Source organism: Miscanthus floridulus, chromosome 10, assembly GCF_019320115.1.
Source record: "Miscanthus floridulus cultivar M001 chromosome 10, ASM1932011v1, whole genome shotgun sequence".
Taxonomy (NCBI): domain Eukaryota; kingdom Viridiplantae; phylum Streptophyta; class Magnoliopsida; order Poales; family Poaceae; genus Miscanthus; species Miscanthus floridulus.
The window spans coordinates 122,004,026-122,075,918 of record NC_089589.1 but is presented as its reverse complement, the minus strand read 5'-3'; the positions used below and the strand labels follow the sequence as shown (position 1 = coordinate 122,075,918).

Sequence of the window (71,893 nt, the reverse complement as noted above, 5' to 3'; positions counted from 1 at the left end):
GTCGCGCCAGAGGGGGCGGGAGAAGGCGACGTGCAACGCGCTGCAGGGCGAGAAGGTGATGTGCCTGGCGCTGAGCTCGGCGGCGAGCGGCCGCGCCCACCCGGTGAAGAGGTCGGAGACGACGGCCGTGACGCGCTGGGTGGGCACCTGGGCCTTGCACCAGGCGAGGAGCGGCGCGCGCAGCTCGGCCAGAGCCGGGATGAACATCCGTAAGAGGTGGAACGGGAGGTCCCTGGTGTTCTCGCCGCAGCCCGGTAGGAGCAACGGCGAGGAAGGGAACGGCAGCGTGACGACGCCGACGGACGGGCAGGCAGCCAGGAGCGGCTCGAGGAGCGGGGCGTTGCCCGCCGTGATGGCCACAGTGACCGAGAGCTCGGGGCCGCCGCGCGTGGCGAGCAGCGCGACGAGGTCGAGGAGCGCCAGCATGTGGCCTGGAGCTGGGAAGGGCACCACGAGAACGTGTGGCTTGCCATTGCCATCGTTGCCCTCGCGCTTCTCTGGTGGTGGTGTGTCCATCGTGCAGGATGGCAACCAGCAGATGACCTCACAGTTCCAGTTCCAGGGGACCAGAAGATGCTGTGCACGGGACACCAGGGCCTGAAGGCAGCCACCACCACCACTGCTGATTTAATAGATAGATGGATAGACCGAGACGGCCAACTGTCATGGTTCGAAAGGCGATAAGCATGCCAGCCTTGCAACTACTCCCGTCACTCTCCCACGTTATCCACGTATTCTACCTATACCACATAAATATAAATATATGATACTCTCGTCAAGTGACCACTTAGGCCTTCTGCAGCGTGGGAGTAGTGCCAGGAAAAACATCGGGTCCCACAGCTAAAACGGGAATCACTCTTCAAGTGTTGCAATGTGTAAGAGTAGCTGGCATCACTCTATGACCCCCACGCACAGCTTTTTCTCTCAGCCTTTCGTACGGAGCAGAGCAGCAAACAGACTAGAGCAGTATCATGAAAATCGTTTTCTATTGAATGGGAGCGGTTTGGGAGCGAGGCCTCGCTCCCCGTTTCTCGAGCATCACTAAAAGTTAGCATCATAGGCTGCAGTGGCAAGAGCGATTCCTATAGTTTCTCTCTCTTTTCTAAGCATCACTGAGGCCACACATTGCAGAAGGCCTTAGACTTATCATCTCCGGTTCCATCTCGTCTTTCTTTCTTTCTCCTTCGTCTCTGCATTCAAAGCAAGGGAGATGAAGGATGTCGTGGAGCTTGTGCATCTCCTCCCCATCTCGAACTCGCGCAACCGCTTGCCCTCCATGTGTCACGGCCATACCCCACCCGCCCTCTGCGCGCTACAGGCAAGGTCCGCGTGTGCTATGGCCGGAGAGCCCCGTGTTGCCAGCGAGCTCCGCGCCTCCATCAACCTTCGTGTGGCCAACATCCACATGTCATCGCTGAGCTTTGCGCGCTGCCGCCAACGAGCTCCACGCCTCTGATAAGCTCCACACCGCCGACCTCCGTGGCATCGAGCTTCATGCCGGCGTCGAGCTCCGCGTTGACGAGCCTCCATTCGCCAAAGCAGCAAGAAGATGTTGCGCTAAAAGCGCATGTTGCAAGCGTATGTTTCAAGTGTTTCAAATGTATCATATGCATGTGGCAAGTGTTTCATGTGGATGTTGAATATGTTGCAATTGCTATAAGCGTATGTTGCAAGCACCTGTTTCAAATGTTTTATCTATTTTTTCTGACGTATGTTTCAAATGTATTTATTTGATGTTGTATATATGTTTCACACATATGTTGTGTTTTAATCCTAGGAAGACACAAGTCACGCATAAACCCGCGTGCTATGTGGTGCTAGGATTCGAACCAAAGACCTTTGTCTTCGCACGTAGCTCCTCGAATCACTCCACCTCTAAGTCACATGTGTTTATATAGCATATCAATTCCCCTAGTATTCACTTTTTAGAATTTTAAAATGAATATTTAGGACCCTAAACGACTTCATATGAAAAAGTCATAAACTAGAAATTTGTTATTATAATCGAGATCTACAACTTTGATTTTGGTCGTTTCAGATGGTTGTTTGACAAATTTTTGAATTTCAAATCATCAAAACTTTATCCATACTTTTGGGATCTCAAATGATTTTAAATGAAAAAAGCATCAAGTACAAAGTTGCAGTTCTCATCGAGATCTACAACTCTAGTTTTGGTCGATTTTCCATCTGGGGTCGTTTGAAAATTTTGAATTTTAACATTTTAGAACTTCAGATACAAATTTGAGACCATAAATTATTTCTAATGAAAATGTTGTCAACTGTAAAGTTGTACATCCCATCGTTGCTTTTGGTTGTTTTTCCATCTAAGGTCATTTGTACAATTCAAAAAATTAAATTTCAAAATTTGAGCGTTTCAAACAGAATTCTAGGACCATAAATGATTTAAAATAAAAAAATCATCAACTACAAAGTTATAAATCTCGTCGAGTATATAAAGTTTGTTTTCATCTAATTTTATTTGAAAAAGTTATGAATTTTATTGTGTTGCAGCATGGTTATCACTGCCGTATCATACAACAAGTCGGCGGTGAAAAGTGTCTTCACCGTTGGTTCATACGTTGAGCCGACAGTGATGAGGAGCACATCATCACTGGCAGTTGGTGGTGCAAATCAGCTGTAATGATGGATTGCCGCTGCCGGTTCATATTACGAACGAGCTGTGATAACTATCACTGCCGGTTTTACTAAAATCAATGGTGATAGAGGCGTTTGGGGTGACCAGATCTGTAGGAGTATAACCGATTGAGAAGGCTTGTTTACTTATACTTTCGACTACTAATTAGTCAGAACTAATTAAGATTGTCCATTCCGCACAAGAAAACAAGATGAGAAGAGTGCCAACCAAAACAACGGTGTCCAAATTGAAGCTTACGACAACGAAAACAATTTGTAGACAAACTATGGATTCATAGAAAAGATCTGGGAGCTATAGACTACAAAGCATTTTAGATCCATCTTTTTCGGTGCAAGTGGGTTAGAGTACCAAAGGGGTCACCACACGGACGAGTACAACATGACTACCGTAGATTTCAGTGTGCAATTCGATCATTCGGCGTATTACACTGATTATGTTGTGCAAACAAAGCCACGCGGTATTGTTTAGATATATATGATATCTCTTGTAACAAACATCCTTGGCTGATCCAATCTAGAGGTAGAGCACTGGTATATATATGTAAAGGCCATGTGTGGAGCTCTTCCACACAATTAACACGTACAACACCGCGGACAAGCTAGGGCTCGGTGCTTCCCCAAACTCCTCTGAGTTCTTTAAAAAGGAACGCCCTAACAAAAGCTAAGAACTTGATAGATTGAGCTCTCTTTGTTTTGTTAATTTGATATAAAGTCAATAGTCTATTAGCAAGTGAATTTTATGAATCTCAACTCCCTACAAGCAAGAACTTGATACATTGAGCTCTCTTTGTTTTGTTAAATTGATATAAAGTCAAGTTCAGTAGCAAGTGATTTTTATGAATCTCTTGGAGTTACTCGGTGGCTTGATGTTCTAATTCATTTTAGTAAATTTTGGGTCCAGCCAATTGATCTAAAGTTGAAAACCCGTACACAGTGTGGTTAAGATCGAGACCATCCTTGGACACGATTCGCGAGCAATCACAATACATCAAACCCATACACACGAATCGTACGTACACTGCACACTCACATATGGACATATGGTGCGGCAGCATTGCACCGGCAACGGCTGCGGTGCTCCGGCAATACGTACGTAGTCGTCCGTTCACTTCTCCGGCGCCGGCTTGCCGCCGAAGCTCTTCTTGCGCTCCTCGATGAAGGTGGAGGACCGCTCGTTGATGTTGGACGGCACCCTCGGCACCTGCGGCATCCGTGGCCGGAGCCCGCTCCGCTTCGGCACGCGGGCACCGCCCTGCTCCTCCCCTCCCGCGACCGACGACGCCTGCTGCTTCCTGAACACCGACTTCTTCCTCTCCACCGTCGCCGTCGACGAGGCACCGCCGCTGCCGCCAGCCTCTTGTGCAGCATGGTCCTCCTTGATCGTCACCGTCCTCCTCACTTTCGTCTCCTCCGCCGCCGGCACTACTGGCGCTGCCGTGCCGTCGGCAGCAGCGGCGGCCGCAGCAGCAGCTCCGTCCTTCTGCTCATCAGGAACATCCCTCGTCGTCGTCGTCGCGGCGCTCTCTTCCAGGATGGTCGTCGCGACGATGCTGCTGTGCCCTCCATGGTCATGGCCGCTCAACTGGAAGTCGAACTCGGCCCTCTCGATGGGAATGGCGAACTCGTCTTCTTCCACGCCACCGTCATCCACTACTGGATTCAGGTTCTTTGTCGAGTGCCTGAGGCACTCGGCAAAGGTCAGATTGCACTCGGCAAAGCCTTTGCCGAGTGCAGCACTCGGCAAAGAACACACGGCAAAAAATTGATCGGCAAATGCCTCTTTGTCAAGTGTCTTTTATCGGGCACTCCGAGTGCCCCGGGGATACTCGGCAAAGAAAAGGACCGTCACGACGCCGGTCCCGTTGACGGTCACTTTGCCGAGTGCCAACCCTGCAGGCACTCGGCAAAGATTTTTTATTTTTTTTTAAAAAAAATTCTTTGCCGAGTGCCAACCCATCAGGCACTCGGCAAAGATTTTTTATTTTTTAAAAAAAAAAATTCTTTGCCGAGTGCTAACCCTGTAGGCACTCGGCAAAGAGTTTTTATTTTTTTTAAATTTCTTTGCCGAGTGCCCTCTGTCCGGCACTCGGCAAAGTTTGAATTTTTTTTAAAAAAAAATTCTTTGCCGAGTGCCATGGTCACAACACTCGGCAAAGCTGGAAAAATAGTTTTCTGGACGCCCATTTTTCCAGCTTTGCCGAGTGCTGTAATCATTGCACTCGACAAAGGGGTCCTTTGCCGAGTGCAACACTCGGCAAAGTGACCCAAAACTGTAATTTTTAATTTTTTTTTACATTCCATCGTGACAAATAAATTCATACAAACTTATATCACATATATATCTCATCCATCACATATATATCTCATCCATCCATACATCCATCCGCACATATCACATCCATCACAATATATATCACATATATAATAATAAATGCTCAAGTCCATCCAAATAAATCCAGAAGACCATCAAAGTCCACAAGTTCATAAGTATATCACAAAGTGAACAACAAATGAAAAAAAATACAACGTGCACTCATCTCGGCCAAGGCGACTGTGGTGAAGGCCCAGCTCCATCATTCGGAGGTGCATGAGGTGGATTATTTGAACCACCGTTAGATAGAGACTGCACAAAGGAGAAAAGATTGCATGTGAGATAAGATTATTTGGATAACTAATCTAGGAAGGTAGAGGCCATACAAGCAAAGCACAAGCGAAAGTAAAAAACTTTCATACTCACGGGAGTAGCTGTAGCTGCAGGACACGGAGGTAGAGGTGGAACCAATAGCCAAGGTGGCAGAGAGAAGCCCACACGTTGCCCAAGTCCTTGTAGGAACTCCGTAATGTCCGTCAGCCTCTACGCCTGGGCCTGCCGCTCGGCCCGCTCGGCCTCCCGCTCGGCCCGCTAGGCCTCCAGCTGGGCCGCCATCCTCTGGTGCCCGGCCTCCAGCTCCAGATGTTGCCTCATTTCTTATTCTAGCCGGGCCTGCAATATTTCACTCCAATGTTTCAGTAATGCAAAGCTAATTAAGGTGTGTAAAGATCAATGTGTGACGAGTAAAACATGAATAACCTCGAGTGCGTCGACCCGGTGCTGTGCAGCGGTCGGCCGTGTGCGAATGGCCGGGCTCTCGCTCGTGCTCGGATCTGGGAGAGAGAGGGAGTAGAGGCCGTGTCGATGACGCCGTCGCCAAGCCAGAACCGCCCATGCTTCTTGCCTTGCTCTGCCCTCATGACGGCCTCTCCATCGAAGTCCTGGGTGCTCGGATCGTGGTCTGACCCATGGAGCGACCTCGCCACCTCAGTGTACTCACTGATGCGGGAGTGGACGCTCGGGTTCGTGTATGCCTCGGGTGGGTCCTCTAGGTTGAAGGAGACATCGGACGTCGCCTTGCCCTTGTGGGCCATACACCATGCCTAGAAGTCTGAGCAAGCCTGGCCACTATGTGATGTCGACTAGGAGAAAGATAGCACGATGATTAGAAATCAGGCAGAACTGAGCGTCACAATAGATAAATGAATCCGCGTACCCAAGCTTGTTTGTATCCGGCGAGGCTGCGGCTGCCTTGATGATGTGCTAGACCTTGCATCTGCAAATGACAGTCCCGGGCATCCCTATGCATCTTGAGGTACTCCTCCGTGAACCACCTGTCCACCATCATCGTCCAGCACTCGGGATACGCTTGGCACTACCAGGGAATCATCTACACGTCATCAAGTATTGGACATATAAGAAGATCAAATTAAACCAACTTAATCTCAAAACGAATCAATATTGATGTCCTTCATTTACCTCAAGGTACTGCTCTTGGGTCAGCTGCATCTCTCTTGCGTCTTTCTTGGTTTTCCTCTCTCCAAGCTTCGACCCATAGTAGGTTACGATGGCCTAGATGCGCACCTCATGATGCTTGTCGAAGACGAGTTTTTTACAGGCTTTGGTAGTCACCTGCTCCGCCCTGGCCTCAAATCCCTCCTCGCATCTGTAATAAGTCTGCATACAAAAGCGATGTATCCATTCATTATTTCAAGAAAAGTCCAATGAATGCGACATATTGAGCAATGTTGTGCGAGGAAGACTTACCCAAAGCTCTGCCTTCACCCGCGCTGCCTTGTTGGGGTAGTCCGCATCGATGGCGACGGCGTAGTGGTCAAACGAGTAGGCCGGCTCTGTCTTCGATGCATACGTGACAATGCCGGGGAAGTGTTGCCTGCACGGAAGATCCAGGATGCCGTTGACTAGCCGTGCGCTACCACCCGACACAACCACCCAGTTCCTACACAAGTGATTAAGAAAAATTATTAGTTTTTTTTCATCATATCATATGAAGTAGTGGTGATAACATATAAAGTTACTTATTTTTGCCCTTCGGGGTGAATCACTGGGCGCTGGTGAGGAAGCGAAACATGTGAGAGGCTCTTGGGACCTCGCAAGTAGACACTCGAAGAGGAGTCGGAGGAAGCGAAACCCGTGCCTACAGCCTCCAACTCGTCGTCCTCGTGCGGCCCCTCCTCCTCGTCCGTCTGCCGAACCAGCTCATCGTCCGACTCGTCCATGGGTGCCACCTCCTCCTCCGGCTCCTCCTCACACGGCGTGGGAGGAGACGACCCCCTCCTACGTCTGGCAGTCCTCCTCCTCCTCCTGTCTGATCCCTCCGCCGCCCCCTCCGCCTCCTCCTGCAGCCAGCGTAGTCTTTGGTATATCGAGTTCATGGACCTATGACGGTCACCCGCCATCTTTGTTCAATCACCTGCAACAAAAAAGAAAAACAAGACGTAATTAGAAATAGGTGAAAAAATGAACAAAACATAATTACAAAAAACATAGTAATACATGTATTAGAAATATTTGCAAAAATGAACAAAACATAATTACAAAAAACATAGTATTACATGTATTAGAAATAATCTTCATGATTGAGATTAGCTGGATCATAGGTCTCGTCATCACTATCAACATTGTCCAACTCATCAACACTATCCGAAGGAGGAATGTTGTCTTCATTGTCATTGCCTAAACGTAATCGCTCAAGCATTTGTATGTCCTTCAGATTTTGCACCTCGTCTCCAGCGTCCTCGTCATCATCCCTTTCATTGTCTACTTCTATTCCTATCTCTTCGGTTAAGTCTATGTCAAACCTTCCTTGTAGTCCCTCTTCTTGATAGAACTCTCCATCATATGTGTTTGGGTTGAAGTTGTAATCTTCATCGTTTGGGACAGGTAGTTTACCGTGTGGCGATACCTTGTGCACAATAGACCAACCCTTAAGATGCTCGGTGTCTTTACATGCTTATGACGTATAATAAACCTGGATGGCCTGTTGAGCCACAATATAGACATCTTTTCCTGGATAGACGGAATCCTATCGAATCTCGACTAGCCCAAGCTTAGGGGTCCGTCTCGTTACTCCAGGATGAAACCAGTGGCATTTGAATATGACAGGAGTAAGAGGTTTGGAACCATAGAATGATAGTTCATAGATTTCTTCAATTCTTCCATAATAGTCGAGTCCATCAGTGCCGGATGTAACAACTCCGCTGTTTGTGGTTTTTTGATTGGACCGACTTTGCTCGTAGCTTGCTGTGTGAAAACGATATCCATTCACGTCATAACCGGTAAATGACTTGACTCTAATGGCACAGCCGTTTGCAGCCTGTCTCAGCTCATCACTTATAGACACATCAGTTTGGGCTTTCTGTTTGAACCAACAAATGAAATCGGGGCTCCCTGGTCCCGCACCCCGTGAAAGAAGGGTATCATTTTCTTGCGAGGTAGATTGCCTTGATCCATGCCAGGATTGACGAAGAAATTCCCTGTACCAATGAGAAACAAGGGGGGTTGGACAAAGAAACAAGGACATACGGCGAAATGAAACAAGTTCGTTCAGAACTTACCCAATGAACGGTTGCACCTCGACAAGGTTGGTCAACACATATAGCATGATACTGCGCCACTCTTTATTTTTCAATTGCTTAGTGGTCGATGCACTTGCGCTTCCGAGTTGCCCTTGGAAAAGGCTGAGGTTCGATTCATTTTCACCAGCATTGTAACGAGGGGGTGGATTATAAACGCTAGGAAGGTTCTCAGTGTAGTATTTCTCTGTGAAGTTCGACACGTCCTCTAGAACGTATGCCTCTGCAATGAAAGCCTCAATTTTGGCTTTATTTCTACATTTTTTGCGAAGAGTCTTCAGACATCTCTTGATTGGATAGCACCAATGGTTCTGCACGCCCCCCCATCCGTGCCTCATATGGGAGGTGCACAATCAAATGCTGCATCGACAAGAAGAAGCCGAGTCGAAAGATCTTCTCCAACTTACAGAGCAACACGGGTGCCGTTTTTTCGAAGTCATCAATGACGGTCCGAGAGAGCTCCTTGGCACAAAGCTGGCGGAATAAGTAGCTCAACTCTGCCAGCACTTGCCAGACATGCTCCGGGACATAGCCTCAAACCATCGCCGGAAGAAGCCGCTCAATCCATATGTGGTAGTCATGACTCTTCATCCCATTTACTCATAGAGTGCCTAAGTTCACTCCCCTCTTTAGATTCACTGCATACCCATCAGGGAACATTAGCGTCTTGATCCATTCAAGTACTTCCCTCCTTTGGTCCTTTTTCAAGACGAAATCGGCCTTAGGCCATCTCCAGGTCTTACCATGACTAGGAGGCTGCATCTCTTGATTTGGTCTATCGCACAACGTTGCCAGGTCCACTCTAGCCTTAGGGTTGTCCTTAGACTTTTCAGTGTCCATGAGTGTTGCCCAAAGTGCCTCGGCGACATTCTTTTCAGTGTGCATTACATCAATGTTACGTGGCAGAAGAAGGTCATCGAAATAGGGGAGCCTCGTCATGCCCGAGATATGAGTCCACATATGTTGCTCACCATATCCCACAAAACCACCTTCTTCATTAGGCACGAGAGCATCTATCTGAGCATGAACCTCAGCACCAGTCATCATCCATGGTGCAGGGTTTGTCACTTTGACACCTTTCGTAAAGTTCTTGATGTCTTGTCTGAATGGATGGTCAAGAGGTAGGAATTGACGATGTCTGTCGAACGACGAATACTTGCCACCCTTATGCAACCAAATGAACCTCACACCTTCCTTGCATATTGGGCATGGGAACTTCCCGTGAACACACTAGGCGTAGAATAACTCATACGCCAGGAAGTCATGCAGGGAGTAGTGGTACCAAACATGCATTTTGAAGGTTGTCTTTGTAGCTCGATCGTATGTCCATACCCCTTCGTCCCAAGCACGGACCAATTCATCAAACACGGGCTCCATGAATACACCCATATTACTCCCTGGGTGTCTAGGAATTATCAACGACAAGAATACGTTATGTCGTTGAAAGGAGACACCGGGGGGGGGGGGAGATTAAGGGGGATAACAAAGATGGGCCAATATGTGTATGGGGCAGCCATCATTCCATAAGTATTGAACCCATCTGTTGCCAGCGCGACACGTACATTACGAGCCTCATTTGCTTTGTCACGATGTTTATCATTAAAGTGGATCCAAGCTTCACCATCGGATGGATGTACCATCTTGTCAGGATTATACCATTTGCCACTTTTGTGCCATGTCATCTGTTTCGCGGATTCCTCGGTCATGTATAGTCGTTGGATCCTCGGTAGGGAGGGAAGGTACCGTAGGATTTTTACGAAGATCGTAAGTTGCCTCTTCTGGCCATCATCAGAGTCTACCTCCAGGTACTTGGAGGATTTACACTTTGGACAGAACTTTGCATGCTCGTGTTCTTTCCTAAATAGGATGCACCCCTTCTTACAAGCATGTATCTGCTCATACGACATCTTAAGTGCTCGAAGGAGTTTCTGTGACTCGTACATGCTCTTTGGCAGAATGTGGCCCTCCGAAAGCAGGGTGCCAATCACGGCCAACATCTTATCGAAGCCAGGTCGACTCAAGTTTAACTCAGACTTCAACACCATTAAGCGTCCAATGGCATTCTGTTGAAACACCGTTGACTGATCATGAAGGGGTTTCTGTGCCGAGTCCATCATGTCATAGAACGCCTGTGCGGCTGCCTCCATCTCCTCCTTCTCATGTCCCTCATCAAACTGTCCTTGGTGAAAGTCATCTAACATGTCTGCTACCCTGACATCAGCATCAAAAGCCTCCACCCGTGGTCTCACCACCTCCTCTCTCATACGATGGGCTTCACCATGGTGGACCCACAGGGTGTAGTCTGGCGTAAATCCATTCTTCACAAGATGTTTACCCATTTCCACCTTGTTTACCTTCCTCCTGTTTCCACATTTGCTGCAGGGACACAAAACTAGGCAATGTCCTTTAGCAGCCTTGCCAAATGCACTGTTCAAGAAAGCATCGGTCTTGTTCATTCATTCCATGGTGTAATCACTCTGACTTCTCCAGCCCGTGTACATCCACTGACGGTCATCCATCCTCTAACATATGTATCAGTGAGTAATGTAACCATCAATTGCATCTACATGGTGTTCCTACTATCTAATAGGTGAGGATAGGTCCTAATCCCACCCGCAGATGCGTAGATGAGGTTAGTTTCGATGCTCTACTCCTATCCGAGATAGAATTTTGGCAGCACCTCCCCGCTGTTCTCCAGATACACGTCCTGCCAAAGAAGAGTGCATATCCGGAGGACAACAGGGAGGTGATGCCGAAACTCTGTCTCGGACCGGAGCAGACCATGGAAACTAACCCATCTACGTATCCGCGGGCTGTCCAAAAAGCATGGACAATCCAAAACAGATACGGTCATAGATATGCAAAGATCTGCATACCTCCAACCATATCTCTTTTGAACGGGAGATGCCTAACTGGGTTACGCGATCTACGACCATGATATGGAAAGAGGGGTTATACCTAGGGTGGCGGCAGAGTCAGGCTAGCGGGGCCATTGTGGGTCGGTGCAGTGGCAAGGCGGCGCGGTGTAGGTAGACCGGCATGGCGATGGGAACTCCGACTCGGCTCCGACGGGCTCTTCTCTACAAAAAATGGAACAAAATACTGTCATTTAAAAAAAATTCAGCAGAACCTCCCCTGCATGGTGAGGTTTCCAAAACCTGCAAAAAACAGCGGCACGATGGCCGACAAGCACATATGTCTCAAGAGAAGCCATGTAATTTGGATATCAATCCATGCAGAAGAATATATCCAAGTAGTACCACTACTTCTACTACTACTTCTACTATTGCTACTACTACTACCACTAGTTCTACTACTACTACCACCACTATTGCTACAACTACTACCACTAGTTCTACTACCACTAGTTCTACTACTACTACTACTACTACTACTACTACTACTACTACTACTACTACTACTACCACTACTTCTACTACTACTACCACTAATTCTACTACTACTACTACTACCACTAGTTGTACTACTACTACCACTACTTCTAATACTACTACTACCACTAGCACTACTAGTACAACTAATACTACTACAACTATCATTACCACGACAACAACAAGAGAGAAGGCATACCTGACGGGCGCCGGGGGTAGGGGCGGGCGGTGTCGGGGTCGGAGTCAGGGTCGTCAGAGTCGGGAACGGGGTCGGGCACGGGCGCGGCCAGGGGCTGGGCCGGCCTGGGGCGGCCAGGGGCAGGGCACGGGCAGCGCGGGAGGTGGCGGCGTGGGCGCGGCGCACGGCGCAGGGGCAGAGGCGGCGCGGGCGTGGGCGCGGGGGTTGGCTGGCTGTCTGTTTGACTGCCCGGCCCGCCGAATTTGCTTAAGTCCCCCAACCGCCCTTTGCCGAGTGCCGGATCAGGGTGGCACTCGGCAAAGATTTAATTTTTTTTTAAAAAAATTCTTTGCCGAGTGTCCCAGATCTGGCACTCGGTAAAGATTTAATTTTTTTTAAATTTCTTTGCTGAGTGTCCCAGATCTGGCACTCGGCAATTTTTTTTTGAAAAATACTTTGCCGAGTGCCCCTCGCACGGCACTCGACAAAGATTTATTTATTTTTTTTTAAAATGTCTTTTTTAAAAAAAAATACTTTGCCGAGTGCCCCTGGCACGGCACTCGGCAAAGATTTATTTTTTTTAAATGTCTTTGCCGAGTGCCCTGTGAAGGCACTCGGCAAAGAGGAAATTTTTTAAAAAAATTCAAAACCCTCTTTGCCGAGTGCCTTATTCGTGGCACTCGCCAAAGACCCCCTTTGCCGAGTGCCATGCCCTGGCACTCGGCAAAGTTTTTTTTTATTTTTGACCTCCAAATTTTTTGTGCAGCCTTTTTAAAGCACCAGGAACTCCTAGTTAGAATCTTCTGAAATTTTTATTATAGCATCGTACGTGACAACGTGCACGAAATCTTCTGAAATTTTTATCATAGCCTCCACATATGATATCACGACACCTCAACAAGTTTCATGATTTCGGACTTCGTTTGCTTTTTATAGAATTTAAAAGCACTTCGCACGCAAGTTCGCGGTCATGTTTCGTGAACAAGATGTCCGAAATTTCGGGTCCGTTCCTGGATACGGCCTCACACTACACTCAGTAACATGACTATCATTTTTTGAATCACTAAATTCCATTATTCGTACCACGTGCAGTTCAAAATTATATTTTTCGAAAAAATTCAAGTAAAAGAAATAAAGTAACTAAATATATCAAAAAGCTATAAAAAATCTCCAAATTCTAACTAGGAGTTTCTGGTGCTTTAAAAGGGCTGCACAAAAAATTTGGAGGCCAAAAACAAAAACAAAAAAAAATTACCGAGTGCCGGGGCATGGCACTCGGCAAAGGGGGTCTTTGCCGAGTGCCATGAATAAGGCACTCGGTAAAGAGGTTTTGAATTTTTTTTTAAAAATTTCCTCTTTGCCGAGTGCCTTCACAGGGCACTCGGCAAATACATTAAAAAAATTAGATCTTTGCCGAGTGCCAGAGCTGGGACACTCGGGAAAGATTTTTTTTTAAAAAAAATTAAATCTTTGCCGAGTGCCTAACAGCCGGCACTCGACAAAGAAGGACGTGGCCGAACACTGTAACGCGGGGCAGCCTATGCCGAGTGCAGCGCTTTTGCCGAGAGTCTGGCACTCGGCAAAGAAGTCCTTTGCCCAGTGTATTTTTTTGGCGAGTGTATTTTTTTGGCGAGTGCCCGGCACTCGGCAAAGAAATCTTTGCCGAGTGCAGCACTCGGCAAATAAGGACTTTGCCGAGTGCCCGATTTTTAACACTCGACAAAGAATTTTGCACTCAGCAAAGTCTCTGTTTCTAGTAGTGATCTCCTCCCTTCGTCGGCGGAGGGTGGCCGGCACCGGCGCCGTTGTTCCTTGGGCCCTCGCCGATGCTCTTCATCCTGCTCACCGGCAGGTTCTTGGCCAGGAACGTCAAGAACCGATCGCACATGCTGCCGGCCACGCTTGTCGCTGGCTCGACGTCGCCGCCGCCGCCACTGCCACCTTTCGCCATCGCCGCGTGCTTGTATTGTATTGTACCTGCTGACGATTCTACTTGACGCCGAGATGGAGGACGTACACTTTATAGATGCCTCGACATGGGCGTCAACAAAGTCGCCGACAGCGTAGGGGCGAAGCAGCAAAGAATCCATGCGTTCCTTGCAGCTGCAAGAGACGTCTCGTTTGGTTTTACCTGATGATGAAAATGTCTTTGGGCAGTGAAAGACAGCAAGTGATTCCAGATGCCAATGCCATAGACGGCAACCCGTTCGGAATATTGCAGGCCAAAGCTATTCCAAGAGTGATCAGAAACAGGCTAACAGAAGCAGCAAGGTATTTCCTTGGCCACTGGAATAAGGCAAGCATCCTGGCTGGTCAAAATACTTGTAGTTTTGGAGAAGATCCTACCAGGCTTTTGATGAAGCTCTTGCCAGTTTATTCAAATGATCTTTATTTGGTCATCACTTTTGATGCAACAGTTGGTACAACATTTTGTTCTGTGCAACACTTGTGAACCCCCGTGGTTTCCAATATCGGCCCGGTGCAGAACCTAAAGCCTTCTGGGTATAAAAGGAGTTGATACTGCACAGATTTATTTCCCTTCTTCTGAACCTAAAGCCCGGTGCAGAGGAACGACAAGACAGGTCCCGCTCTCCGCCGGGTCCTCTCGCTCACCTTCCACTCCTCCACGAGGAGCTTCTTCAGCCTGGTGCAGCCCGAGACGATGGTTGCTACCCCCATGGTTTCCAATATCGGCCGAAATCTCCTGATATTTCCGATATATCCTCTTTATCCGTAGGTGCCCATAAGGAAATATCTATCTTTTTCGTAAAAAATTTGTTTAAATTTATTTAAATTTACTTAAATTCAAATTAAATTTTATTTGAATTTGCTCCGATATTTCCGATATATCATGTTTATCCTCTTTATCTGTGACCCCCGATAAATTTTAATTTCCGAAAATGAAAACCTTGGCTACCCCAGAGCTGGTGATTCGCCGGCAGTAGACCATCTGGCAGGACTCCAGCTGCAGGCACCCTCTGACAAGGTGCTCCAGACCGACGTTGGTGACTTCTGGGCAGTGGGAGAGCACGATTTCTTTGAGCTTAGGGCAACCATCACCTATCTCAGCAAGCGCTATGTCACTTATGATCTGTATGTTGAAGCAAGATGAGAAGTCATCAGACAAAGGAACTAGCATGCCCCGCTTGTTATTTATACCATAGTCATAGAAAACAGGATCGAATGCCATCCCCGACCCGGGTAGACAAGGTTTTTTTTTAACCCCGCCATGTAAAACCTCTCGCAAGTAGAGTACCACGTTCCTTGACCCCCATCGACTTGGGAACTTTGTGACTATGATTTATACAGAGCAAATAAAAGCATGTTTCCTTATGGATGGACAGCAGAGAACTGTTTATGAAGCTAACAGCAGAATCAAAGATAATTCCATTACCTTCTACCCTCTTTGATGAAGAATACAGAAATTTATCACAAGGTGGGGCTGGTTCTTTTAAAATGACAGGTTTCAGGTAGCCAGTTTTAAACACCTAGACTTACTGACTAGGTTGCTGATCCGTTGCATGCAAGATGGTATTAAGAATTCATTTGCTGCCAAACTTTGTATTTGCACAGCTTTATCAACTCTTATCGTATTATGACAGGGATAAAAATCCTTTTGTGTTCCCGAAATCTTCACATTCGTTATTTACATATATCAATTGAACTTATTGATTCCCTATAGAATATAGCCAAATTACTATATGTATGCCTTACTGCATACCAGAGCCTAGATATAAAACATGTGGGTTCAACCTTTTCTAGTGCTGTGAAATGTGCTTCAAGTGTTCTTCTTTGAGGCAAAATGGAGGTAGCTTTCTTACTCAAAATACAAAAATGTTTATCCTATCTCAGGATAGAAAATGTACTCAAAGTAAAGTGAAGCAGTGAGGATTTTTCTGTTTACTCAAATTTTGGACAGTTTTCAAATAAGGAATGCAGCATCATATTTAAATACATACCCGAAGAACACTTATATCTAGGAAGACTAGATCAGGGCATCCTCTGGCAATTGCAGTCAACCCGCTATCAGTGATTAGCTGGCACCCACACAAGTTTAACTTATGAAGAGGGCAGTTTTCCGCGATTGCAGACAGCCCTGCATCAGATACCCTGAAAAAAATAACTTGAAGATTCACAATTCAAAATAAAGAGGGCAATACAGATTGGAATACCAAGTTAAATAAGGCACATCACATCATACATTATATTTACCTCTCACAAAACTGGAGCGTTAACTCTCTAAGTGATTTACAATTCTCAGCAATAGACATCAATGCTCTCTCTCCTACCTGCATACCAAATGCATAAACTATGAATACAAACATAAAAAAATCATTTAAAGTTCCAAACTGAACACAACCAAATATAGACTGCAAGGGAAATGCAGCTATCCATCTCCATGCATGCTAGGCTTCCAGTAAACCAATGGAAATCAAGTACCTCATAACCATGCCGAATAGAAAGTTCTCTTAAGTTCTTGCAGCCTTTGAGCTATGTGGGACAAGGCACTATCACTTATTCTTGAACAGTCAACCAAATAAAGAGTCCTGAGAAGGGAGCAGCCTCTACCAATCTCCAGAAATGCACTGTTTTGGATCCTGGGGCAGAAAATTAGAGAGAGCTCCAAAAGGCCCCTGTTTGCATAGGACCACAAATCATATACTGTTGTTGCAACAGAAGTTATCAATATAGCTAAAAATGCACCTAAACAGGAAAAGAATTGTAGAAGTGCAACAATTTACATTGACCATCAGTCAAAGATTATGATAGCCTATATGCTGTTTCAAATTTAATATACAGCCAAACTGTGCTTATTAATGGGTTCATTTCCTAACATATTCTTTAGCCTGTCCCTTCTCTACAAAATTATGTTTATTTACTTGAACTACAGCACATCAAGTTGACATTAAAGAACTGTTAATAAAAAGGAGAATAAATGTCTAGGAGTGCTAACTGAAGCAAAGAATTTCAATATAGCATGTTATCACCAAGGAAACTTACGGACACCATCGCCCAATGTGCTCCAGTGCAACAGATTCCATGTTCTGACAACCACTGATGTTCAAACGTGCTAACTTTTTGCAGCTACGAGCTACAAATTCAAGGCTTCTATCAGTTAGTAAATGGCACTCATTGAGAACAAGATCAGTGAGATTTTTGCACCCTTTCGCAATTGAAGTATTAAGTCTCCTGAAATTGCACAAGTTGGTCAGCTAATCATTTAGAAAACTCAGAAAATAACTGAAGCACAAGATGCAACCAAGGATATTAATGGATGATCATCACCTTCAGTTGCAGAAGAAAACATGATTCAATGAGAACAAATCGACATCCTAGTTGGTTTACATATCATGGTTCTCATTTCCATTCTTCTCATTGTTTCGACGACGAGCCGAGGTAGGAGGCAGAACAGATGGGCGGGCCCGGGCGGTCGGCGACAGATGGAGAGGGGCCAGGATGTCGGCCAGAGAGAGGAAGGGGGAAACGGGCGTGAGTGCGGTGTCGACTGGGCTGGGGCCACTGGGCCGGCTGGAGAGGGGAAGGGAGAGGAAACTGGGCCGGCTCAGAGACAGCCCATGCAGGTGGGGGAAAACAAGCCGTGGGAGAGGAGAGGTGGAGCGGCCCAAGAGGAAAGAAGAGCGGGCTGACCCGGCTGCTGGGCTCCGGTGGCCTGCTGGGCTGCTGTGCTTCCAGGCCAGAAGGCAAGGGCTTGCTCTCTTTTTTCCAAATTAATTTTCCTAATACTTTTTCAAATGGGTCTTGAATTCATTTGAACCTTGAATCAAAACCAAACTTAAATATTATTTCAAATATACCTTTCAATAAAGATGAGAAATTTTGGTAAGTTTTCAAAAATAAATTTTTACAACTTTAAAAATTCTTTTATCTTCAAGTTTTCTTTTCTTTAACTTCAAAGTCAATTTTAATTTCATTTGCAAAAGCAATTTAAACCATTTTAAATTCTCAATCAAAACCACTCAACGCAAATAAATCAAATGCAAGGGCATGTATGCTCAAACATGTTTCTACCTTATGATGAATTTTAATTTAATGAAAAATTTTATTTTCCTATATTTCATGTGCACAAAATTTACAAATAAATCATTTTAATCCTGTTTTCAAAAGGGGCAAATTTTAGGGTGTTACACAATACACATGCTAAGGGTTTTATGTATTAGAGTGTTAGATACCTTGTGATTAGTAAACAAAAGAAGGTATCATGTTTCCGTGGGACTTTATCCCTCAAATCCCAACTAGTCCCAAGGTATGGATTAATCAAAGATTGAAATGGGATTATAGTGAATGTATACACATGCTAAGGGTTTTATGTATTAGAGCATTAGATGACTTGTGATTAGTAAGCAAAATAAGATATCATGTTTCCGTGTAAGTTGTGATTAGAAAACTTATGGATTAACACATAATTATATTACTTAGAGCAATGATTTTACAAAAGGGCTTATTAGGTACATGTCATTACCATTTTGCATATTTTTGAAATATTCCCCTACAAATTAAGATCGAAGCTGTAGGCATATCGTCGATATTTATTTCTTATTTGAGATATGCCATAGGTTGTGGTAGGATCACCATGAGCATATCTACCCTATGAGGAAAAACACTATAATAAATGGGCACTTGCGTGGGCTCTGCTAGCATATAGAAGAATGTTTGTGGCCATGGAACAATATTGAGCCATGCAAGAGGAGAAGAGGTCGGGGATATCTTTGTATTGGCATATTTCAATTCCAAAAAATTGTAATGGCAAGGATCTAATTAATCCTTTAATAAATAGGTTGAGAAGAATGATTGTATTTTCATGCAACTATATATTTTATATGTATTGAGATTGCCTTGTTTGTATAAGTGTCTATGTGTTGAGATGGTAGTAGCACAGATAAAGTGGCATGTAATTATGTGCCTGGGATGAAAAAAATCTCCTATTTTGATTGACCCATTGCTAGGGTGTTCTCTTACTCAAAAGAGAAGACATGAGATAGTATAATGAGAGCATATTTGTGCAGTCTTTTTATTAGTACAAGAGTTTTTTTTTATTTGGGCGTTCATGTCTCTGGTAGGTTTGTTTTGAATGTATTGGGTTTTCCTCAAAATAACTTCTATATTTGGACTCATATCTATTTACATAAGCATGCCTTTTTATACTATGGCTGGGGAGCTTTTGTGTAACACCCCAAAATTTGCCACTTTTGAAAATAGAGTTAAAATAATTTATTTGTGAATTTTTGTGCACATGAAAACATAGGAAAATAAAAATTTTCATTAATTTAAAATTTATCATAAGGTAGAAACGTGTTTGTTGCATTCATGCCGGTCGCACCTCGTGTTTCTATGTGCAAAATATGTGTTTTTATACGTTTAGGAGACAAATATGTATCTCTAGGAATTTTCTAGCTTCTTTCTGGAATTTAATTCCTACCTCCTTCACCTTAATCTTTATGTTCCAAGTTCCCAACAATATTTTTATGAGCTCCAAATCTTTATTTGTGTTCATCATGTTCCAAAGTGTCTCTAGGAATTTTCCCCCAATTTTCAGAGGTCTCAGAGTATTTTTTGTGGCTTAAATAATAATTCTAGACTTTTTTGAAATTATTTTATCTATGAAATTAATTAATTCCGAAAATAATAAATCTCTCATTTTTCCCAACGCTCAAAGCCCATGTGCAATAATCCTAATAAATCATAAAGGCCTATGCATTTATTTACTATTGGGCTTTAATGTTTATTTAGGCCCATTAGTGCAGGCGGATGGTGCAATATCAATTAGTACCATATCGCTAGTTGACGTGGATGTGGGGAGTTTTTCTTCCTATATATATCAACCAACACCTTGGGCAAAGCACACTAAAACTACCGTAAGGGGAGCCCCTAGTTTGGGAAATCCCTCGTGTAGTAAATTATATTTTTCTCCTCTTTCTCTCGCCGTTGATGTCGCCGTCGTCGTCGCCACCGCGCTGTCCGTGCCACCGATGAGCCATCCGCTGTGCCAAGCTCCACGCCGCCTCAATCCTTCGCAGTAAGTTCGCTGTCTCCCCCTCTATCCTTCCATGTCTTCTCCATCAAAAACCATGCACCGTAGGGTCGTTTTTGAGTTTTGCCACCGAGCACCGTCGCCGGCCATGGCGCGCCGCCGTGATTTTCTCTATTCCGGCCGGCCACTGTCGCCTCTTCCACCGCTGATCCAATCTCGGCCGCCCGCGTCTGATCCGACGGCAGATATTCATCCATACCCCTTCGTCTGGGAATTTTGCAAAAGAGCCCCAATGTTTTCTGAAATCAACCCACAGACCATAGCGCAATCACAGATTACGTTTTCTTCTTTGAAAAGCGTAGTTTCTTCAGTTTAGATCCAAAATACGCTTTCCCTTATTTACAGATTTGCCACTGATTTGTTTTAGCGATAACTTCTTCGTTTTAACTCCGATTTGATCCGTTCAACTTGCGTTAGGTTCGTAATTTCATAATCTACATGTTAATACTACTGTTAAGTAGGTTTTCAACTTTTAAAATTCATGGTTAGATTTAATCTATTATTTTATTAAAGGAAATCTTGTTTATTTCATATCTTCTGCGTTTTAGCTCTGTTTTGACCCATTCAAGTTGCATTAGATTCATAGCGACAAGATCTACACGTTAGTAACAGTGTTTACCATATTACTATTTCTGAAATTTCGTCGTTTAAATCATACCTTGAATAATAACTATGCAACTGGGTTTTATAAATAAAATATGATTTGTTTCACTTTAGTATTATAATTCAAACTTAAATTTGACTTAATTTATATTACCTATAAAATATCCTATATATGCTTTTATATAATTAAAGCACATGAAGCTAATGGTTTTATGAGTAGATCTCTCGTTAGTTGTATCTTTTCAACCGTAGCTTCGGTTAGTGTGCTCTTCGCGTCTGTGTGTTCGTAGCGAGACGTAGATTCGTTTTACAAACTTTTCATCTTGATTTTATGTTTGGTGTACTGTTCTAATTTAGATCTATTGTTTGCTTCATGTATGATTGTATGGATGCTTGTGTGGTGCTTTATGATTACGTCTAATCAGTGAGATATATGTGGTGATCAAGAAGAAGAAGAAGAACGTTGAAGATTAAAGCTTACCGAAGGATTGATACTTAAGGCAAGTATAGCATGGGACCATCCTTATTACCTATTCACCTTTAATCATTTAATTCATACTGCATGTGTCTACCTTGACTACCAATAAGAATTTCCTAGTGTTTTGTTACCTTGTGCCTTGTTACCTATGGGGTATTGCATTGGGTAGTATGATGCCAGTGCTCAATTAAAGACCGTGATCTTGTAACTTGACTAATGGTATATGCAATAAACATTTAAAATATGCTTTTTAGCAACATGGAACAAGGGGGCTAGAGCATTAGGTTGTTTTTATGGGGCTCTAGATTCCTCTCCCTAAGGACTTATCTGTAAGTGATCATTCAGAACTTACAGTACCGCTGTGAGGGCTACATGGCTCTGGCTTTAGCTCAGTATGATGACATTTTCTAGCTTGTTAGTGGTTACCTTTATTAGCATAAGAATGGCTTGACGAATCAGGTATAGTGCGGCCTCTGTCCCCATGTGTATAGGCTGTGTGTCAATGTGCCATCGGGAAGGGGGCTCTACATCTATTTGCCAAGTGAATCTAATGGCCCTAACTTGTTAGACGAACCTTTGAAAGGCTTCATAGTGAACCCTACCGACCTTCCTTGGAAGTGGGTCAAGAGATTAGCTACCTCGGGCGAAAGGGTAAATCACGACTCATAGTGAAAGTGTACAACCTCTGCAGAGCGTAAAACTGGTATATCAGCCGTGCTAACGGTCATGAGTGGCCTTGGAACATTTACGGAATAGATGATGAACACTAATGATACTAATGACAAAGATGCTCATTAATGGTTACTATTTATGCTATTCATTATTCATGTTTACCTGATCATGTGTTTATGGGTTTGTGATAAACTTGTTGGCACCCAATTGCTAAAAGATGACTTATTAAAAGCTAATCACAGTTAAAACAGTGTCAGCCTTTTGAGCCTCATGAATCCCATGTTATATTTGTTGAGTACGACATGTACTTACGCTTGCTTTACTTTTCAAATATTTGGAAAAATCCTAGATGGGTACTAGATTGCTAGAGTTTGGAGGAATTATGCTTGTGATCAACCAGTCAGTAGTCCCTATGGAATTGGAGTCTTCACCTGAAGATCGGAGTTGTCTTTCCATTGTCTATATTCTGAGGTTATATTCTTTATACTAATACGCTATGTATTTGAGCATTGTCTTTTGATATTACCCTTAATTGTAGCTATATGTGAGATTTGACTTCCTGGGCTCACATATGGTGTGTATCTGGTTTTGTTCTTAAAACCAGGTGCTACAGAGTGGTATCAGAGCAATGCTGACTGTAGGACGCAAACCTAGTAGAAACTGGTCGTTCTAAGGTTTAGAAGTTGCTACAAAAATCCTTAATCTATAAACCTTGATATTTTCTTCTCTACTATATCTCTACCCTTGCTATTTATCTCTACCTTGATGCTTATTTTAAAGTCTTTATTCTCATCTTCACCCCTTGATTTGATATGCTTTGAGAACTGCTCATCATCACCTTCTTGCGTAATCTAAAGAAGAGTCTTAGGATTGTTACCTCTAGCATAATGAGGACGATAGTATCGTAAGTTGAGTCAATTATTGAGTATGCATCTTTATTGCTTGATGAATTGTCATTATGCTTATGATTGTTTTGCATCTTTGTAATGATTGCAATGATTTTATTGGGTGTCCCCACAATTTCATTTAACTTATAGGCCTAAGGTATAATGATTAGTGAAATAATTAGTCGGGTCTTGGTTTTCTTCTGTTTTCCCTATCCTGTCTTTTTGGAGCAGTCTGCACTCTTTGTCTTATATCTCTAATTTTGGATGATCAAAAATCATGAAAAAATTCTGGACAATAGTAGACTTCAATATCTTTCTCTGAGCGAAATAATCACCCTGATAGCTGTTTTAGTTATAGAGATACAAAAATCACAAGCTGATGCATCTGTGTTGTTTGGAACCCAGAATAGTTTCTGTTGTGTACCATTTTCAACCAAGAAAACTGAGGAATTTGGAAAAGTGTTCTATAAGGAAGTTGTGGAGAATTTTATAATCTTTCCAACGGTATAAGCTACTACTTCATTAGATTAACAGAATGAGAGTTACAGCTGTTTTACGATGCTATTGTTTTTCTGCTCGTGAGGAATTTTAGATTTCTTATTCTTGCCATATACGAGAGTATCATTGGGATGTCAGAACGTCTTGATATTAGTTAGCTCATCTAGATGGAGATACATGCTAAGCTTGGTGTCCCCTAGTTTATCTTTTCTTAAGAGGGTAGCCAAGTTGAAGAATTTGCAAGATGATGTGTCCTACGTTCTAGATTGCGGAACGGAAGCGTGGTGGTACCCAAAGAAGTGGCTTGTTCATTAAGTCAACTAAGGAAGCGTGAGTTAAACTACCTAACATGCATCTAGAGTTCTCCACTATGGAGTATCTTCTTGGAAGTAAAAGTGACATATAGGAGGGTCACAAGAATCTACAGGACGTCCTCACCAAGTTGGTCTTGAGCTTGTGATATCTTTGTTGGAATGAGATTGATTATGACTTGGAAAAGTGCTATCACTTGGAGAAGCAAAAAGTCATGGCCGATGCCCTTAGCAACGGAGAATTGTGCTAAGAAGGTTCGGGTGACAGCTAGGACTAAGAACTGCATTCCAAGTTCGAGCAATTTAACCAGAATCACTAATGTTTTGAAGATTGGTAGTAGAATTTCCTTCTGACCAAGAGATTCATCAGGCTTCATTGGAAGGTGGATATTTTAAGGAAGAGAATTAGTACTAAAGGAAATGTGGCTTAGTAATTGGAGTTACCTAGGAATTTCTCAAGGTACTATCATAATCTTGGAGTTAGTTAGGCAAACTACTTCGAGTAAGGTCAATAGGTATGCAAAGTAAAGTGGGATCCTTATTAAGACGATGGAACTACACGATGAAGTAAAGAAGAATCCAAAGACGGAGTATCCCTATCTCTTAGTCGACGTCTTCCGAATCTCGGGGACAAGATTCATCTTAAGGGGGGTAGAATTGTAACACCTCAAAATTTCCACTATTGAAAATAGAGTTAAAATGATTTATTTGTGAATTTTTGTACACATGAAAACATAGGAAAATAAAAATTTTCATTAATTTAAAATTTATCATAAGGTAGAAACATGTTTGTTGCATTCATGCCGGTCGCACCTCGTGTTTCTATGTGCAAAATGTGTGTTTTTTATATGTTTAGGAGACGAATATCTATCTCTAGGAATTTTCCAGCTTGTTTCTGGAATTTAATTCCTATCTCCTTCACCTTAATCTTTATGTTCTAAGTTCCCAACAATATTTTTATGAGCTCCAAATACTTTATTTGAGTTCATCATGTTCCAAAGTGTCTCTGGGAATTTTCCCCCAATTTTCAGAGGTCTCGGAGTATTTTTCATGGCTTAAATAATAATTCTAGGCTTTTCTAAAATTATTTTATCTATGAAATTAATTAATTCCAAAAATAATAAATCTCTCATTTTTCCCGATGCTCAAAGCCCATGTGCAATAATCCTAATAAATCATAAAGGCCCATGTATTTATTTACTAATGGGCTTTAATATTTATTTAGGCTCATTAGTGCAGGCGGATGGTGCAACATCAATTAGTACTATATCGCTAGTTGACGTGGATGTGGGGAGTTTTTCTTCCTATATATATCAACCAACCTCTTGGGCAAAGCACACCAAAACTACCGTAAGGGGAGCCCCTAGTTTGGGAAATCCCTTGTGTAGTAAATTATATTTTTCTCCTCTTTCTCTCGCCGTTGCCGTCGCCGTCATCGTCGCCGCCGCGCTGTCCGTGGCCCCGACGAGCCGTCCACTGTGCCAAGCTCCGCGTCGCCTCCGCTTGCTCTACGCCGCCGCAATCCTTCGCAGTAAGTTCACCATCTCCTCCTCTATCCTTCCGTGTCTTCTCCATCGAAAACCATGCACCATAGGGTCGTTTTTGAGTTTTGCTGCCGAGCTCCGTCGCCGGCCATGTCGCGCCGCCGTGATTTTCCCTGTTCCGGCCGGCCATTGTCGCCTCTTCCACCACTGATCCAATCTCGGCCGCCCGCGTCTGATCCGACGGCCGATATTCATCCATACCCCTTCGTCTGGGAATTTTGCAAAAGTGCCCTGATGTTTTCTGAAATCAACCCGCAGACCATAGCGCAATCTCATATTACGTTTTCTTCTTTGAAAAGCGTAGTTTCTTCGGTTTAGATCCAAAATACGCTTTCACTTATTTACAGATTTGCCACTGATTTGTTTTAGCGATAACTTCTCCGTTTTAACTCTGATTTGATCCGTTCAACTTGCGTTAGGTTCGTAATTTCATAATCTACATGTTAATACTACAGTTAAGTAGGTTTTCAACTTTTAAAATTCGTTGTTAGATTTAATCTATTATTTTATTAAAGGAAATCTTGTTTATTTCATATCTTCTGCGTTTTAGCTCCGTTTTGACCCATTCAAGTTGCATTAGATTCATAGCGATGAGATCTACACGTTAGTAACAGTGTTTACCATATTACTATTTCTGAAATTTCTTGGTTTAAATCATACCTTGAATAATAACTATGCAACTGGGTTTTATAAATAAAATATGATTTGTTTCACTTTAGTATTATAATTCAAACTTAAATTTGACTTAATTTATATTACCTATAAAATATCCTATATATGTTTTTATTTAATTAAAGCACATGAAGCTAATGGTTTTATGAGTAGATCTCTCGGTAGTTGTATCTTTTCAACCGTAGCTTCGGTTAGTGTGCTCTTCACGTCTGTGTGTTCATAGCGAGACGTAGATTCGTTTTACAAACTTTTCATCTTGATTTTATGTTTGGTGTACTGTTCTAATTTAGATCTATTGTTTGCTTTGTGTAAGATTGTATGGATGCTTGGTAGTGCTTTATGATTACGTCCAGTCGGTGAGATATACGTGGTGATCAAGAAGAAGAAGAACGTTCAAGATTAAAGCTTACCGAAGGATCAATACTTAAGACAAGTATAGCATGGGACCATCCTTGTTACCTATTCACCTTTAATCATTTAATTCATACTGCATGTGTCTACCTTGACTACCACTAAGAATTTTCTAGTGTTTTGTTACCTTGTGCCTTGTTACCTATGGGGTATTGCATTGGGTAGTATGATGCTAGTGCTCAATTAAAGACCGTGATCTTGTAACTTGACTAATGGTATATGCAATAAGCATTAAAAATATGCTTTTTAGCAACATAGAACAAGGGGGCTAGAGCATTGGGTTGTTTTTATGGTGCTCTAGATTCCTCTCTCTAAGGACTTATCTGTAAGTGATCATCCGGGACTTACAGTACAGCTATGAGGGCAACATGGCTCTGACTTTAGCTCAGTATAAGGACCTTTTCTAGCTTGTTAGTGGGTACCTTTATTGGCGTAAGAATGGCTTGACAAATTGGGTATAGTGCGACCTCTGTCCCCATGTGTATAGGTTGCGTGTCAATGTGCCATCGGGAAGGAGGGCTCTACATCTGTTTGCCGAGTGAATCTAATGGCCCTAACTTGTTAGACGAACCTTTGAAAGGCTTTATAGTGAACCCTACCGACCTTCCTTGGAAGTGGGTCAAGAGATTAGCTACCTCGGGCGAAAGGGTAAATCACGACTCATAGTGAAAGTGTACAACCTCGGCAGAGTGTAAAACTGGTATATTAGCCGTGCTCACGGTCACGAGTGGCCTTAGAACATTTACAGAATAGATGATGAACACTAATGATACTAATGACAAAGATGCTCATTAATGGTTACTGTTTATGCTATTCATTTTTTATATTTACCTGATCATGTGTTTATGGGCTTGTGATAAACTTGTTGCCACCCAATTGCTAAAAGATGACTTATTAAAAGCTAATCGCATTTAAACCAGTGTCAGCCTTTTGAGCCTCATGAACCCTATGTTATATTTGTTGAGTACGACATGTACTTACGCTTGCTTTACTTTTCAAATATTTGGAAATATCCCGGATAGGTACCAGATTGCTACAGTTTGGTGGAATTAGGCTTGTGATCAACCAGTCAGTAGTCCCTGTGGAATTGGAGTCTTCACCTGAAGATCGGAGTTGTCTTTCCGCTGTCTATACTCTGAGGTTATATTCTTTATACTAATACGCTATGTATTTGAGCATTGTCTTTTGATATTACCCTTAATTGTAGCTATATGTGAGATTTGCCTTCCTGGGCTCACATATGGTGTGTATCTGGTTTTGTTCTTAAAACCGGGTGCTACATTTTGACAGCTTTTACTTCTCTAGAAAGCTTGAAAAGCTAGAAACTCTGCCAAACAGGGTAGCTTCTTCAAGCTGACAAAAGTTCCAAAAGCTACATTTTGTACTAAAAGTAGAGTAGCTCCCTCAGAGCAGCTTCCTAAGCTTTTACAGAAAGCTTCTCCGGGAGGAGCTTTTGGAGAAGCCACAGCTCCCCAAACAGAGCCTATATCAAAGCCATCAGATCTGGTGCTAAACTTGATGACACATCAGCTTGTGCTAGAATGTGAGAAGTAACCATTTCTAGATCCTGATTAAATTATTGTTGAACCGCCTTTGATGGTGAACTGCACGTTGTGTGGACAAAATTCAATTGCATTGGGGCTTGTATGTACCCAACCCCCAACTGGTAGAAAACCTTGTAAGTACCAAATGCAATGCACTTCATTCACAAGTTTCATTTACACAGGCTGGTGAGCAATCTCATACAAGTTCATTTATTCATAGTTTGGTACCTTGTGGATGACCTAACTTATATGGTTGGTTGAGTTCCATAGTTTTATTGGAAATGTAGGTTTATTTCCATCTCTTAAGTTAGGTATCACATTGGTTTAATTCAAAAATTATGACTAAAAATTGTCCAATCTGTACAAAATCTGCATACCTCTTTTGGTTCTTGAAAGTCAGCCTTGATGTTGAGAAAGTTGGCACATGCCATTTTTACTCTATGCTATGTTTTGAACTGTTTTGATCCAAATTTATCATATGGATATAAAAAAAATTATCATAAATTATTATTATTTTCCATGAATGCATGGCGATCTTTTGAAAATAAGCTCATATGGTCTCGTAGCCCATCATTTTTGTTTAAAAGATCTTTGCAATTAATTCTCTCCTTGCTTCACAACCATCAAGGCTATTGTGTAGACATCACTATCAATAATCAAAATCATAGGCTAACTGGTCCTTCATGTATTTTTACATTATTACTTTGATATATCATTTTCCAATAGTTCTGCTTTTGAATCTTGATATAGAGAGTTGCTATTAACATATAATTTTAGGGCCATGCCATTGTTTGAAAGGCATTCATCTTTTGCCTTATTAGAGGTTGATCCACACATTATGATAGGGGAAATAGTGTTGTTAGCTGTTACACAAAAAGGCAATGTACGGCCAAAACACAAATTTTTGATAAGGCATTCATACTGATAGGAGTAGTTGTTACCCTTCAAAACAAATAAAGGCAATGTACGGCCAGATACATGGAAATACATGCATCACGGTATCTGTCTGGATCTAAGAAGCATCGTGTAATTGTACACATAATCTTATTTTTTTATCAATAGCACTGATAGATATTGGAACAAAATAATGGAACTTAATTTTGTTCCCCTAAAACTGTTTCTTCGTGAAATCTATAACATTCACTAATAGAGAAACTAGCTGTATTCCCGGTTCTCAACCCCCTTCAGTCCCGGTTTTGGAACCGGGAGCACGAATCCGGGACTAAAGGGCCCCTCCTTTAGTCTCGGTTTCACGCCCGGGACTAAAGGTCCACCTTTAGTCCCGGTTGGTAATACCAACCGAGGCTAAAGAGGCCTCCCGGCCTAGCCACGTGGGCCGGCCCTTTATTCCCGGTTGGTATTATCAACCGGGACTAAAGGTTTTCTTTTTTTTCTTTTTTTGTTTCTATTTTCAATTGATGATTCATTTTGGTTTTCGAATAGATTTTCGAATACGCATTCTACGCTGCTAATAATATACGTATTCTACACGTTTATAATGTTCGAACATTTTGTACAAACTAAAGTATGAAACCAACGTATATATTACATGCATATATATATATATTGTACGTTATTTTATGTATATATATATATATATATATATATATATATATATATATTACAAATAAAGCTTGCATTGTATATTCTATCATATCCTTGGGATAACAAATTCACTCCATCTGGTTTGGCTTCCATGTTTCGTTCACGTCATTGTAGAACTCGTCGGCGGGGTTTAGGACCTAGTCATTAAGAAATCCTGCTATGGTCTCTTGAATTGCTTTCAGTTGGTCACGTCGTATGACTTTTTCCTTCAATCATAGAGTCTTCAATAAAAGTTAAAGAAAAAGTATTAATATATATATATATATATATGTGTGTGTGTGTTGGTCACTTGATTACTTATATATATGAGCAATAAAAGAAATTGTGAATATATGAATATATTTATATAACGTACTTTGAGGTTCTCTTCAGGAGTTCTTGTTGAGTACGCCATGATGAACTCGCAAACATAGTATCCGCAGTAGTTGTTCCCCTGTTCTTGCCTCAGAACCCACTTTTACGAGAAAAAAGATCCGGTGAATTGAAAGCATGCATGGTGTTAATTGAATTATATATATATATATATATATATATATATATATATATATATATATATATATATATATAGCTAGTACTTACTTTGTGTGCGATTACATCCAGTGGCGCTTTGCAATGTTTCATGTGGTGTTTCTCAATGAAACTTTTTCAAACACTGCGCCCAATAAAATAAAAAAATTAATTTGGCCTTTAATAATTGTTGCAGTTAAGAGATCGGGGTATATATAGTTGCTAGAGAGACCAAATTACCCTTGGATAATATCTATTATGTCTTGATACTCTGTTTGCTCTTTTCTTAACGAGTCTAAGATGCTCAACCGACTATTGGCCATATCGATGACCATCAATATCCAGTGATTGCTGCATATGTTTTTATACACAAATATGATCGACATTAACTAGAGTCAACATATATATATGTGAGATAGCTTAGCTAGTAAACAAATAATTGAATAAATGTCCATATGATCGACATTAATTATTTAACACTCACTTGAAGTTGTAAAGGAAGAGTATGTCCTTGTTTTGTTGGCTCACTAAGAACCTCATGAGATTTTTCTCGAGTTCAGCTTTCCATTGAGGCAGGGGATCAGGGTGTTTGAATATGACATTTGGATCAACGAAACCAACATCATTATCCTTTCTCTTTCTGAGTTCTGTCATCTCATATCTGCATATATAAAAATATATTGTGAGGATATATAATATATATATACATGTAGCTTTATATATACACTTTAATAGTAGAAAATAATCACACTTACAGATAATAGCAGCTAATGAGACTTTTGTCGAGAGAGTCCAGGTGGCATAGTAGGTGTAATTCTAAAAACTCGACATATATAACGTCATCGCCACGGAAGTAATGTTGGTTTCTAACTCTGACAGAAATAAAGTTCTCTCCCCATTCACACGCCGCCATGTACCACTTGTTTAGCAGGTACATTTGCGTACCCAGTTCACCTAAGACCTCAGGGTTGTATAGACTCTTTCCATGTTCAAATTTCTTCCAAGGGTCCACTTTTGGAGCAGATGGTCCTTCAGCGAGCACTTGGGCAAGGTCCAAACCAGTATCCTCGTAAAACCGAACCAGGTCCTCAAAATCGACGTCTGGTAAGTCTAAGTTTGAACCATATTCATTATGAATGACAGGAGGGGGGACTGATTGTTGCGATTGTTGTCCGAGTTGTGCAACACCTTTCCTTGCTCTAGTCTTTTTCTACGCCGCCTCAAATGACTTGGTGAGAGAGTGGTCGTAGTCCGATTTTGGCTGGGTCTTTTGAGATTCCCGCTTTTTCTGGTCCACCTTCTTTCTTAGAAGATTTGGAGCTAGGTAGAAGTACGGTTTCTTCGGGTTCTCCCTCGCTTCTCGTTGCTTTCTTACTTTTTCGAAGAAACTTTTCACATCTTTTTGTACTACATCCTTTAATTCCTTTTCACTTTTCTCATAAGACAGTTTTTGGGGAATAACTGGATTAGAGGAGGCTTTCTTCTTTGCCGGCTGGTGGGCTAACGGCTTCGTTTGCGGGGCGGACCTCTTAGGAGCTGGCTGCTTCTTGATCATTAAGGGAGGTGGGGCAGCCGTTGGAGACCTCCTTGGAGGTGGCGGCGGTGGAGACCACCTTGGAGGCGTTGGAGACCTCCTTGGAGGTGGCGGTGGTGGCGGCGTTGCATAATCATTGTCCGGAGCACTATGATGATCTAGAGATTGAATAATTGGACTTAGGTTGGCGGAGGCCCTGTTGTGTGAGTACAAAAAAGAATAATTAGGTATAAGAAATATTGTTATTATTAATCTTGCATGTCAATAGAAAATTAGTGAAAAAATTGTTTCGTTCTCTTTTGTCCGCACCTAGTGTCTAGTAGTTGAGGAAGCGGCGGTGTACTAGAGACCCCGGGAATAATGATGTAGCGCTTGCGCCATAGTATGAATGTCTTCTCTGCTTCTCCTAGAGTCTTCTCCCCATCACCTCCTGAAATGTCAAGTGCCAGATCACTAAAACCTTTGTTAACTCTATCCACTGAGACGCTAACATATCCAGGTGGTATTATTGCCCCATGGATTCTTGGTGTCTTAGTAAGATCTAGAGGAGAAAAAACACCGAGAGCCACCATGATTGTGGCATTCTCTTTTGGAATATGTAGCTCACATGATGTAAACGGTGCAGTGATGTCATCCATGGGGAAACGTAGCATTGCGTCAACTTGATTTGGCAACTTCGTGGAAGCGCAGCTGCTTTTCAACTGATCAGGGGGGCTAATATTAATGTTGATTCCTGGATCTGATGCCTATCTTTGGGCACTCATTTCTATTTGCACTTGCTTTATGATTTCATCTTGCATTCTAGCTTGCATGTCTTTTTCGCGCTCCTGTGCTTGAAGCAACGCCTCCCATGACTCATGAACATATTCCTCCAACCTGCTGATCCGTGCTGCATCCTCATCCTTCCTTCTCTGCCAGCTTCTGTAGGTATCTCTGTCATTAGGGAAACCATGCTTCCAAGAAATGTTCCATCCTAAACCTCTCGTTCGGCCACTGTGTTCAGCAGTCCCGATGGCATACGTCAGTTCATCCTTCTCTCTATTGGGCCTGAACACACCAATAGCTTTAGCTTGTAGAGCATAAGAAAATCTTTGTGTTGCTCTTTCGAGTTTTGGGCCATGAACCAGCTTCTCGGTCTCTAGGTCCAGTCTTTCCCCATGAGCGAAAAAATAATTCTTTGCGCGTTTGGGCCAATTGAGTGATTCTGGTGTGATACCCTTTGCAAGAATGTCCGCTTCCATTTTTTCCTACTTGGGAATGGCAGTCGCGTAGCCACCTGATCCCATACCATGGTGGTATACCTTCTGTCGGGCATTCTCTTGGTTCCTTCTCACCCGTTCCTCACCCTCTTCCGATGTCTTGTACTGTACAAAATCATTCCAGTAGGGCCTCAACTTCGCGAGTGGGCCACTAGTATTGAAATTGGGCGTTAGGTTCTTCTTGACATATTTCATGTATAGGGATTTCTTCCAAGTCTGAAATTGTGTGGCCATCTTCTTCATAGCCCACTTTCGAACTAGTTCCTTCAATTCATCATCGTTGATAGCATCATAATCATCCGCTTGCAACGTGAAATGTTGAAGGATATCATCCCAAATTAAATTCTTATCAAGATCAGAGACAAAACTAACATGAGGCTCATTGATCTTTTGCTTCCATTCACGGGCACTGATCGGAAGTCTGTCCCTTACAAGGCACCCACAGTGTTGCACGAATTTCCTTGCATGTGGACCAAGTGGTTCGCCTGTCTCGATATTGAATTCCAATATTATGTAGCGCCCCTCCAATGGCTTTTTCAGGCCTCGAATATTTTTGCTTTTCGCCGTTGTGGTCGTCGATCCAGAGGGCTACGTATAAAAAAGAATAAATAAATATCATGTGTACACATAATAGATGATAGATATTCAAATATATATATATATATATATATATGTAATATTCAAATATATATACCTCGCTAGTATTTTCTTGCACAATATTTTCTTGGTTATCTTCAAGAGCCAGGTATTGACTCCCGTCATCTACATCCTGCTGGTCACCATCGGCAAATTGAGTGCCGGTGTTGATAATATCCATCATTTCTTCATCCATGTTGTCTCTCGGGGCAGCCATCTAGCTTTTACACCACTAGATATATCTATAAAAAATAAAAACTATATCTATCAAATATCCATCAAATTCTAGCTCAAAAACATGTTTAAATAAATAACCATTCATACTAGTTGACCTTGCTTACGTGATCATCTCGGCGAGCATTTCTCCACCGGATGGCACCGTACTTGGCCACGGAAGAGCTCCGATTCTATGAGGAAGGGAACACGGTCTTCCACGACCGTTGCCGCTCTCCCTCGTAGAATCAAAGCTCCTCCTCAACGTCCATTACCACTCGGCAAAGAACATGCTAGCCGAGATGAACATGGTCCGTAAGTTCAACTAGTACGGATTTTCTACAATTTTCTAACTAGTCCACGCCAAGGAGGCGGAGGTATGCCCACCCAAGTACAAGAACTATGTGCCCTGCTACTACAACGTCATGGACGCCGTCGAACGTCTCAGATCTGGGGGCCGGTGTCATCATAAGCTACCACGCAAAAAGGAGGAAACGACGAGACACCGGGCCGTGCCTGTGCTCCATTGAGCTCGATGGCTTAGCGCAAAATCGCATTACAAGATTGCCGGCACAAGGGCTCGGCACATGCATCCATCCGATTACAAAAGGTTGGAGCAATTAATCCATCATAAACGGATTATATATGGTGGCGGCGGTGTCTCACATCTAAGGTGTCAAACGCGAGGTCCAGCTCCTGTAGCCAAAAAACATGTTAGAGACTTGGACTTTACTAAAAATAGTAATAATATGTTTCATTAAAGGACTGGGAAGGCTATCACTATTTCTACAATCAGAAAGAATATTTTGCCTCTTAAGAGCAGTAAGTATGGTTAGGTGAAATCAAATATCGCCATGCAAAAGTAGCAGACTAGCTAAATTGTTACCCTCAACCTCAAGTGGCATGGGTGATTTACTGGTAATAACAGTGGTACACGTCTTTGCCATTTAATTTGATGATCGACACGCACATGCAAATACATATTACATAGGGCCAGACACAAGCATAAATATCAGTATGAATTCATGGCCTCAGTCGCCCACATTCTAGCACCAAGGAGCCTAACATATAAACAGAAGTATGCACCAATTGCAAAGGCTACTAGCTAGCACCAAATCGAAGCGATACATTCATTGAGCAACAGCATTGAACGAGTTGGCCATATAGCAGCAAGAGAGTGCAGAGGAAGAGGGAGACTGGGCCAAACCTGGAGAAGACGTGCCGTAATAGAGATGCTGTGGCCTGCTGTGGATCTTGGAGAAGACTGTGTCTCGCGGATCTAACACAAGAACGAGGGCTTCAAAGTTCAAACATAGCACGGAGGGGATGAATTGGAGGAGATAGACACCTCGAAGAACCTTGAACCGCTTGGGGGTGAGGTGGGCCGGGGACGAGGACGACACGAGGCGTGCACTAGCCGACTGGAGAAGAAGCGCGCGTGCGCGTGGGGCCGGTGACAGCGTGCGCGCATGACGAGCCGAGGCTAGGGTGGTCACCGGGGGACGGCGGCGTTGCTGGATCGGATCGATCTGGTGGAGAAGATGAGGCGACGAAGAAGAAGGCTTGGCGGCTACTGGATCCGGTTGGAGAAGAAGGCGGCAGAGACATAGAGGAAGAGAACTAAGGGAGAAGGGCGTGGTTTATAAAGGGGGACCTGTAGTCCCGGATGATTGTTAGAACCGGGACTAAAGGTTCTTTAGTCCCGGGTGATGGTTAGAACCGGGACTAAAGGTTTGACCTTTAGTCCCGGGTGTAGCCACGGCCCGGGAGTAAAGGGGATTTTGGCGGGCTGCGAAAACGCAGCCCATCTTTAGTATGACCTTTAGTCCTAGGTGGTTGGTCCACCCAGGAGTAAAGGTGGGCTGTAGTTTGGCTTCCCGCTAGTTTGTAGAAGTTTTTCCTTTTTTATATATTTCTTTTATATAAATATGCAGAGAGTTGTTAATTGCCTTGTAAATAAAATATTAGCAAAAAAATTACAAAAAGAATTCCGGGACCTAGTTTTGCATTATTGTACATAAGAAAAATCTGTAGCCTAAACTCTTTTGTTTTACCGTATAAATATTTAACATAGTGTAAATAATAATCATAATTTTCACCATGCAAAAATGTACTACTTAATTAAAATCATTAAAACTATTGCTTTTCGACATGAAATTAGTTTTCACATCTTATTGATGTTGATCATTTGTTTTTTCATCACACATTCTCCACATGAAATCCACCGTCAAGCAGAAAATTCATTTAAATCGTACAAAATATGAATACACGACAGAAATAAGAATACACTATATATATCAAGCGGGCACAGTAGTGAACTTCTTCTTACCATATATCCCTTGGTTATGATCGTGCCGTAACCATGGAGTGTCCTCATCATTTAGCTAGATGCTTGGGTCTTTGTTCACTGTGAAGGGTGGAATTCGGTCATCCTTTTCATAATCTTCTGATATGTCTGACTTGTCTTCAATTCCGACGATGTTTCTTTCCCCTGAAAGAATTATGTGGCGCTTTGGCTCATTGATTGGGTTGTTGTTGTTTTTCCCTCTCTTCGGTTTTGTAGACATGTCCTTGACATAGAACACCTGATTCACATCCTTGGCAAGGACAAACGGTTCATCTTTGTACCCAATATTGTTGAGGTCCACGGTTGTCATTCCATACTAGTTGTCGACTGCTACCCCACCTCCAGTCACCTTTACCCATTGGCACTTGAACAAAGGTACCTTAAAAGTAGGTGCATAGTTTAGTTCCCATATCTCCTCTATGCGGCCATAATATGTTTGCTTATTTCCATTAGGGTTGGTGGCATCTATGCGGACACCACTGTTTTGGTTGGTGCTCCTTTTATCTTGGGCTACTATGTAAAATGTATTCCCATTTATCTTGTACCCTTTGTATGTGAGGATATGCCACGATGGCTGCCTAGCCAACAAATATAGTTGCTCATCAATACTCTCATCACCCTGACATTCTTTTCGCAACCAGTCGCTGAAAGTTTCCATGTGCTGACGCGTAATCCAAGCTTCAGACTTCCCTAGAAACTCAGATCGGAGCAACTCTTTATGTGTCTCGATATACGGATCCACCAAGGAGGAGTTTTGCAGAACTATGTAGTGTGCTTTATTAAAATAATTGTCCTGCGTACCAATATATGGTTTCTTCCCTAGTGTCCCCTTTTCACTTAGTCTCCCCTCATGTCGTGATTCAGGAACACCAATCGAGTCAAGGTTGGGAATAAAGTCAACACAAAACTCAATGACCTCCTCTGTTCCATAGCCCTTGGCGATGCTTCCTTCTGGCCGAGCATGGTTGTGAACATATTTCTTTAGGACTCCCATGAACCTCTCAAAGGGGAACATGTTGTGCAGGAACACAGGACCGAGAATGCTAACCTCCTTGACCAGGTGAACTAGGAGGTGTGTCATGATATTAAAGAAGGAAGGAGGGAACACCAACTCAAAGCTGACCAGACATTGAACCACATCATTCTACAGTTTAGCTAGATCCATTGGATCGATTGCCTTCTGAGAAATTGCATTGAGGAATGCACATAGCTTCATGGTGGCTGGACGTACATTTGGAGGTAGAATTCCTCTTAATGCAACTGGAAGCAATTGCGTCATGAGCACGTGGCAGTCTGGGACTTTAAGTTTAGGAATTTCTTCTCTGGCACATTTATTATACCCTTTATATTCGAGGAGAATCCAGATGGTACCTTGATGCTTGCTAGGCATTCGAACATGCTTTCCTTCTCTTCTTTGCTAAGAGTGTAGCTAGCAGGACTTAAGTAATGGCGTCCATCATCTGTCTTCTCTGGATGTAGGTTGTCTCATTCTTTCAAACATCATAGGTCCTGTCGTGCTTCAAGTGTGTGCTTAGGCTTCCCATACACACCCATGAAGCCTAGCAGGTTCACACAAAGATTCTTCGTCAGGTGCATCACGTCGATCGCGCTACGGACCTCTAGGACTTGCCAATAGGGTAGCTCCCAAAATATGGACTTCTTCTTCCACATGGGTGCGTGACCGTCGGCGTCGTTCGGAACAGGTTCGCTGCCATGTGCCTTTCCAAATACTACTTTCACATCCTTGACCATGTTGAGTACATCCTCACCAGTTCGGTTGCCCGGCTTGGTCTGGTGGTCTGACATACCTTTAAAATGCTTGCCTTTCTTTCTTAGGGGGTGATTCGCAGGAAGAAATCGACGATGGCCAAGGTACACGATCTTTCAACATTTTTTCAAGAATATACCTTTAATGTCATCGAAACAGTGCGTGCATGCATTATATCCCTTGTTTGATTGTCCTGAAAGATTACTTAGAGCAGGCCAATCATTGATTGTTACGAACAACAATGCTCGCAGGTCAAAGTGATCCTGTTTGTGCTCATCCCACACACGTACACCTAGTCTGTTCCACAAAAGTAGAAGTTCTTCAACTAGTGGCCTCAGGTACACATCGATGTCGTTGCTAGGTTGCCTTGGGCCTTGGATGAGCACTGGCATCATAATAAACTTACGCTTCATGCATAACCAGGGAGGAAGGTTGTAGATACATAGAGTAATAGGCCAAGTGCTATGACTACTGCTCTGCTCCCCAAAAGGATTCATACCATCCGTACTTAAAGCAAACCTTAAGTTTCTTGCGTCATTTGCAAACTCCGGGAATTCTCTATCGATTGCTCTCCACTGGGACCCATCAGCAGGGTGTCTCAACATATTGTCTACCTTACGGTCTTCTTTGTGCCATCGCAATAACTTTGCATGGTCTTTGTTTCTGAACAGATGTTTCAAGCGTGGTATTATAGGAGCATACCACATAATCTTGGAAGGGATTTTCTTCGTGGGACGTTCGCCCTCAACATCACCAGGGTCATCTTGCCTGATCTTATACCGGGCATGCATCTAACTTCTCATACTCCTCGCCACGGTAGAGGATGCAGTCATTAGGACATGCATGTATCTTCTGGATTTCTAATCCCAAAGGGCAGACTACCTATTTTGCTTCGTACATAGTGATGGGCAATTCATTATCCTTCGGAAGCACCTTCTTTTGGATTTTCAGTAACTCCCCAAATCCCTTGTCAGATACACCATTCTTTGCCTTCCATTGCAGCAATTCCAGTGTGGTACCCAACTTTTTCTATTCCCTCATCACAAGTTGGGTATAGCAATTTCTTGTGATCCTCTAGCATGCGCTCGAACTTGATCTTCTCCTTTACACTTTCGCATTCTCTTTGTGCGTCATGAATGGCCTGACCAAGATCATCAGCGGGCTCATCTTCTGCCACTACCTCTTCTTCAGCTTCCCCCATTGCAGTATCATTGAAGGCACCATATTCAGCAATAATGTCATCATCGTCCCATTGTTCTTCTTCACCTTCTTCCATTACAACCCCGGTTTCTCCGTGCTTCGTCCAACAAATATAGTTTGGCATGAAACCCGACTTCAACAAGTGTGAATGAAGACTCCTTGAGCTAGCATATTCCTTCAAATTCTTACATATGGCACATGGGCAGCCATGAAACCATTGCGTTTGTTTGCCTCGGCCACACGTAAGAAAGAATGCACGCCCTCAATGAACTCTTGGGAGTGGCGATCAGCATTGTACATCCAATGCCGGCTCATCTGCATTACATGACATACATACCATATTAAAACCTAGAACATAATTAGTTAATTATACGACATGCATGCCACCACACAAGGTTTTAATTTATAAAAGTCTCGCTACAATGTAGACAATCCCAACTACCACTAAAAAAACTAAAGCTAAAATGCACTTCAGCAGTATAAGGATTTCGTGACCAATCCCAACTAAAACAGACAGATCATGCGTTTGTTCAACATCTATGGGCTTCTTCCGCAGGATCACTGCCTCATCAGCCGCCGTAGCCGCCTGTGCAAGAGAGTTTTGCACGTGTTCAACATACTCTTCCTCCCAGTACCAGCCTGAACATCTAGTGCCATCCCACTAAAATGAAAACAAAAAATTAGAACTTTAATCACAATCATCATGAAAATAAGTATAAATTAACCATAATCATCAAATGTGACAAAATAACTCACATTGCGATCCGGACACTTGTAGAAGATACGGCCCTTGTTGGGACACTCCTTCCTCACCCGGTACTCCATCACAATCTTCTCCTCACACTTGCCGCATGCAATGAGAGGGAGGTCCGGCCTCAGTCGCTTTGGAACCTGATGAGAGGCCGAGGACCTGGAAGCAGTTGACATCTACTCTCTATACTCATTTTAATATAATATAAATTTCTCATTTTATAAACAAATAAAATTAAAAAAAACTCTAAAATTCTCTATATCTCTAAACCATGAAGTGTGCTATGCATGCTAGAAATGAAAGCTGAATACTAGTTTTGAATAACTACTTTAACCTTCCTTCATCCAAATATGCAAACTTTAAAGTGATTTTGAGCTTAAATGGCTTACAAATAAAAAAATCCACCATAAAAAACCACATATATCTATTCCACAAAATGAGATATGCTACTGATGAAACATGAGAGTATAAAGTTGGTAACCTTTAGAACCGAAGAATCGATGGAGGAATCGAAGAAATCTTGTGATTACCGGCGATGAGGAAGAAGAGAGGCCGGCGATAAAGCAAGAACACTGAGCTCGAAGTGGCTAGGACTCGGGGAGGAAGAAGGGCTATATAGGAGGGGACCTTTAGTCCCGGTTGGAGACAGAAACCGGGACTAAAGGTCTATTTCTAGTCCCGAACGGAGCCTCCAGCCGGGAGTAGACTTTTACTCCCGGTTGGAGGGACCAACCGGGAGTAAAAGTTAATCTTTAGTCCCGGTTGGTAGATCCAAGTCACAGTGAAAATTGGTTTCATTTGTACTCTGCACTATGTCTTATGTGGAATGATTTGAAGGAAGCAAAAAGTCTACTTATGTAGCTAGCTCCAGTGTATTCTCTAATAGCAAAAAGTCCCAGTGAAAATTGGTTTCATTTGTACTCTGCACTATGTTTTGGACCATTTTATCATATCAGTTTGTTTTTACAATGTTTAGTTCATGTAACATCATGACCTTAGCTGTCTGGCATGAGACTGCATAAACATATATTGCAATTCAGCTAATATAATCCATCCATATTGTATTTTAACAAATAACCTATTTACTCTATAGAAGAAACTGAAAGTAAACACATAATGTTTTCTTTGACTACCAGGAACACCCCAGAGATGGCAGCCTCAAATTCTGAAGCGACATCTATTGGCCAGAGTCAAAAGGCGGTGCCTGGTTTTGCCAAGCTTCAGGGTGAAAATTTTGTGTACTTTATACAAACTTATTCAGTCATCTTGGGGCGCAACACTGAAAGCTATACTGTAGACTTTGATCTCTCAAAATATGAATGCAGAAGCCAACGAGTTTCCTGTTGCCATGCATGTATATTGTACTTTAAACTCCGCCATTTTGCCATTAAAGTCATTGGAAGAAATGGATGCACTATTCGGGGGGTCTCTTATCTCCCAGGTAGTCCCTATTAAATTGAATTCTTAGGACCTCATTGAGATTGCAGGCATAAAATTCTACTTTCTCCTACCATCTCGCTCCATCTTTGCCACTCCTGCTGCTCGAGATACTACTTCGTTGCCTCCACAATCTTCATCCCTTTTGCACCCTGCTGATTACCCTGGGCATCCAACTGCTAATGATTGTGGCCGTAGCAATGGTGATAATGGGGCCAAAATAATCAATGACAGGCAAGGAAAGTTGGTGAAACAAAAACAGGAGTTTTTCCGGAGAATTGGATATATCTAACTGCTACAGCATCAGTAATGCTGACCCAGTTGGAACTCTTGAGGGATGTGGTACGCTATCTCTACTATAGTCTTATGCTAGATCCATTTTGCTCCTTTTTTCCTACATTCTACCATACTAACAGAAAGTGTGGAATCACAAAATGACTTTATCCACATAGTTTATTTGCCAAATAATTCAAGTATGCCTTGACTGCTGTATTGATTGTTGGCAGGCATTTCCTCTTTTTTGTGATGCTTTGCAATAAAGTACATTTGCCAGTGCAGGCTTGTCTTATTTTTTAATTATAGATGTCAAAATTTGTTTAGTTACTAAGAATGGTATTGATAATGGGAACGTTTCATTTTTGTTGGCCACAAAATATGAATATGCTGTAATTAGTTTTGAACCAAGTGTAACGTGAATGACTTTTCATATGCCTTTTTTTGGAGGGGGCAGGAAGGATTGCCCCCTACTGAGAGAAAACATCAAAACCAAAAGTAGCAAGATAGAAGAAAAAATGAAACAAGAAAGGGATTACACAGCATCTAGCCATAACTCTAAAAAAGGAAAATATGACTTCTTTGCCCAATTAATAATGAAAAGAAAATTCCTTCTTGAAGATGGCAGTACTCATCCAAAGGAGCATTATCTTACTGACCTACTCTCATACAAAATTTTTATTTGTGTATCCCTAACTAGTTTTATTTATGCAGTCAGCAAGCTAGATATAAGTGCAGAGAAGGAAATAGACAATCAACAGCTCCTACTAGAAGAGAAGGATGTTGCGACGTGTCTTGCAGCCCTGATATCTGACCTATCTGGTCCTAAAGGATGGGTGCCATTGGAAAAACTCCATTTAGAGGTTTGTCATAGAAGAAAAAACTATTTTTTGTAGAAATTATATTCTGGATTATTGACCATGCATTGGTACAAAACAACATGGAAATATGTTGGCATCTTTAATTTGACATTATTATGGACTGTTGAATTATCAATCATTACTCGATCAATGGTAAACTAAATTCAAGACTTGGCTTTGTCTTGCAAATATGTTAGATGCTGCACAATATTGTACCATTTGTCCTTTTGTCTTGGTTAGTTGTTGCAGTGGCTGCCATAGTGTGGTAATGTTTTCTAGGCCATATTTATTATCTGCAATATAGTGGTGACTATAGTGAAGGTTGCAGTGTTGCAAACCCATATGTGCAAAATTATACAAAATAAAATATACATCTATTCTTCATTGGGGTGATAGTAGAATGTCTCGCTCTATATACATTAATAATTTGAAGTTTTGGGTATATTTTAAGATCTCAATATTGTTGAATGTGGTATCCAATATTATCCTGCCATCCACTCTTGAAACATTGGTCATAACAACAGTACTATGATTATATGATTTTTTACCAGAATTGTTTCTTACATGCTATGGAGGCATGTGAACGTATTGCAAAGTTTTTTTTTAAAGAATACTAACCCTTGATTACCTGCAGCTTTTTGAACGTACGCTTTGGTAAGAATTGGCCCCATGACAGGGTCAGCAGGTACTTACCACAAAAGGGCATGTCGGGCTCTTCAACTGAAGCAGATGGTAGGCCATGGTGCAGCTTGTGGACGCTATTCAAGAAGTACCCGGAGCATTTTGTCATGAGCACAGTGACAAGAGGACAAGCAATATCAGAGTTTGTTGGCTTGGTACATCTGGTTTATGTGGAAAATGAATCATGAATCCAAGAACCATTCTTAGCATTCTGAGGATTCTCAAGCCATCATGATCCTATGATCTAAAAAAAACTAGGACATATTATTGTTAGCATTTGAAATCTGAAATTCATGTTTCAGAGGCTATGTTGTATTGTAAACCTATGCCCCTTTTGATGTGGGTACCTTTAGGACTGATCTATGCACTTCAGTGCTAGGGTTTGTAAACTTTGCTTTTGAAAGAGTTGTAACTGTTGGGACAATATGAATTATTAGTGTATCCCTTCAATTTAGATCTGTGGTCACGTTTTTTTATTTCTCTCGCTGCATATTGCAAGATAAAAGGGGTTGCCAATGCTAAGAGATGCACTGACCACTGACATTGTTGGAAATACTTTTGCTACATCATATTATTCATGACATGGTCCTATATATTTTTTAGAAATTCTTCAACCCTCAGTTCCCTGATGTCCAGTCTATAACCAAGACAACCATAAAGGACCCTGCATTTTTTTTTTTGGCAAATTGCCCATGGCATGCATGGCTTCATTGTATCAAACTTCTACCATGTCCATTGAAGTGGTCCATGGTGCTATATTTTTTTAGAATGTAATTTATACAAAGATGATATTGCATCTCATTAGCATCCCACATCGACAGAAAAACATTGTCCATGGAAAAAACAGACACATATAGATATACCGCCAATGAGTGTGACAAGCCAGACTGTTACATGTTGTTCCAAGGTTATGAATACATCACAAAATTGTGGTACAATCAATTCTCAAAGGATGCTATGCAAACCTTGAAAAGCAAAATCGAGAGCAGAATACAGCTTGAGGAAAATGTGGAAAATAATTGGAACGGCTTTGCATACCCTTAGGCTTCACTAGGAAAGTTGAACTATGCCAAATAGGCCCTATATAGTTCGATTGATGCATGTCCTAGTAGGACTTAGTACATGATTGACTAGGACTATATATCTACGTCTACTGCAGAAATCTTAACTGAGGCGGACAAAACAGGTTAATCAAGGCGGGCAAGCCATCCACCTCCGTCCAAAGGTCACGGTTAATCCGGCCTTAACGAAGGTGGTTGGCCAACTGCCTCGGTTAATCGATTAACCGTGGCAGTCATAGCAAACCGCCTCGGTTAATACTAATTAACCGAGGAGGTTACCCTAAACCACTCGGCTCCGTTAAGAGTTTAACTGAGGCGGTTGGCTAAAGCCGCCCGCCTCAATTAAATCATTAACGGAGGTGGCTATTATTAGTTGCCCGCCTATGTTAATGATTTCCGGATAAAAAAAATTATGCAAATTTGGATTTGATTTTGAAATTGAATTTCACAAATTAAAACACGTACAAAGCAAAAAATACGCATATAGAGGATAAACATATATTTACATTTATTCATGTGTCGTCTTTATCGTTCCACGAACCAACATTAAGTTATTACATTACATGAATGTCTTCATCATCGTACCACAAAAACATATCACATTCGTACATGCGAAACAAGGTCACCTAATCAAAATATGTCCGGCAACTTGTAATCCGTTTGGTCCATGGTTCTCCAGTTTCTTATCTTCTCGTACTTCTCCATCGCTAACTTGCTCTCCATGTTGAAGAACGTTTCCCCAACATGCATGCAGGAGTCCGTGATAAATTTATATATGTTCGCTATTGTTTGAGTGATGCTCTTATGGTCGACCTTTTCTTTCTCCCACCACCTTTGTGCTTTCTTGAGCTGGCGCCAACTGTGGCTGAATCTGCTGCACGCTCTGAGGTACTCACAAGCATAGTATCCATATACTACTGTGCCAAGAGGTTGTTTGGCGCACTGCATGATACATAATACATAAATATTAGAACATATAGAGAGCATGCACAACAAAGTAGCACATACCACTTTTGATACGTACCGGTAATTTTCGTCTCAGTTTCAGTTTTGTGCCATTCTTCATCTTCTTCTCAGATCTTCGACCATAGCACTCGAGGTCTTGCACGTACTTCTTATAAGTGTTGTACGAAAACCACTAGTGTCCAAGTATACTTGGAGTAGGATAATATTCCAAAACATATTATATCGAGGATTATATTCTATAGCTATCTTTAATCGTAACTATCTATTCTTGTTAGAGAAAAACTATCTATCTTTATTACAGTAAAAGAAAACTCGACCTTTAGGGTAAAACAACCCCGAGCATTTTAATTTGCTAAGAAAAAATCATGAATCCCTAACCCATCTATACACAGTGATACAACCCATGTAAGATCGACCACGACATGAGCCAAACCTTAAACCAATGTTTTGGCATGCGACAAATAAGGGTATTTTTCTAACCTGAGCTTGAAATTTACTCCTACAGTCACTCGAACCTAAAGAATCTAAAGAGTACTAACAGAGCCACCTAACAGACCCTGTTAGAGGCTCATTCGTTTATTACAGGCTCCCAATAATAATAACCATAAAATACATGATAGAATGACTAGGAGCACTTCTTTGGGATGATAACAATTAGAATCTGCAACTTCTCCTAATGATATTGGGGTTCTTCGTGTGTTTTAACATTCAACATTTAGTATAAACTTTTTCCACCAAATGCCTCCTAGCGAGGATTCCCGTTTGCTATGACTAGTGGTATTTTACTACTACCTGCTAAAAACACTGGAAAAATCCACCATTTTGGTAGTGATAAAATGTGTACTATATGCTAGTAGCACGATCTTAGCAGCCAGGGAACGAGGACGTGGAGGTGACCTCGTTCCACCTACCAGGAACTTCGTTGCGAAACGCGGAATGGGAACATGGCGGTACGCCGTCCTCATTGACGGCGGAACACGACTCGCAAACAGGAGCAATCACAGGAACGAAGCGGGTGCGAGGAAGAAGAAAACACACCTCAGGTCGCTCGCGGTCGAGGGGCCGAGCCCGCGAACGGTGAACCCCACAGCGCCGCGCCGTCGCAGGAAGCGGCGAAGCGCCCCAAAGCCAGCCGCAGGCAGCAGCGCGTGGCCGCGTGCGCCGTGCCCGTGCGTGGGCGGTGGGTGGCGCCCGTGCGCGTGGCCGCGTGCGCCGTGCCCGTGCGTGGGCGGTGGGTGGCTGTGCGGCGCTGCTACTGCTGTGTGGTCGTGTGCGGGCTTTACCGCTTTAGGGTGTCGATTAGCCTGGACCCTGGATTCCTATAATGGGCTTTGGCCCAATAAAACAAAAACAAAAAACCTAGTAAAAGTATGCTGCGCTGGGGGTCGAACTAGGCACGTTCCAAGAAAAGTCTCTATCCTGCAGGGGCGGATCCAGGGCCCGGGCTGCAGCCCGGGGCGAGTTCATGTAGCCCCTTTAACATATGTGGTGTTTAGCCTTAAAAAACTATGATCTTAATTAGACAAAAGGAGGACTAGGAAGCAAGATCAGACTGTTTTGAACGTGAATCAGCAGCTCAGCCCGGGGCGCAGCCACGTTCTGGATCCGCCCCTTCTATGCTGTATGGACTAACCACCACGTTGCCCGCGTGTTCCAGCTCAACTTCGTCCGCCACTGATTGGCTGGTCGTCACACTACTGGAAACGTGTGCTTTGCCGAGGGCCTGAGGCTTTGCCGAGGGCCAAATCTTGGGCACTCGGCAAAGACACTCTTTGCCGAGGGCCAGCCACTCTTTGTCGAGGGCAAAGACACTCTTTGCCGAGGGCCAAATCTCGGGCACTCGGCAAGTGATTTCTTTCATTTATTTTCACGCTCAATTCTGCTTGATTTCTCACCATCTTCCCGTCTTTCTCGCAGGAGGCTGCGCACCCAGGCGAGGAGGTCTCGGAGTTCTCTGCGTGGGCTATGTCCCACATGGGCAGGGCGTCGTCCTCTGTCTCCTTTGACCCGGCAGCCCCGCCCCAGGTGTACTCCGACCCGAACGTGTACACTAAAGTCCAAGAGTACACATCAACGGTAAGGGAGATCTATGGGGAAGATTACAATGTGCGCACTGAGCCCATTGATGCAGAGGCGATCATGAGGCTCGGAGGAGGCAAGAAGCACGGGCGGCTGTGGATTGCAGACGGCGCCATCGACTCCACCACTGTTCCCTCCCTCGACGCTATCCGAGCACGGAGCACGAGCTCCAGCCAGCCCATACGTCCACGGCCTTCTCCAGCACTGCAGCAGGTCCAAGCACTCCAGGTAATTCCTGTTTTACTCATCGTACGTGGATATTTACACACCTAAATTAGATTTGCATTACTGATACATTGGAGTGAAATATTGCAGGCCGAGCTGCAAGAAACAAAAAGGCAAAGTCAAGAGCAGAACACGGAGCTGACCGCACAGCTGCAGGCCTAGAAGGTCGTGTTCGAGGCCGCGCAGAAGCAGATGGCGGAGATGATGGTGATCATGCAAAGTCTTGGGCAAGCATCGGGTGTACCTGTGCAGTTTTCAGCTCCTCCACCTCCTACTCCTGCAGCTACTCCTGTAAGTATGAAAGTTCACTTTTCGCTTGTGCTTTGCATGTATGTCGGCCTTCGTGCCATTGTGGATGTCGGCGTTCGTGCCGTTGTGGATGTCGGCGTTTGTGCCGTCGTTTCTTGCAGGTTTTGGAAACCTCCCCGTACAGGGGAGGTGCTGCCGAAATTTTCAATTGAGTCTAATCTTTTTGTATTCCTACAATACTAGATGCAATCTCTAAGTTCCAAAACTGTTTTCCCGGATTACTCACACATGCAATCTCTGCTCCTTTGTGCAGCTTTCGTCCGCGGGTTCCAATCAACCCGCTACTTGCGTCACCGGGTGATCCTGCTTTTCCTTCACCATCGTCTCATAGGCTAGCTTGATGAGGACTCGTGCTAGGTGATGTGGTTGGACTTTAGCGTGATTTGTGATTTATGGTTGTGACTTGTGCTTGGATTTCATTAACTTGTCGTAATAAACATGTGAATGATGATGAACATGTGACTTGTCGTTGTAATATATTGTGATTTGTGGTTCACAATTATGGTTGTGATATATTGTGAGAAAATGGGTTCTGTGTGATATATATATGTATATATATGAAATGCTTGTGTCGATAGAATGCAAAAAACAAAAAAAAAATTAAATTTCTGCCTCTTTGCCGAGGGCAATGACCACGGCCCTCGGCAAAGAAGGGTCCTTTGCCGAGGGCCCAAGCAATAGCCCTCGGCAAAGATTTTTTTCGAAAAAATTCCTGGCAATTTCTTTGCCGAGGGCCAGTGAGCAGGCCCTCGGCAAAGGGTTAAAAAAATTTCAAAAAAACTATTTCTTTGCCGAGGGCCGGCCCTCGACAAAGAATTTTTAAAAAAATCCTGAAAATTTCTTTGCCGAGGGCCAGGGAGGAGGCCCTCGGCAAAGGTTTTTTAAAAAAAATAAAAAAAAATTATTTGCCGAGGGTCGGCCCTCGGCAAAGAAATAAAAAAAACATTTCTTTGCCGAGGGTCGGCCCTCGGCAAAGAAACCGCCAACGGTGCCGGCGCTTGACGGCTTCTTTTCTTTGCCGAGGGCCGTCCTGGCCCTCGGCAAAGGCTTTGCCGAGTGCCCGATAAAGGGCCCTCGGCAAAGACCTCTTCGCCGTCTAAAAATTCCCCGAGGGGTCTTTGCCGAGGGCAGCCCTCGGCAAAGCCTTTGCCGAGGGTTTCTGGGCCTTTGCCGAGGGCTAGAGGCCCTCGGCAAAGCATGCGCCTCCAGTAGTGTCAGGACCAGCTGCTCGACGATGCAGTTCCCTTAGTAGCCTCTCTTGGCACCCACGTTCTTGCAGTTCACCGGATCCATGCTCAGCAGATGCTCTTGTGCTTGGAGGACGGAGGGAGGGAGGCTCGGAAGTGTGTCGTCCCACCTGGCCAGAGCCACCGACGGCGATGGCATCCTGGTGGCGAGCTCGCCGACGGCCCGCAGAACCGCGCCATCCCAGCGCCGTCGGTGACGCCATGGTTCCAGGTCACCCCGAGAGCGAAACCGCCGCACGAGAACTCCGTCACCTGCATCAGCAGCAAGGGCTCACTTGGGGTGCCGCAGACCATGTCTGGGTAGTACACGGCTATAGTTGGCCATGTAGTCTGAGCCTGTCGGTCTGGCCCAAGACCAGTTTTTTTTGCCCGGCCCACGCACGGCACGGCCCGGCGGCTAGCGGGTTCGGGCTGGGCCGGCCGTGCCTGGGCCCTACCCCAGGCATGTGGGCCGGCACGCCACGGCATGCCCCCTCCCCCTCCTCACTCCTCCTCCCCTCCCCATGGGCCATGGCCCAGCGCGGCCCACGCGCTCCCCGCCGTCCCCGACCCGCCTCCCCCCTCATATATAAGCGGGCACCGGGCACGCCCGCGGCGGTTCTCTGCCTCTGCCTCTCCCTCACGCCTCACCCCGAACCCTAGCACCGGCACCGCGGACGCCCTCTCCCCTTCCCTCGCGCGACCATTCCTCTCCTCGCAGCGCCAATGGCCAAGTGCGGACGCCGACACCCCCTGCCCCTCCCTCTCCTTGAGCGACGCCACTGCAGGAGCGAGCACGCCGGCCCCGAGCTCCACCCCGACGCAGATCCGGTCGAGCGCTGCCTCCTTCCTCGATCCTGCCTCCACTAGATTTGCGACGCCCATCGTCCTCCTAACCATCCCTTGCCTCCACGGCGGCACTGGATCTTCGCTGTGGATCTGGCCACCCTAGGTCTTCTCCACCGCGGATCCGGCTCCTCACCCTGGCTTCGACGCTGGCGCGACGCCTCCTCCCCGTCCCTGCCTCCCTCCCTCCATCCGGAGCTCCGCCTCTCCAGCCCCGGCAGCCACCTCCTCCTCACCTCCCCACGCGGCCGCTCAGTGGGCCTCGGGCTGGCACGGCCTGTGAAAATGGCCGTGCTTCTTGGGCCGGCTCGGCACAGAAACCAGCCTATAGAGCCATGCCTGGGCCGAAGGCCAGGCTCATGGCCCTGTGAGGCATGGCGTGCCATGCTGGCCCATTGGCTACCGGTCCGTGCTGGCACGGGCCCGTGCTGTGCCGGGCTGGGCTGGCCCGTTGGCCATCTATATACACGGCAAGTTCGTCTGCAAGCATCCTTGCGCCTGGTGATGACTGGTCCAAGCATATGACCTCCTTCACGGCATGGTCGGTGGACACGGCTACAAACGCCACGCCCTCGCCGCTGCACTTGATGTAGACGTCGCCGTCGTCATCGTCATCTCCGGCGACAATTTGATCGGCGAAAGGGTAGTAATGGACCAATGCACGGGACAACGCGTCGGGTATGGCCTCGGCAGCGTTGGGCATTGGATCCTCGAACACAAGCAATGTTGTGGCTGACACCTTGTATAGACCCTTGTCAAAAGACGAGAGTTTTATGGTGCACCTCAACGTTGCCGGCTCCGGATCCGAAGCTGGCCTGTGGACCATGGGTGAGGACTTCCTCACCATCACGCTCATTGTTCTTTGGGTAGTGGTGATGTACTAAGTGATGGTGGATCTTAGCCACCACCTGTCCACCTTCTTTGGCTTAAATATTGGTGAGAGTAAAGTTTGTGAAGAAGGTGTGCCACTGTCGTACTACTATGCAAAGTCAAACATCTTGTGGTGCCATCCTTCGATTGAAATAAAACTAACAACCAGTTGGTAAAAGCATATTCCTGCTCATACTAACATCTTACTATTACAAGTAGGGGTTTAGATGAGGCTCCACGCTAATCCTAATCCTTCCGATAAGTTTTTTTATCAGTACCCTTACGAGAAGCGGTAATGCTATGATTAGGGTGTCCGTCCATATGTGTGCATCCGGACGCCCCTATTCCTGGGTGCGCCGCGACTGGGCCCAACACACAATCGGCCTTCTTCCCTCTATGCTTTCTCATCCATCTCTACCCCGCGACAAAATCCCATCAACATAAATCCCCATTCGCTTTCACTCTTCGCGGCTTCACCGCATTGGACTCCCGTCCCACTCCGCCTCGCCGCTGCGTGGCACATCTGCCACCACACCATGCCCACTCCTCCTACAGAACTTTGCCAGTGCCCGCCCCCACTCCGCATCACCACTGCTCGCCACGTCTGCTGCCATGCCGTGCCCACTCATACAAAACCTCGTCGATGCTAGCATATGGTCAACGAGTCGGATGTCTTCGGCGGCGCAGCGGACAACAACGGCAACTTCCTCTGGGCGCTCAACAATGCGGACCTCCCTGGCAAGGACCTCGACCTTGGCATGTGGAAGCTCTTGGCCGTCACGGCTCTCTCCTTCGCTGGTGTGGCCGCGCTGCTCGGTTACCTCGTCCAAGCAGCAAGGTGACATTACGTAGCGCATGTTGCAAGCTTGTGTTTTAAGTGTTTCAGATGTTTCATCTGGATGTTGCAAGTGTTTCATCTTGATGTTGCAAAAGTATATCGTGATGTTGCACATGTTACAATGGCTATATATGTATGTTTCAAGTGTTTGTTCCAAATGTTTCATCTATTTTTACAGATGTTCGTTGTAAGTGTTTCATCTGGATGTTGCATATGTTTTACACGTATGTTGCAAGTGTTTTATCTGGATGTTACATATGTTTGCAATGGTTTTTTTCAAGAGTTTCCAAGTGTTTGGCAAGTGTTTCAGACACATGTTGCAAATGTTTTAGCTGTTTCATACGTATGTTGCAAGTGTTTTATCTGAATCTTTCAAAAATAGATCGAGATGTTGAATATGTTCCAATGTGACCACCCTGCCACAACCGCCTGTTACAGCTGCTTGGGCGTCGTGCATGCTCGTGGAGAGCAGAGGGATGGAGCACTACACGGCAGCGGGCACGGAAAGCGGAGGGTGATGGCGCCAGGGGCGCAGGCTTCCCCGCGCAGCATGCACGGGCGGCAAGCACAGGGGGCGCGTGCAATCCGGACAGAGGCACAAAGTGGGGGCGCAGTTTCCTGGGAGCAGCAGCGTCAGGCGCAGAAACAGACTGCAGCCACGGGCGTCCGGACGCGTTCATCCATTCGAACGTCCGGGCGCTAGCAGTGTCGTACGAGAAGTGATAGAATAAAACTCAAGTCCTAGAATTTTCAAAAGATTAGAAACAACTAGCCTTTAATTTAGTAAACAATAATCATCACATAATGCAATTATTTCAAGTGGTGGGCCTCTTAAGAGTGCCACCTCTATTAACTCAATTTCTAGAGGGGAATCCTAGCAATACCCACCTCTGGTAATAACAAATTTTAGAGTTGGACATCTTAACAAGTCTGCCTTTCTTAATCAATTAATAGAGGTGGGCATCCTAAGATGGCAAACTCTGTAAATAATTGACTAAAAGAGGTGGCGATGCCCGTCTCTACAAATGGTTAACAAAGGTGGATATTTGCATGATATCTGGCTGACCATTTATTGAGCTGACTAAGATGCCCACCTTTGTTAGTTAGGGAGTTTATCTCTTGAAATACTATTTATAGTAGTGCATCTAGATCTAGATCTAGATCAAAACTATTCACCATTCATGGATGGTAGTCACAGCATCCATACTTATGAATTTGATGATATATAATTGAAAAAACAAGTGAAGCTACTCAATTCAACAAATTTTGGATAATATGGTGTCAAAAATAGTGAAATGTCATTCATTCTTTGTACAGACCATGAAAAAAAAACTAGCTGACCAGCTCCAATTAAGCCACAAATTATGGAGAGAACTTCTAAAAAGACATTGGTTAGCCATAAACTTACCTCTTAAGCAATTCTCTTGAGGAAATGAATATCAAACACCCTCCCTTCCCTTATATTTGGCAATTGTCTCGAGGAGATGAATATCAAGGAGTCAAACATTTAAAGATGGCTTGACCTGGAAGCTAGTATATGTTAGGGAAGAAGCAATTTATATAGAAATAGTGTTGTTATTGCAGTCCCAATGGTGTATTGATGGTGGTTTCTATCCTCATTAAATGACTTACCACGTAGGCAAAATGCTGACATGGCAACATAATTAATGAAGAAAGAGAGCAAAAATCATAGAAATGGTTTCCTCATGAAGAAATCAGGTCTACTCTTGACCCAATGCACCAAGAAACCATGAAATCGCCATTGGGGAGAAACCACCAGTTTCTAGGGAGCTCGTGTCGCACTCCCATTGGAGGAAAAAGATATGTGGGGGTACGGCCCCCGGTATCCACAAGACAAGACATGGGCCGCACCATCAGAGGTGACCCAGCCCACAAGATCAAGACGTGCACGGTGCTGCTCGGCGTGCACTGCAAGATATTGTATAGTACCAAAAAGGCTACTTTCCTTGTAACCCTGTCCCTCCAAAGTATATAAGGAGAGGCAGGGGTCCCCTAGCGGACAGGATTCATCAAGATCTATCATCTACATCTCAATACAATACACCAAAGACATAGGACGTAGGGTATTACGTCGATCAAACGGCCCGAACCTGTCTAAATCGTTGTCTCTGCGCCTTGTGTCACCATCCGGTTCCTGATCACGCGCACCTCCACCGATCAATCTACCATCGCAGGATACCCCTCGGTGGACTGCCGAGCATATTCTGTCGACAGTTGGCGCGCCAGGTAGGGGTGTGCGCGCTGATCCATGGTGGGCCAGATGGGATCTCAAGATCGACGCCGCTCGTGGCAACCTGACTTCCTGCGGCGGCGTCCTTCAGCAACCTGACGGGCTCGACATCACGGCAACGACGACTTTCTAGCAGCCTGCGACGGGACTTCACGTCTCCAGCAAACCAGATACGATCTCGGAACCACCTCCGGGTCGTCTTCACCAACAACTCACCGCCCGTCAGGTGCTCGTCGTCAACGCCGACTAAATAACGCCATACATCGCCAACCAGACTTTCTGTCTACAGCTAAGTCACGCTTTAATATTTTTCTAAGTATTCTCCAATCTTCGTATATCGCTATAATGTTTCTCTAAGTTGTTTTCTCCATATTTGCACTCCAAACGATTTTCCGAACCCCCGAACAGTCATGTTGACGCTCGGACACCTCCAGAGACGGCCCTGTCTCCGGCGCCTCCCTACATGTGCACGAGCGTCTACCCTCTGCGTTATGGGTGGTCGGCAGCGGCTCCTTAGCGACGCTTTATTCTTCTTACACGTGCACGGGCTCCGCGCCCCCGTTATGGTTAACGGGCTAGCTAGGGCTGGAGACTCAGCTACACACTAACTATTCGGGCGGTTTATATTAAGTATAAATACAACTTTGCACCAACTGATCGTCAAGCTACATACGCTATTTTTTCTTCGGAGTTCATATATTTTTACATCATGTACTACCCGTTCTACATGTTTGTATTGCAGGGTCATCGTCCAGGTGATCGGATCACATGGTGCTCGGGCTTCTCCACCGATCAACTGGTCGGACCGCTTGGTTCATGGACTCCGTCGCCGACCAGTTGATCGGACTGTTCGCCGGTCGCTTCTACTCAATGCTCACTTCGCCGCCGACCAGTTGACTAGACTGTTCATCGCTTGTGCTTCATCGTCAGCTATGTCGGAGACTCCTCAGCGCTCGGTTTCTTCGTGCTCGAGGAGTAAGTGGGCACACTTCACCGCACGGACATCGCCAACTACGCCGGGGACTCCTCGGTGCTTGGACCTCACCAGCTTCGCCTGGGACTCCTCGGTGCTCGAACATCGCCGCCTACGTCGGGGACTCCTCAGTGCTCGGTCATCACCAGCGACGCCGGGGACTCCTCGCTCCTCGGTGCTCGGTCATCGCCAGCGACATCGGGGACTCCTTGCCCCTCGGTGCTCGGTCATCGCTAGCGACGCCGGGGACTCCTTGCTCCTCGGTGCTCGGACATCGCCAGCGACGCTAGGGACTCCCTGTTTGTCGGTGCTCGGTCATCACCAGCGATGCCGGGGACTCCCTGTTCCTCGGTGCTCAGTCATCGCCAGCGACACCGAGGACTCCTCGCTCCTCGATGCTCGATCATCGCCAGCGACGCCGGGGACTCCTCGCTCCTCGGTGCTCGGTCATCACCAACGACGCCGGGGACTCCTCGCTCCTCGGTGCTCGGACCACGCCGCCTACGCCGGGGACTCCTCGCTGCTCGGACATCGCCGCCTATGCCGGGGACTCCTCGATCCTCGGTGCTCGGTCATCGCTAGCGACGCCGGGGACTCTTCGCTCCATGGTGCTCGGTCATCGCCAGCGACATCGGGACACCTCGCTCAACAGTGCTCGGACATCACCAACGACTCCGGGGACTCCTCGCTCCTCGGTGCTCGGTCATCACCAGCGACGCCGGGGACTCCTCGCTCCTCGCTGCTCGGTCATCACCAGCGACGTCGTGGACTCCTCGCTCCTCGGTGCTCGGTCATCACCAACGACGCCGGGGACTCCTTGCTCCTCGGTGCTCGGAGATCGTCGCCTACGCCGGGGACTCCTCGCTCCTCGGTGCTCGGTCATCGCCAGCGATGCCGGGGACTCCTCGCTCCTCGGTACTCGGTCATCGCCAGTGACGCCGGTGCTCGGTCATCGCCAGCGACGCCGGGGACTCCTCGCTCCTCGGTGCTCGGTTATCACCAGCGACGCTGGGGACTCCTTGTTCCTCGGTGCTCGGACATCGTCGCCTATGCCGGGGACTCCTCGCTACTCGGACATCGCCGCCTATGCTGGGGACTCCTCGCTCCTCGGTGCTCGGTCATCGCCAGCGACGCCGGGGACTCCTCGCTCCTCGGTGCTCGGTCATCGCCAGCGATGCCGGGGACTCCTCGCTCCTCGGGGCTCGGTCATCGCCAGCGACGCCAGGGGCTCCTGACTCCTCGGTGCTTGAACATCGCCAGCTACGCTGGGGACTCCTCGGTGCTCGGTCATCGCCAGCGACGCCGGGGACTCCTCGCTCCTCGGTGCTCGGTCATCGCCAGCAACGCCGGGGACTCTTCGCTCCTCGGTGCTCGGTCATCGCCAGCGTCACCGGGGACTCCTCGCGCCTCGGTGCTCGGACATCGCTAGTGACGCAGGGGACTCCTCGTTCCTCGTTGCTTGGTCATCGCCAGTGATGTCGGGGACTCCTCGCTCCTCGGTGCTTGGATATCGTCAACGACACCGGGGACTCCTCGGTCCTCGGTGCTCGGTCATCTCCACCTACGCCGGGGACTCCTCGCTCCTCGGTGCTCGATCATCGCCAGCGACGCCAGGGACTACTCGCTCCTCGGTGCTTGGTCATCGCCAGCGTCACCGGGGACCCTCGCTCCTCGGTGCTCGGTCATCGCCAGCGACGCCGGGGACTCCTCGCTCCTCGGTGCTTGGTCATCGCCAGCGACACTGGGAACTCCTCGCTCCTCGGTGCTCGGTCATCACCAGCAACACTGGGGACTCCTCGCTCCTCGGTGCTCGGTCATCGCCAGCGACGCCGGGTACTCCTCGCTCCTCGGTGCTCGGTCATTGCCAGCGACGCCGGGGACTCCTTGCTCCTCGGTGCTCGGACAACGACAGCGACGCCGGGGACTCCTCGCTCCTCGGTGCTCGGTCATCGCCAGTGACGTCGGGGACTCCTCGCTCCTCGGTGCTCGGTCATCGCGAGCTACGCTAGGGACTCCTCGCTCCTCGGTGCTCGGTCATCGCCAGCGACGCCGGGGACTCCTCGCTCCTCGGTGCTCGGACATCGCCAGCGACGCCGGGGACTCCTTGCTCGTCGGTGCTCGGTCATCGGCAGCGACGCCGGGGACTCCTCGCTCCTCGGTGCTCGGACATCGCCAACGACGCCGGGTACTCCTCGGTGCTCCCGTGGTGGTCGGATCTTGCTACGTCTCGTCGGTGTGCTATCGAGCTACTCCATGCTGTTCGGATCAGGGTGCTGATCTTGGGCAGCACGTCTACTCCATGCTGTTCGGATCAGGGTGCTGATCTTGGGCAGCACGTCTAGGTTCTTGATACGCGCATGTCAGACGACGTCGGCAAGCTTTCAGATTTCTTTTTCTTTGACCCTGCTACAAGATTCATTCTTCATCTTCCAGCAGGCTCGGGGACTAAGTGGGCACACTTCACCTTGCGGTGAATGTGATTATTCTCATCTCAAGGCTACGCTCGGGGACTGGCTGCCTGCTCGGCTGGTCTTCTACTTTCTGACCCTGGCACCACGTGACTACGTCACCTACTGTCAGGCGCGGGGACTAGCTGTGGGGGTACGGCCCCCCGGTATCCACAAGACAAGACATGGGCCGCACCATCAGAGGTGGCCCAGCCCACAAGACCAAGGCGTGCACAGCGCTGCTCGGCGTGCACCGCAAGATATTGTATAGTACCAAATAGGCTACTTTCCTTGTAACCCTGTCCCTCCAGAGTATATAAGGAGAGGCAATGGTCCCCTAGCAGACAGGATCCATCAAGATCTATCGTCTACATCTCAATACAATACACCAAAGACACAGGACGTAGGGTTTTACGTCGATCAGACGGCCCGAACCTGTCTAAATCGTTGTCTCTGTGTCTTGTGTCACCATCCGGTTCTTGATCACGCGCACCTCCACCGATCAATCTACCATCGCGAGCCCCTCGGTGGACTGCCGAGCATATTCTGTTGACACTGTAGCATGAGCTAGAGGTCTAGAGCTATAAGAACAGTCTTAGGGACCGTTTTCCAGAGCTCCAGCTTCGAGATCTATAGTTGGAGCTACAGTCTATATGCTAAGTTAAAGTAGTTTCAATATTTAGATCTGATCTATATATAAATGCACTTAACACTGCAGCTCCAGATCTAAGATTTCCTAGATCTACGAATAATCAGCTCTAGATTTTCTAGAACTAGAGATCTGCTAAACAGAGCAAACATTTCTAGGGACCATTGTAACTAACACAACAGGAAACGGCTGATTTGCCGGGAGCAAAAAAAATTTGCCGGGTGCTTTTTATCGGGCACCCGGCAAAGAAATTCTTTGCCGGGTGCCAGGCCTGGCGGCACCCGGCAAATAAAGGCCTCCGGCAAAGCAGCCTTTGCTGGGTGCGGGCACTCGGCAAATTCCAGCCGTCGGCAAAAATTGGTTTTTGCCGGGTGCCGGCCACTCGGCAAAATATGGCCGCCGGCAAAAGTGGCCGGCTTGACGGTGGCCAGCTGCCATCAGCCTTTGCCGGGTGCCACGCCGTTAGGCACCCGGCAAAGAATTTTTTTAATTTTTTTTTAAATTTCTTTGCCGGGTGCCCCATGACCTGGCACCCGGCAAAGGCTTCTTTGCCGGGTGCCCGGGGTGGCACCCGGCAAATTATTTTTTTGTTTTTGTTTTTTTGACCCCATTTTTTTGTGGGGACTTGCTACAGTAAATATATCCCTATTTCAAAATTTGGGACAATTATGAGTTTTTTAACTATATTTCCTTAATTTTTTCCGTTTCATTGAATTTTTCCGACTATTCTAAATTTGAACTGCAGGTACATGAAATAATGGAATTTGGTCATTCAAAAAAATAGTATTCATGATATTTAGGCTATGTCGAGGCCGTATGCAGGAAGTGGCATGAAATGTCGCGCATCATGTTGTCGTAACATGACGATGTACTCGCGGGGGAAGTTTATTTAAATTATATAAAATCCAAACGATGTCCGAAAATCACGAAACTTGTCGATGTGTCTTGTTATCACATGTGGAGGCCCTGGTAAAAAATTGAGAAAGTTTCAAGCAAGTTGCGACATCGGCTGCCTAAAACCCAGACATCTCCACATGTAGATCACATGTCACAGTGGAGATGTCTGGGTTTTAGGCAGCCGACGTCACAACTTGCTCGAAACTTTCTTAATTTTTTATCAGGGCCTCCACATGTGATAACAAGACACATCGACAAGTTTCGTGATTTTCGGACATCGTTTGGATTTTATATAATTTAAATAAACTTTCCCCGCGAGTACATCGTCATGTTACGACAACATGATGCGCGACATTTCATGCCACTTCCTGCATACGGCCTCGACATAGCCTAAATATCATGAATACTATTTTTTGAATGACCAAATTCCATTATTTCATGTACCTGCAATTCAAATTTGGAATAGTCGGAAAAATTCAATGAAACGAAAAAAATTAAGGAAATATAGTTAAAAAGCTCATAATTGTCCCAAATTTTAAAATAGGGATATATTTACTGTAGCAAGTCCCTACAAAAAAATGGGGTCAAAAAAACAAAAAACAAAAATAATTTGCCGGGTGCCACCCCGGGCACCCGGCAAAGAAGCCTTTGCCGGGTGCCAGGTCATGGGTCACCCGGCAAAGAAATTAAAAAAAAATAATTCTTTGCCGGGTGCCGTCGTCACCTGGCACCCGGCAAAGGCCCATGACTAAAAAGGCCGGCCCACGTCCCAACCCTAATCTATTCCAGCAGACGGTTCGACCCCGCGCCTGCGCTCCGCCGCCGCCGCCGCCGCCGCTGCCCTCGCGCTCCGTCCAGCTAATGGGGCTCGCCGGGTTTGAGACGGGCCGGTCCGCCTCCGAAGACGCCGCGGGCCCGCCCCCGGCCTCCCCCGTCTCGCGTTCCAGATCAGGCGGGGCCGCCCTGGGTTCCGCCGGGAAGCCGCCACTCGGGGGCGGCCGTCTGCGGTCCTCCTTGTCCGACGGCTCCGATGCTGCCGACGAGGACCCCAGGTGCTTGATCAGGAACCTTGACGACGGCAGAGAGTACGTGGTGAGGGAAGAATTCGGTCTCCGCGAGGTCGGCACGGGGCTCCGCAGCATCCGCTGCGCAGCTGGCTCCTTGGTCACCCACTCCCGTGACCGCCGCAGCAGAGACGAGAAGGACACGTCTTCAGAGAAAGGCGGCCAACACTCCAGCTCCGCGACGGATGACAGCCAGGACAGTGTTCCACGCCATGGCCCCGCCCGAGTCAAGGTGCGGCAGTACGGGAAGTCACATAAGGAGCTCAGTGGCCTGTTTATGACGCAGCAGATACAGGCACACAATGGTTCCATCTGGAGCATCAAATTTAGTCCTGATGGCCGTTACCTTGCGAGTGCCGGGGAGGATTGCATAATTCATGTTTGGGAAGTGTTGGAGTTCGAGAGGGCAGGGAAGGAGAGGGAGGTGAAGGAGAACGGGGTGTGCAATCCACTTGTTGCTATGGTGTGCAATGAGTCATCAGAGACGATGGTGGCATCAGCTGCTCCAAGTGGGAGCCATTGGGAGAAGAAGCTGCGATCAAAGGTACTGCACAGTGGGGGATCAGTGAGCTCAGACAGGTTGATGGTGCCTGAGTATGTGTTTGCACTGTCCGAGAAGCCTGTGATAACCTTTGCAGGGCATTCAGAGGATGTGCTTGATCTCAGCTGGTCCAAATCTCAGGTAATGTACACACATTTCTAATTTATCTTCAATTCTAATGTGTAAATATTAATTTTCAGTGTAAATGCAAAGTTCAGGCTACAATAGAATGTGGAATACCTGAAAGTAGGATATCAGTCACGGAAATTAGATCCGAACATAACTCATTAAGAACACAAAAGCTGTGTAATAACAATATGTCATATTAGAAACATCGTGATCACACACCAGCTCAACTTATTTATTGTTGGGTTTGGGCGTACATAACTTGGCATCCAGATCTGGCATAGTGCAACTGGTGCACTGTCTGGAAAGGAAAACTTGACCAGCTGCCATTTATGCATTTTCGTTTTTGCGATAGGTAAATTGACTTTATTGCTCCCACGTGTACCCAAGCTTTTACCATGTGCATAAGACCCAGGTGCTCTCTACATGTAACTAAGACATGGTCTCTACACGCTTATACATTGCCATTTTACTATGGTTTTAATTTCCGTCTCAGTGCATCTAGAAAGTTCAGCACGTAAAAACTAAGCAGGAATTACACTGCAGGTTCCTAAACTTGCCTGGTCGTCTCAACTAACCCCTCAAACTTTTAGAGCCCCTTGAACTTGCATGGGTCTCACCAAAACCCCTGAACAGAAGCAAAGTTTAGGGGGTTAAATCAGACAACTGTGCAAGTTTAGGGGCTAGGTGTGACAACTGTGCCAGTTGAAAGAGATGAGAAAGTAATTTGTAAGTTTGCCTGGCTAGCCGGCTAGCCGGCTAGGTGACTACCGCTACCGCACAAGTTCAGAGACCTACAACACAGTTCTTTCTTAACTTATTGGCATTTGGAGAACCTATTGTCTATGATCTGGATGATATTTTTGTGTGCTGTCAAAATGTAGATATTTGAGTCCTACATTTGAATGTCAGCTAACCAGTTTCATGATACTGAACTGGAATTGAAAGTTTTTTCCTCCTGTGTTTTTTACCCGTAAGATTCCGATTTTGTTAATCGATATTCATTCTTTCTCTGCATCAGATCAAAGAAGGTATTAAGCTTGTCAAGAGAGTTGTAATTTACTTCCTCTGTTCCAAAATGTACACTGTTTTAGCTTTGACCTAAACCAAACTTCTCTAATTTTGACCAAGTTCATAGAAAAATGATCCAACATCTACAGCATCATATTAGTTTCATTAAATCCAACATCAAATATGTCTTGACAATGCTTTTATTTGGCATTGTAGATGTTAATATATTTGTCTATAAACTTGGCCAAAGTTAGAGAAGTTAAATAGAATAAGTTAACTTTGATGTAGTGTAGGTTTGCCTCTGTCAGACCTCTTTTTTGAATAGTTTATGGATAGCAAATACTTTGACAAAATCATGAATTAGGTATTCTATATCTCTAAGATGAAATGAGATTTGTCTTGTTTTAAATGGATAAATCTTGGTTTTAAAAGTGCAAATTAACTATTCCATTGGTATTTATTTAGGAATCAGTGCTCATAACTAGTCAAGCTACTCTGTACTCAAATACACTGAAAGCATATGCGGACAGCCAGACACCATGCACAGCATTTTTGTTTTTTTTTTTGCTAGGTACTTGTCTTGCTCGTCTCTTGGTATACTTGCTGCTGTTAGTAAAGGCATATCCATTTCTACAGCATGTTGAATTTGAAGTATAATTATTATGAATTCATTGTAGTTTCCTGCTAGTTCAGCATCCCTTATATCCATCTTTTAGTTCCTGCAGTATTTGCTTTCATCATCAATGGATAAAACAGTACGGTTGTGGCACATGTCAAGCACTTATTGTTTGAAAACCTTCTCACACACTGACTATGGTACGAACATCACTTCAGAATCACCCCACCCCGTCCCTCTCACTGTCTAAGCACTGCAACAACATTGTCCGTCTAATATAATTTCTTTTTGATTCAGTGACTTGCATCCAGTTCAATCCTGTTGATGATAGATACTTCATTAGTGGTTCCCTGGATGAAAAGGTTCGTATCTGGAGTATTCCAAAGCGTGAAATTGTTGATTGGGTCGATCTTCATGAAATGGTTACTGCTGCCTGCTATACTCCAGATGGAAAGGTTTGAATTTGATCTATTTCATAGTTTCTTAATTTTGGTCAAGTGGAGCTGCTAGTTGTTCATCCTAATACCTTAAGATGTTGTCTCAGGGCGCGCTGGTTGGGTCCCACAAGGGCAGTTGCCATCTGTACGATACATCTGGTACATCGGCTTGCATTTTAGTTCTGTTCTCAACTCTCATTCAAAGACCTTATTTCCTGTTCGGTGTCTTGCAAGCCTAACCTTATATTTTTCCTTTCTCCTGGCTAGATGACATGCTTTGCTACAAAACACAGATCGACCTGCAAAACAAGAGAAGAAAATCTAGCCAGAAGAAAATAACAGGATTTCAGGTGCTTATTTTGACTAAACATTGTGTTGTGATGTGAATCATTCTGCACCAGAGTTAAGATATTTTTGGTTTGTTAAACTGAATAATAGCTCCTTAAACAGTTTGTCCCAGGGGATTCTTCAGTGGTCATAATCGCATCTGCAGATTCATCCCAGCTTTGCCGAGTGCCAGGGCTAGGGCACCCGGCAAAGTTTTTCAAAAAAAAAAAAAAATTCTTTGCCGGGTGCCCCATGACCTAGCACCCGGCAAAGAAATTACGAAAAAAAATAAAAAACTCTTTGCCGGGTGCCCCCGCGGTGCGACACCCGGCAAAGAAATTATAAAAATAAAATAAAAAAATCTTTGCCGGGTGCCTCCCCGGCACGGCACCCGGCAAAGAAAATTTGAAAAAAAATTAAAAAAATCTTTGCCGGGTGCCTCTGACATGGCACCCGGCAAAGCAAGGGATGACGGAGCCGGCGCCGTAACGACCACTTTTCTTTGCCGGGTGCCGGGTTTGCACTCGGCAAAGTCTTTGCCGGGTGCCCGATAAAAAGCACCCGGCAAAGAAATCTTTGCCGACTAACTTTTTGCCGGAGGCTCTTTGCCGAGTGCTGCACCCGGCAAAGGCTTTGCCGAGTGCAAAGTAGCCTTTGCCGGGTGCATTCGGCACCCGGCAAAGCGCCTGAATCCAGTAGTGTAACTCCTAAAAAAAGGAAGAACAAGGTCAACAAACGGCCTTAATCCATCTGTCCCTTTATGATCTCGGTGGTTGTCATCTTAATGAGATCCCTCGCGCTCCGCACGTACCTCTCCTCCTGTAGCGTCGAACCCACCGCGAACCTCAGCACGAACTTGCCACCGATCACGGCGTTGGCCAGGAACACCCTCCCGCTCCGGTTCAGCCGCTCCATGAGCTCCCGGTTGGCCGCCTCGGCGTCCTCCTCCGTCATGCCGGCGGTGGCACTCGGCCTGATCCTGAAGCAGACGAGCGCGAAGTTCCTCGGAACGACGACCTCGAACCGGTCGTCGGCGCGCACGCACTCCTCAAACACCTTCGCCATGGCGACGTCGCTGCGGATGTGCTGCCGGAGCTTGGTGGCGCCCTAGGTGCGCATGACCATCCAGAGCTTGAGCCCCCGGAAGCGGCGGCCAACGCCGACCTGCATGTCCTTGAGGTCGGTGACGGCGCCGGACTCGCTGGCGTCGTTCCGCAGGTACTCCGGCCGGGTCTCCAGGGACTCGGTGAGCCGCCGCGTGTCGCGCACCCACAGGCAGGTGCAGTCCCGGCACGTGAGCAGCCACTTGTGCGGGCTTAGGCTGACGGAGTCCACGCGCTCCACGCCGTCCAGGTGGTGCCGGAACTCCGGGCAGATGCACGCGCTGCCGGCGTACGCAGCGTCGACGTGCACCCACGCGCCGAACGCGGCCGCGGCGTCGGCTGAGGCGCCCACGGGGTCGACAGCGTTCGACGACGTCGTGCCGACCGTCACGCACACGTACGTCGGCAAGAGCCCGGCGTCCGCGTCGCGCCGCATTGCCTCCAGCAGCGTAGCCGGGTCCAGCGCGTAGTCCGTGTCCGCGCCGGTGGGGATGGACCGGATGTTGGCCGGGTCGAAGCCGGCGAGACGGCACGCTTTGAAGAAGGCGGAGTGCGTCTGGTCAGGAGCGTACACCGTCAGCCGCGTGATCCCGGCCATGCCGTCGGAGCCGCTCCGGCGCAGCGCGGCGTCGTGGGCCGCCACGAGCGTCACCCAGGGTTTACAATTTCGGCGAAATATCGCCGAAATTTCCGAAATATCGTATTTTTCGCTGAGGTCTGAAATTTTTTTATATCGGTCAAAAATTTTCGGTTAAATTTATCTTTCACTCTAAAATTACACCAAACCACACTAAAATGACCCTCCATATCATCTAGTCTTATCAAAGCCCTAAATTTCGTCAAATTTATTTAATTTTCTCACTCACACATTTGACGGCACTAGTATATGCAGCTCGTCCACCGTCAGACCATTGTATTACCGCGACTCTACTTCTATGATATATTGTGTTATTTCGTCGATATTATATAAATTTATGATGGATGATGGATTATAGAGTTTTTCTAGTGAAATGATGCCAAATTTGTTTAAAACTCAATTTAAATTTATTTAAATTTGAACCGATATTTCCGATATTTCGTATTTATCGCTGGGGACCGAAATTTTTTTCTTACCGGTATTGTAAACCCTGGCGTCACCAGCATCGCCTCGCTGGTGGTGCCGAGGATGACGCCACCGCCTATAGTGCCAGTGCCTGCAATGCCATTGCCCGTGCCTTCCCTCCCAGCGGCAGCAGCTGCAGCGCTGGTGCGGTGGTTCACGAAGCTGTCGGGCAGGAGGAGGAGCTGCGCGAGCCAGTCGAGCGCGAGCGCCTCCAACTCGGCGGCGGCAGGGTTGGCCTGCCAGGTGAACCCGACCGTGTTCATCGCGGAGGCGACGAGCTCGCCGGCGATGGCCGCCGCGCTGTTGGTCGCGGGGAAGAAGGCGAAGAAGTTGGGGCTGGCCCAGTGCGTGGTCCCGGGCACCACAGCCTCGCGGAGCTCGTGCATGGCGACGTCGAACGGCGCGGCGGCGTTCGGCGGCGCGGCTGACTTGAGCTGGCGGACCAGGTAGCCCGGCTCGACGCCCGGGAGCACGGGGAGGGACTCCACGGACTTGTAGTAGTCGTAGACGAAGTCCACGGCCTTGTGGAGGTAGGACCGGACGTCGTCGGCGTTCAGCGGATCGAAGCGGTCGGTGTCGGCGGCGAACGCAGCGGCCATGGCGGAAGGGTTGGTGGAAAGGCTGCCCATGTCCGTTGGTTTGATGATCGTTACTGACCTAGCTAGCTAGCTGGTAAAATTTCAGTATCTGTCGGAAGCAATGCAGCAAAGCTCGATCGATCGAGCTGTGGTCTGTGGATCGGAAGAGAGCAAGAAGAAGCAGTTAGGGGAAGGGAGATGCTGTGTGGTGTGATGCATGTGGACGCTGTGGTGCTGGTGCATGCATGGTTTATAGCCAAACGGAGATGCCGGGCTTGGAGATCAAATAGCATGAGGAAGCCATTTGATGAAAACTTCAAGTGGACCTCACAGTTTCAATCAAAGGAGGAAAAAAGAGACAAAGTGATACCGAGATCTCGCTAACTATACTCCATCGTTAATCACGGTGTGGCTCACTCAATATTCCATGTAGTAGGCACCCATACACTCAGGGCCTGCATACACTACACCACCGAGTTGGTGTGTTATAGGATGGTTATGCTGAAATCTAAATAGCGATTTGCCACTAAAGAAAGCCTAATGTTCTGAGTCACGACAGACGGAGTAATTAATAACACTCCAATTCTGGCATGCATGTCAACGGATGGGATTAGGGAGGACACGAGGTGCAGCAAACATGGCTTACCACTCTCGAGAAGAGTTCCACGTCACCTGAGAGAAGATAACATTTGCGCTGTCAGAACCTTGGGACCATTGTGGTTCACTGATAATAATACTATTGACAGTGGTCATGGCCAAGGTGTTCGAGGAGTCCTGCGGCACTTGTTTTGGTCGGCATCAGTCTTTGTGGCAAGTCTAACACCAGACCAAGAGAAGGCTCGGTGACAGGGAGCATACCTCGGTGGAGCTTTGACGTGGACTTAAAATTACATTTTGGTAAGGATACATCACCTCATCTTATGATTTTTCGTACCTCCATACTTGAGCTCTTTAGTTACAACATTAACATTTTCACATACTTGTTTGTGTGCTCTTTAATTACGCCAAGTCAGGATAAATGCCGGTTTGGCCTACTTTCTTATCTAGCTAAGCCTGTTCGGAATAATGGGCTGAGCCTATATCCAAACCCAGCTAGCCGGTTTTGGCAGATTTCAGCTTGGGAGATTTTAGAGAAAAAGGCAATACCCAAGCGAACAACCTCTAAAATCTGTAAAATTTCATACGTTGCTTGCCTACCCCATGGTGAAAGTAGTCCCAAGAGATCTTGCAAAAATACTTGGGCTTCAACAAGAACTTTGATTTTTCCTCTCTCAAACTCGAGTTTTAACAAGAAAACTGAAAATCGTATGTTTGAGGTGCCCGTGCGAAATTTGTTAAAGGGCATACCTAATATTTTACCCTAGCACCTAGAAACCAACCAAGAACATCTCAGAAACTACGAAATCCACCAAAAAGAACAAGAAAGGAGAGTTTCTAGTGTGGGGAACTTGGGTTACTAGCATAATACCTGTGCTAACGCTACAGCAGCACATAACCAGACAAATCAAATAACTAAAAGGCTAAATCCTCCATTGTCCTCAAGCTCAAAATACAACAACTGAAAAGAGAAGTGTCAACAGACTTGTTTGCTGCAATTATACAATATCAAGTACTTGGTTCATTTTAAACGTTGTATGCTGCGACAATATCAACAACCGAAGAGAATCAGCTAATCATCTATCGACTACCGTAATTTAATGAAAATGGAAGTGAATATTTTTCCACTAAAGATGTAGACATTCAGTAAATAAGAACATAATAGGTTACTTCATGGAACAATACATTTAAAAAAAGACAACCTCCACCACAGCGCCTCATCCCGGCGGTGGTGGTCTTCTCCCGCAATGTCGCACAGGAGGACTACCTCGTCCCACGCGCCCGCTCCTCTCGCTGGCTCAGGCTGGACCACTAGGGGACAACGCTCCTCTCGTCGGACTGCCCCCGCGTCGGCCTCCAAGCCAGGGTCCGCGCCCGCGCCGGCCACCCGAGCCAGCCAATCCATTGACCAATTTATCAACATACTTCAATTTTGAATTCTAATCCATGAAGGGAAGTTGGCACAAATTGAGATGCACAAACTTAAGGGATTGATCAAATATGTTTTATAAAGCTACAATATGACATTCTCTTACACATGAAAATTACTCAAATGTGATTATAAAGCTGCAATACGACATTTACTCGTCTGCATGTTTAAAGAGATTGTATAAAGAAATTTTCATATGCAATACTGTAAGAATATAGTGAGAAGCACAATGAATCCACCATACAATAGGTTATGTCACTTCACACGGGAAACAGCAATGCCCTTTAGCCAAGAAGAAACTTCACATAGTATTAAAATCAGAAATTCAACATCCCTCGCAACATAGAGTATGAACAATTGGAAGTAGATATCATCAAAGCGACCTTGGTTCATAATCCACAAAATATTGCAAGCCTTACCAGGAGGGACGTGACCTGATAATGACTATATGAGGAGGGGATATACATTTGCTTTTTGACTCATTCCTTGCCAACTAAAAAAACCAAATCAACAAGTTCAAGATCCTCCTTCCTGCAACAGAGCACAACTGTTTATTTCAGATGCAGCAAACTCTGTTTATAGAAAATTTTACAAACTGATGGTCAAATTACTAAAGAACGGAAATAGAGGTTAGTGCAAAGGTACATCTCAGCCAATATACTCATGTACATGGGATACATATACCAAAATGGAGCACCAACTGCTGCCTGCAATTACTTTACAAAACTAATAATAAAAAAAAGTTACACCAAGATTGCAATTTCTAAAAAATCGACTTCCATTAATATTACCCAAAAATCATGTGTTGTCGACCTCATGCTGATGTTGGAAGGGAGGAAAGAAGGGCATCAGGCGGTCGCAGGAGGAATTGAGCAAATCTTGGGCCTGGTGGATGCTACAATACTCACTTTGAATGGTCATGCTTACTTTGCTGCTATTCAACCACAGGTACAATGAGGCAGTATGCATGAGTACATAAGCAGTCGATCTTTTTTTTTTAAATGGTAAACAACCATTCTTTTTTTTTTTTTGATTGCCTCAACCTTCGAATACAAGTTAACCTTCGAATACAAGTTGTAGTATCTAAACTCACACCACACACCATATGCACACACTAGACCTACAACCTATAGTCTTGAAGAACACGGCTCAGAGATATGACAGTTGTGGTCCATCCGTGGGAGGCATGTGACATGCTGGAAAATTAGGAGAGATCGACCCCTATGGGAAACATGGACGACCGGCTGGAGCGAATGTCGTCCGAGCTACGGCTCGTTCCCGGTAAACAACCATTCTCATTCATTGTTCAACGGAATCCGACAAAGGATATGCCAATTTCGTTCCCAACCAACTGTAGCTTCACTGGTGATATTGTAATGCACTAAAAATAGAACCAAATAGGAAATACCACTGTAAAGTTAAAAGTAAGCAAAATGCTACATTACACAATGTAGACCAAATTAATAAATATGTAGACATTTGGATGAATATTTATTTTAATAGCTTATCAAGCATGGAAAATGTTCCCTTAACAAACCGCATAACAATGACACTTAAATTTACTTCGTGTTTTTACTAGTACTACATGATAATAAATTTCATAATTCATTATTTTAAATAAGTTTATACATTTTGATTATATCATATCATATCAATATTGGTAATTTAAATTTAAGCGCTCTGCTTTATAAAACAATCCTACTTCATATATATTCTATGATATAACAAATTCAAAACGATGAATAATACGTGCAATCTGAGATGACTATTTATACCATTGTAATAAGAATTAAGAAAACGTAGGACCTATAATATTTTCAATAAAATAAAAGATTCAATAAGCTCTAGATTTTAAACTTAACATGTGGATAAAAGTCAACAACTAATTAAAAGTGGAAAACTAAACTATAGATTCATGATGTCGAAAAAGGATGTAACAAGAGATTATATAACTTACCGCGCAAGGAGAAAAAATAAATCCTAGAAATTCTAACTTGAGGTCCTAATGGAACCTCCACATAAATTTCCATAAGACCCCTTAGAAAACAAATGATAAATCCTAGAAATTCTCCCAAAAATTAGAAACATCTGCTCATTAGTTCAATAGACTCTTAACCCCATTATATTATTAATAATAACAATTGGATCTATTATATTTTTAAAATGGTTATCCACTACTATGATTGTGTAAAACAGCACAAAATAACCCTTGTATCTATATTCACTACCGGAGACAGTTTCTTTGCCGAGTGCCTAAGGCACTCGGCAAAGGCCAATATACACTCGGCAAAGCCTTTGTCTAGTGTTACACTTGACAAAGAGCGCTCGGTAAATAGTTTATCGGCAAAGACCTCTTTGCAGAGTGCTAATCTGACACTCAGCAAAGAAAAGTCGCCGTGACGGTGAGCGCCACCGAAACGGCGGCATTGCCGAGTGTCAAGGTCAAGCACTCGGCAAAGGTCGCCGCTTTGCCGAGCGCCATTGACTCAGACACTCGGCAAAGGTAGCCTATTTGCCGAGTGTCCTGGCCCGTGGCACTCAGCAAATATGTGATGTTTGCCGAGTGCAATGGCCTTTGCACTTGGCAAAGCATGTTCCCAGGTAGTCACTTTGCCGAGTGTCATGGCCATTGCACTCGGCAAAGTGACTGAAAACAGCCTTTTATCTATTTTTTACATCCCATCCAAACAAACAGAATATATATATAACAAACATCACCAACATCACATATATATCATCAACAGCACCTATATATCACCAACACCACATATATATCACAAACGTCACATATATATCACAAACGTCACATGTATCACAATATATCACAAATAAGTTCACAAGTAATCCAAGTGCTCCATCATCTACAACTACAATTACAAATAGAAGTATCATCACGAAGATGGCTAATGAGACTGATTTGGTGAAGGATTCGCTGAAGCATGAGGATCGTTCGATGCCACCGATTGATTCTACACAAACGAGAAGAGATTGCATGTGTGAGACAAAATAAATATATACCATACATGAATAAAACTTTCATACTCCACTAGGTTTGACCGTAAGCATGAACATACAAACTAAAACATTTATACTCACAGGAGTAGAATAGTGAGGAGGTAGAGGTGGAGCGAATAGCGAAGGTGGCAGAACTACACCCATAGCGGCGCCAAGACTTTGCATGTACTGAAGAATCTTCGCCATCCTTCGCTGCTTGGCCTCCCGCTCGGCCTCCACCCTCTCCATCTTCGCCTGCATCTGCTCCCGTATCCTCCTCTCTTGTTCCAGCTGGGCCTACAATATATTCACCCCAATATTACAATAATGCAAAGGAGAGGTATGAAAAAACCAATGAACGACGAATAAACCAGGAATAACCTCAAGTGCCTCCACCCGGTGGTGTGAAGTGTCCTACCGAGGTCATATGGCGGGGCTCGTGCTCGTGCTGCTTGCTCGAATCTGGGAGAGACTGGGAGTAGCGGCCGAGTCGATTGCGCCATCGCCAATCCAGTACTGCCCATGCTTCCTTGCCTCCTCCCACCCCCATGATGACTTCTCCATCAAGGTCCTCGGTGCTCGGATCGTACTCTGGCCCATGGACCTCCCTTGCCATCGATGTGTACTCACTAAGGCGATTGTGGACGGTCGCATTGTTGTACTGCCTCGGGCCCGTCCTCCGGGTTGTAGTCGACTCGGACGTCGCCTTGCCCTTGTGGGCCATAGCAAATGCCTTGAAGATGGAGCAAGGCTGGCCACCATGTGACGCCGACTGCGAGAAAAATAGCAAGATGATTAGAAATCATGCAGAATTGAGCATTAGAATAAATAAATGAATTCGCGTACCCATGTTTCTGCATATCCGCTGAGGCTGCGGCTGCCTTGATGGTGTGCTACACCTAGGCATCATCAAACATCGCTCTCGGCACAAGTTGTGCGTCTCCTCCCACTCGCGTGAGCACCACTTGTCCACCATCTGTACCCAGCACTGGGGATGCGCGGCACACCAATAAGGAATCATCCTACAGGCCATCAAGTACATGACATATCAGAATATGAAATTAAGCGGACTTAATCTCAAAAGGAATCAGTATTAATGTTCTATATTTACCTGCAGGTACTGGTCCCGGGTCAGCGTCATAGTTCTTGCGTCCCTTTTGGTGACCTTCGTTCCAAGGACGGTCCCGTGGTAAGTTACGACGTCCTGGATGCATGCCTCGTAATGCATGTCCATGATGAGTTTTTTGCAGCATTTGGTAGCCACCGCATCCGCCCTGGCCTCATGTCCGTCCTGGCATCTAAAGAAATCATGCATACAAGTACGATGTATCCATTCATTATTTCAAAAATGTCCAATGAATGCGATGTACTGAGCAATGTAGTGTAAGGAAGACTTACCCACAGCTCTTGCTTCACCCGCTCCGCCTTGTTGTTGAATACCCTACGGGCCTGATCTGC

At 45.2% G+C, this 71,893-nt stretch overlaps 4 protein-coding genes, 1 long non-coding RNA gene and 3 pseudogenes across 5 annotated transcripts in view; 2 read left to right on the top strand and 6 right to left on the bottom strand.

Moving 5' to 3' along the window:
* The window catches only part of LOC136485552 (UDP-glycosyltransferase 89B2-like), a 1,749-nt gene extending 1,071 nt beyond the window's left edge, over window positions 1-678 (bottom strand). The window contains exon 1 of the mRNA XM_066482405.1: window positions 1-678. This exon is cut by the window's left edge and continues 1,071 nt beyond it. Within this exon, the coding sequence (XP_066338502.1) occupies window positions 1-516 (516 nt within the window). The 5' untranslated portion in view covers window positions 517-678.
* Window positions 679-3,760: 3,082 nt separating this feature from the next.
* Window positions 3,761-14,083, bottom strand: LOC136487090 (uncharacterized). The gene is made up of 2 exons (XM_066484223.1): window positions 13,895-14,083; window positions 3,761-4,303 (listed from the first exon to the last, which is right to left on the bottom strand). The coding sequence occupies exons 1-2, from the start codon at window positions 14,081-14,083 to the stop codon at window positions 3,761-3,763; spliced, it is 732 nt and encodes a 243-aa protein (XP_066340320.1).
* A 578-nt stretch (window positions 14,084-14,661) lies between these two features.
* Window positions 14,662-20,379, bottom strand: LOC136489472 (F-box/LRR-repeat protein 4-like; annotated as a pseudogene).
* Window positions 20,380-40,771: 20,392 nt separating this feature from the next.
* On the top strand, window positions 40,772-43,061 carry LOC136487568 (FHA domain-containing protein FHA2-like; annotated as a pseudogene).
* Window positions 43,062-44,463: 1,402 nt separating this feature from the next.
* LOC136485550 (uncharacterized) lies at window positions 44,464-46,136 on the bottom strand. Its single transcript, XR_010766473.1, has 3 exons — window positions 45,939-46,136; window positions 44,959-45,088; window positions 44,464-44,876 (listed from the first exon to the last, which is right to left on the bottom strand). It is a non-coding gene; the product is annotated as an uncharacterized lncRNA (long non-coding RNA).
* A 3,774-nt stretch (window positions 46,137-49,910) lies between these two features.
* Window positions 49,911-50,432, bottom strand: LOC136489471 (acyl transferase 15-like). The gene has a single exon (XM_066486093.1). The coding sequence runs from the start codon at window positions 50,430-50,432 to the stop codon at window positions 49,911-49,913; it is 522 nt and encodes a 173-aa protein (XP_066342190.1).
* Window positions 50,433-59,254: 8,822 nt separating this feature from the next.
* On the top strand, window positions 59,255-63,377 carry LOC136489470 (uncharacterized). The gene is made up of 7 exons (XM_066486092.1): window positions 59,255-60,256; window positions 61,978-62,068; window positions 62,166-62,323; window positions 62,413-62,464; window positions 62,573-62,655; window positions 62,756-62,844; window positions 63,350-63,377. Exons 1-7 carry the CDS (start codon window positions 59,255-59,257, stop codon window positions 63,375-63,377), a joined length of 1,503 nt encoding a protein of 500 aa, XP_066342189.1.
* On the bottom strand, window positions 63,374-65,466 carry LOC136489469 (tryptophan decarboxylase 1-like; annotated as a pseudogene).
* Between the last annotated feature and the right edge of the window lie 6,427 nt (window positions 65,467-71,893).

Excerpts from the sequence above, each read along its gene's own strand:
- LOC136487090 (XM_066484223.1), bottom strand. The coding sequence starts at position 14,083 with ATGGCGAAAGGTGGCAGTGGCGGCGGCGGCGACGTCGAGCCAGCGACA. Across the intron at positions 4,304-13,894 it reads CGCCGACGAAGGGAGGAGAT|GATGACGGTGGCGTGGAAGA; the intron begins CACTACTAGAAA and ends AATCCAGTAGTG.
- LOC136489471 (XM_066486093.1), bottom strand. The coding sequence starts at position 50,432 with ATGGTGAGGAAGTCCTCACCCATGGTCCACAGGCCAGCTTCGGATCCG.
- LOC136489470 (XM_066486092.1), top strand. The coding sequence starts at position 59,255 with ATGACTAAAAAGGCCGGCCCACGTCCCAACCCTAATCTATTCCAGCAG. Across the intron at positions 60,257-61,977 it reads TCAGCTGGTCCAAATCTCAG|TATTTGCTTTCATCATCAAT; the intron begins GTAATGTACACA and ends TAGTTCCTGCAG. Across the intron at positions 62,324-62,412 it reads GCTATACTCCAGATGGAAAG|GGCGCGCTGGTTGGGTCCCA; the intron begins GTTTGAATTTGA and ends ATGTTGTCTCAG.